The 71523-nt window shown below is 42.0% G+C and overlaps 4 protein-coding genes and 1 long non-coding RNA gene across 7 annotated transcripts; 3 read left to right on the forward strand and 2 right to left on the reverse strand.

The window, feature by feature from the left end:
• Window positions 1-1728: 1728 nt before the first annotated feature.
• Window positions 1729-2473, forward strand: LOC117764041. The gene is made up of 3 exons (XR_004614328.1): window positions 1729-2030; window positions 2132-2276; window positions 2408-2473. It is a non-coding gene; the product is annotated as an uncharacterized LOC117764041 (long non-coding RNA).
• Window positions 2474-17220: 14747 nt separating this feature from the next.
• On the forward strand, window positions 17221-38151 carry ngfa (nerve growth factor a (beta polypeptide)). Of its 3 annotated transcripts, none has more exons than XM_034589427.1 (3): window positions 17221-17459; window positions 35417-35524; window positions 36608-38150. In XM_034589427.1, the coding sequence occupies exon 3, from the start codon at window positions 36619-36621 to the stop codon at window positions 37498-37500; it is 882 nt and encodes a 293-aa protein (XP_034445318.1). In that variant the 5' UTR covers window positions 17221-17459; window positions 35417-35524; window positions 36608-36618; the 3' UTR covers window positions 37501-38150. The 3 variants fall into 3 exon arrangements, with proteins under 3 accessions (XP_034445318.1, XP_034445317.1, XP_034445316.1); XM_034589426.1 differs by lacking the exon at window positions 17221-17459 and adding an exon at window positions 18030-18337 and having other exon boundaries at window positions 35417-35865; window positions 36608-38151; XM_034589425.1 differs by lacking the exon at window positions 17221-17459 and adding an exon at window positions 18032-18337.
• Window positions 38152-43660: 5509 nt separating this feature from the next.
• LOC117764028 (tetraspanin-2-like) lies at window positions 43661-56498 on the forward strand. The gene is made up of 8 exons (XM_034589438.1): window positions 43661-43884; window positions 51925-52027; window positions 54791-54888; window positions 55537-55611; window positions 55741-55824; window positions 55921-55977; window positions 56114-56197; window positions 56283-56498. Exons 1-8 carry the CDS (start codon window positions 43816-43818, stop codon window positions 56346-56348), a joined length of 636 nt encoding a protein of 211 aa, XP_034445329.1. The 5' UTR covers window positions 43661-43815; the 3' UTR covers window positions 56349-56498.
• Window positions 56499-61523: 5025 nt separating this feature from the next.
• On the reverse strand, window positions 61524-64712 carry slc25a55b (solute carrier family 25 member 55b). The gene is made up of 10 exons (XM_034589424.1): window positions 64694-64712; window positions 63849-63957; window positions 63484-63609; window positions 63233-63288; window positions 62793-62883; window positions 62578-62696; window positions 62291-62486; window positions 62038-62195; window positions 61855-61930; window positions 61524-61740 (listed from the first exon to the last, which is right to left on the reverse strand). The coding sequence occupies exons 2-10, from the start codon at window positions 63869-63871 to the stop codon at window positions 61581-61583; spliced, it is 1005 nt and encodes a 334-aa protein (XP_034445315.1). The 5' UTR covers window positions 63872-63957; window positions 64694-64712; the 3' UTR covers window positions 61524-61580.
• A 1537-nt stretch (window positions 64713-66249) lies between these two features.
• Window positions 66250-67779, reverse strand: LOC117764984 (thyrotropin subunit beta-like). The gene is made up of 2 exons (XM_034591170.1): window positions 67618-67779; window positions 66250-66525 (listed from the first exon to the last, which is right to left on the reverse strand). Exons 1-2 carry the CDS (start codon window positions 67777-67779, stop codon window positions 66250-66252), a joined length of 438 nt encoding a protein of 145 aa, XP_034447061.1.
• Window positions 67780-71523: the final 3744 nt, after the last annotated feature.

Here is a 71523-nt window from a genome sequence, read left to right on the forward strand (position 1 = left end):
GGATAAACACCTCTCGCTCTTTCAGTAAAGTAAGCATGGGAACATCTTTGCTAAATCTATGCAGGAATTGACATATTAATCGCAAATGTCTGATTATATGCTAACAGTCTTGATTACCTATCAAGACGTATAACAGCATTTATGAGGCTTTGTTTAATCGATCAGCTCTGAGATCATTGTGGTGGTAATTTTCCATGGCAGTCGACCCGACCACTGACATCAGGAGTAAGCTTCCATACTTTTTGTGAGTGTGAGACAGAGCTATAAACACATGTTAATGGCCACGGACACCTGCGAATACTTCACTGTAGGGCCTCTCTCTCCATTTCTCACACACACACACACACACGCACGCACGCACGCACGCACGCACACACACACACACACACACACACACACACACACACACACACACACACATACCTACATTCTCCTCTAAGCTGCCCAAGTCACATCTGTGACTGTCAGAGTGAGTCTAAGTTGTGAAAGTTGGCATTTTTTCCGTGTGATTATTCTTTGCGGATTATTCTTTGTGAGTCATCTCCATATGTTTGCATGCTCACACACACGCACGCACACACACACACACACACACACACACACACACACACACACACACACACACACACACACACACATCCTGCTGCAGACGGAAGATTGAGACCACCTGGTCATAATCAGTCAGGGCCAGGGGTTAAAATCATTGTGTCTTTAGTGTAGTGGAAAAGGCTCATGGAGGGACTGGCACGGCAGGAGGGAGGATTGTGTTGGACCTGACAATTAGTGTGATGCAACCACACTTACCGGGCCTGAACACCTTAAAAATGCATTCATCTGTCTGTCCAATCCACGTCTGAGACTTGTCAGGCACTCGGCCATGACGGTCATTGTTACTGGGCCATGCTGGCTTAAATTTCTGTGGCGATGCTGTAAAACCACACAGTGAAGTCACAGACCCACTTTCACTTTCTCCGACAAAGAAAAGCACTGTGATCAGGAAATAATTTAATGTTCCAGAATATGATAGATTGCACATAGAATTCAAGGGGAATAAATGTTTTCTGTGAGAGGAAAGAGAAGGTCAACTGTGCCCCAATCTGTCTTGTATTTACTTTTTATTACATCAGATCTTTCAACACGATAAGTAATTCACAGATGTCCACAAGAAGACACAGAAACATTTGGGATTTCATTGCTTCTGCCAAAGAGTTTATGTTTCCAGCCCTGTCGGTTTGATTATTTGTAGATTGTTTGTGTCTTAAGTTGCACATGCACTGAACTATGGATAATCTCCCGACATTATCCGGAGGGGATATATGTGAGAACGCTAAAGTCGGAGTCAGTTGAGTCACTTTCTCCTGCCAGCCCCATGGTAAGGACTCCTGATATATGTGAGAACAGAGCGGGAGATCCTCCGGAGGATTCACCACGAGCAAGTGGCAAGTTAATGACGTTTCTAACATGCGAGAGACATGTGTCAATGTGCTGTAAACAAAATCCTGTGATCTCCGCAACAGAATGAATATGTTTCGTCCTGCCACCCCTCACCTGAACGCTCAGGAGACGTCTGTGTTGTTGTGAACGCGTCTGACCGGAGAATCTCCAGCTGTGTCATTCATGTGTGAAAGTCTGGACCCCATTGTGCGGACATTCTGTGGAGTTCATGTCTGAAAACCATGAACCTCACCGTGTCCTCAGGGAATAAAACCATGAATCAGTTATAAAACAGTGGCACAGAAGATGGAAACTGTGAGTATGATCCAGACAACACCAGCAATATCCTGCCACCCTCTGGTCCATTGCTGCAGCTCATCCACCCTCCTTTGCCAAAACTCGTCAATCGTCAGGTAGGAGCTGGAGCTCGTCAAAAACATCAGGAAAAACAAAGACAGTCTGGACCAACATGTTTTCTTTACACAGTTCGGTGTGAGCGCTTGAACATACGCCTGCCACTCACCATTCTCCTCCCTCTCCAGATACTGAAGCGACGCTGATTAGCTGTGAAGTGTGGGCCCCGATTGTTTGAGAGAGTGTGTATCTGAAGACACTTAACTGTAACTGGGCTTTTTAAACAGCCTGACAATGTCGACCCATCACAACCATGTGTTTTTGTATGGCCACTTCCCCTCAGCACTAGGTAGAGTTTCAGAAGTAGCTGGAAGTCGTTGGCCCTGCGTTTCATCCTGCACTTCCACGCTCCGCTCTGCCAGACGCTGACTCTGTGCCATCTCTGACGTGGTGGAATCAATCAGTGGGACTGTCAGCTGGTTTTAATGGTCGCCTTGTCACCGTGCCATTTCATTCTTTCCTAAAGTGTTTCTCTCCTTTTGTCTGTCACCACTCTCTCTCTCTCTCTCTCTCTCTCTCTCTCTCTCTTTGTGTCTTAATTTCTTCATTTCTCTTCCAGCTCCTTTTTCAGTCAAGATGTATACCAGAGCCGCAACAAATGGCAACCAGACAAGTGTGAGGCTGTTGCTACAATAAGCATCTCTTAACAAACAAGAAATAAAAGCGAAAAGAAAAGTCTGTTTGTCGTACTGGGTAAAATGAGTCGACCCCCCTCCCCGCCCGCGACCACCTTCCAACATGTGGCCGACACTCCACAGACCCTTCACGTGGCTGCAGGAACACATTACATCATCAGCCAGTCGCAGGACAAAATGCAAACAGGACATTTGTCATTCAGACAATGTTTTGTCAGGTGGATTTGGACACAGCTTCATTGTTTTTTTTTGTCTTTTGGGTGGCTACTAAATGACTTCCCTAAAATATGGCCCCTAGTTTTTCATTGAATTAAGATGTTGACATTAATATAAGGGCGAGTCTACTTAGCAGTAATAGACTGTTCATCCCCATTTATTCAGAGGCCCAGATGTGAACTCGACCAAACAGCTTGTGCAGAAGTACTCTGTCTACTTTCATGTATATTTCAAATACGATTATTTATCGATCTGTTTTCCTTGTGATGATTTATGTGTTTATTTAAACACAACATTGCCTGCAACAAGAATTTACCCAAGGAGACCACAGAGTTGATCTTTTATCTTGAGCATGTCTTAAGAGGAAACAGGAAACTCATTTCATCTCATCCCTCCAGGAGATTCTGGACAGTTCTGGCAAACACAAGTGCGTTTGAGCAATATTCAGTGATTAACTACTGTCCGGGTTGTTGCTGAGGAACTGAGCCTGTGAACTGATACCCCCAAAAACAGGATGTTAAAAAGTGAACATCCATCAAGGCATTATACGTGCACAGAAAGCGTTACAATCCTATTAAACTTTCAGACTTATAATAGATGAATAAAGTCATGACTCAAAATCAATGCATATCTATCGTTAACTTTGTTTTTCAACAAATTCTTCTTTCTCGTCATAACTTGGTGCCTATACTGCCCACAATGCAACAAATTGGCGTGTCAGAGATGCCCTCACGTGACGTAAGCTGGACTTAACACACACGCTAACATTGTGCTCATTTTTTCCGGCTAGTTTCAATACATTTATTGGTTGTGTATTTAGGGATTGTGTCCTTCATCAGATTTTTAACAATTGTTTATAAATTTGCAATGTTTTTCAGGAGTGGCACCTGTATTCTGTTGTACTGCTTTCTTTTGTATAATGACAATAAACAATTTTTATTTTATTCTACATGCTGCCTCAAGTGGAACCAGTTTGTCAGACTTGATTTCATATTCACATTAGTTGTCCTTGTAGACCTGTAGATGTATAAAATCAAATATACAAAATCACACGCAAAAAGCTGAAAGGGGCTTTTCGCAGGTTACTTCTCCAACAGAGGATAATTCTTCCTACTGTGTTGTGTTTGTGTGTCATCTAATAAAGTAGGTCAAGAAAAAATTCTTGTCTGTCCACATCCCCATTGCGCACCAGGCTACTGGTGTTGATGATGTCATAGATAAATACTTGAGTCACCCATCATATCTGATCATTGCAATTTCCATTTCTATCCTTCCCTTCAACACAGACACTTACACACTTGAAGAACACGTGCACTTATGCACGCACATGACGGAATGACCTTATATGTGGTTTGGTTTATGGTGATGTCATGTAACTACAATTCAGTGGTGCGTGCTTGTTCAGATTGTGGAGATGAAAGTGCAGGAAGTTTGTGAGAAGCTTTAACATATTGTCCAGAGGCAGAAAAAGCCTGGCTCTGGAATCACATGAATGACGCAACATTCCTCCCTGGATTGTTTTTCATATTCTGTGCTCTTCAGCCCAGCCTCAAACAGTAGCTGTCTACAGACATGACACTCAAACTCTCGGTGAATTCTGATTGGAAAGTTGAGTTTTGGTCTACTGACAAAAACTCCTATTTACATATTCCCAAAAATTAAGGATTGATGGCAAAGCTTAACAAAATACTACTTACTATTTTGGTCCGAGTTTCTAATCACATTTTACAGAAGTTGTTCAAGCTATTTAAGCTGTTAAAGCTGTTAAAGATAGGGTTGGTAATTCTTTCCTGAAAAACTTTTTAACTTATTTGTTGAATTCCTCTTCGCTTCCCGATCGCCATTAATGAATACATTTGTCCGAAAAAAAATTAAGATAAAAAGCCACGTCACCAATAATTAAATTTGGTTTGCCGTCGTGTGTGTAGCCTGCCCTTGCTAGCTTTCCAGGATTACTAAGCCAAGCTTTAAGATTGGAAAAGAAACAACTTTACACTTGGTGGAGGATGGGTGAGAGGAAGTAAGTTTGGACACAGTTCAGACACAGGGTGATTAAGAAGCTGCCTTGTGTGGTCCCACTGGGTTAGGAGTGAGTTAGTCAGAGGTTTAAGAAAGGAGTGGAAGAGACATCTTTATGGCTCTGAGGCCCTCTCTCACCACTAGACAACACTAAACACCAGGAAAACTCAGCTCTGCAGACCACAGGGAGCCCCAGAACGTGACGTGTGAGCATTTAAATGTGTGTGTACGTGCAGTGGCCTCCTCCGTGAAGAGAGGATTTCCATCTGCAGCCCCACGAACCTTTGAGGAGAATAAATTTTGAAAGGGCAGCCCCTTCTGAAAAGTTTCCAGTCCCTTTCTATGAACTCCGAGGTTTTCAAGTGATAAAGCAAATGTGATACTTTACATCACCGAGAATCGAGGACAGGAATTAAAATAGTTTTTTATGGAAAAGAGTGAGTGGAAAAACACAGCGGCAATTACTGTGAAAGTTAAGCTTGGCCATAAACACAGGCTGGAAAATGCTTATACTGCAACGTTGAGTGTAACACAGTAAGCAGCACCACCTTCATCGTGTAGACACAGGATATTGAAAATCTCTTTGGGGTTCATAACGGAATGATTAGGAAACAGTTCCCATCTTTGAGTGAAGTGATGGAGCTCTGTGCCGAACGGAGACATGTGAAGCTACGACATCTTTTCCCAGTTAAAGAGGCTTAGAGCGCAGCCATCTAACTCCAGTCAACCTGCGTTGATTACAGAAGTGTCTGGCACTGAGGCAGGATGTGTCTGCCAGGCTCTAACCACCCAAGTTTTACACACACGCGTATGCACGCACACACACTAAAATGAAATGAAAACGTACTCTACTTTTTTGTTACTTTTCGGAATTTCCGGAAAATGTAACTGTTGTAATTTTTGGCCTAAAATAGAGACCGCAGGAAGGAGGAGTCTGGGGTTCCACATGATTTCCAGTCATTTAGGATCAATTAGCTGCTTCATTCCATTCTGCTGATGTTTCCTTTCTGCGTGGGATTTCACAGAGTAGGAGGTGTACTGGTGCATTCATAAATGCTCATCTGTATTTTCTGCAGCACAAAGCAGATTGCTGTATTTACCTACTGTGTGGGACACAACTCACGCTGAGTGAGGCCCCGCTGAGAAGACAACTCTATCTAGAATATATCCACATTGGCCAATCCCAAAACCACAAAGCCGGGATAATTGCAGACGGGTATTCACTCATCGTACCACATCTTTCCCCATTATCTTTTTATTCTTTGTTTCATCATTGCTTTTCTGCCGCCTCGCCCTTCGTCTTCTTCAGCATATAGAAACCTCATGAGTGTTTGACCCTGCCTCTCCCACAATGAGACAAGCACATCAAATATCTCCGAAGAAAACAAGACAGATGTGTGTTTGACGGGAACATCTGTCCAGAGCTATCCCTGTGTCAAGTGAGGTGCCAAGTACAATGAAACTCAAAGATTTTCTTTTTCTCAGTGGAATGAAAAGTGAAAAAAATCCTTTTTAAGTTATCACTTGGCTTTGAGTGTGTGAGGAGGTCCCTCAGTTGACAATTAGACACTGATTTCCTCTCAAAAGACTGAGTTTCCTGTAGTCTGGCTCCAGCTATCTGAGTAGCTTTGGATGCTGCGTGAGCTTTTTTTGGCTGAGTGTGCAAACAGGGTCTCCAGCCATCTAGAGGCCAGAGGGTCAGAGATTTTTTGGAAAAGTAAGAAATTAGGAATTCAGTCTTCTTTGAACAATACTTTGGATTTAGAGGCGGATGATAGCTCAAGGGACCCCATTTCAAGATATTATTCAAAGGTTAGCATTAAGAAATTATGCTCTGACAGAAAACATCGCTCAGCTGGCTTTTTAAAGCGTGATCCCCAGTTATTGCAGCTTGGCTCTTATTTTAACAGTTTAAGCCAACATTTCTATTGATCACGATAACCGAGTGGTCGGACAATCGTACAATTTGAAACCACGCCAAGAGATACACTAGATTATCTGAAACTCTTCATTTGGAGTTTGGTTTGTTGAGGTCTCTCATTGCACAGGAGAAGTGTGTGCATGTACCTCTGAGCAAGTATTTCAGGTCAAAGCTAAGTCTTTAAACTGTGATGGATGTTTACAGCTGTCATTGTAAGTAATGACTCTACCTTCTGCCTTTGTTTCCTCGTCTAAATAAGTTTCCTTAACCTGACGTACCGAGCAATATTGTTGCTCTGTCACACTAAATTTCCCTGAATCCCCAGATCTCTGGAATGAACTATATCAACACAATGTTATTACCAAAGACATCATGATCAAATTAATCAGTCAAACATCTGTTAATATCAATTTAGAAATGGAGTCAAAGTGAAAGAATGGGTGAGTGGCTCCAGCACTTCCAAACGTCATATTTTATATTATAAAGACTAAATCAAAACATGACTAAGTACATGGCGAACTAATGAATGATGACTGAGGTAATGTCTGTGTTCAATAATCCCATTCTTTTGGAAGAAACAAAACGGAAAGAAAAATATTTTTTTTCGGCAGCAGCTCTTTGAGGATGAGGCACAACAGTGCTTTAGGCTAAATGCAAATGTTTATTATCGTGTAGCGTGTTAGCATGCTAACTGCTGCTAATTAGCACTAAACACAGCACAGACAAGGCAGTCAAGCATCTGGACATACAGTCATGGAAAAGTTAAGAAATGTGGCGTGATGCTAGATGAAAGGTCTATCCATAATCTGTCCATTAGTTGCTGAGAAATCACTAAACACCACAAACATCAAAGCCATGGTGGCAACCAAAGTCATCAGGATTTATCCTCCAGGAAACAATCTAAAATTGAATTGCGATACAATTGATAGCTGTTGAGATATTTGCAGTCATGACCAAAGTGCTGGGCCAGTGACAGACAGACCAACATTAGCATTCCTTCAACAAAATCCAGAATCCACAAGTTTACCCATTTCAAGCTGTATACTTTCAGACTGGATTCGCCTCAGATTTACAACTAATCATTGGTGTTGAGTGTCCATATGGTGCAAGACGTATTCCATGTTCTACCTTCTGTCACAACCTGTCTCTCTAGTGTGTGACCTGAACATATTTTGACGTTGGCGACATACTGGTGAAAAAGTCCCTTCAATGCAACTTTTACCTTGATGCTCCTGACATCTGCCTGAACTCCAATCTAATACACTCCATTCCAATTTTATGTTATGGGATTCCTTTATCCTTTTACTGAAAGACCACTCAGGGTCTTGCATATTGCTTTCTCACTCCATACTTCTTTCTCCTCCCTTTTCACCTCCTCTCTTTCTGTCCATCCTTCACTATGGAGCTGTAATGGCTTTAACAGATGCCGTTCTGAAGTAGCAGATAGTGGCTACTGTGTGGCACCAGATGTGTCCTGTGTTCTGGGCTTTTGTTTATGGCTGTAACTAAGCCCTCTAGGCCGGTACCAGCCCTGCTGTCTGTCAGATATCGACTGCATGCCGCCACACACAGAGGAACTGAGTAGCTTAAAGGACCATACCAGTGGTTTTACACAGTCAGCCCAATAAATCCTACGCACTTTCAACTGATGTTAAACTGGCTCTCATTTCCCAATTCATGAAATTGGAGCTGTAATTATCTAATGCATTTTTCCTAACGTCCAGGGGGTCATTAGTTTCACCTCATGTCAACAAATTCAAAAAATCCACTAACAGAGACTTGAAAAGTGCTCACCATAGCTAATGTATCATAATGGAACGTACATCCACATTTATGTTTGTCAAAATTACCAAATTTTACAGTTCATATAGTGTTAAACTCCGATGCATTCTGTAAATCCTTCCTGGTGCTGCAATGACTTACTTGAGTGCAGCACTGTGTAGCCTACTTCTATTAGACACAGTCTTTAGCCCCGGTCTTTAGCATTTGGAGCTTCACCATTTAGCTGCCTCATAGAATTGCATTCAAAAGGAATAACGTTTGGAAATAGTCCCAGTGAATTGTCTATAAAAAACATTCCTCAACAGTATGTTCAACTCCTTTGTTTGTTAGGTAGGTAGTGCTGCGAATTAGCAAACTTGAAAAATGATTGCTATACCATGTAACTTGGTCTTCATCACTCAAACTGAGAAGGAAATATTGAGGCAAGCAGAGAGAGACAGTAGAAAAGAGAAAGCTGATGAAACACATGACTGGATTAACAAAATGCCAGCCCCAGGTACCAACAGGTGGTTGCTGCAGTTGTTTTACATCCGAACCATGCAGAAAAAATATGAAAAATTTAAATTACACCAACAAAAGGCAGTTATTTTCAATCTTACATAGTTGTAGAGGAGTGGATGGTAGAGGAGGACATTTGTGTTTCATGGTTTCAGTAGCAGCCTTGTGCTGTGTAGGAAAAAGGTATTTTGCTGTTTGTTTGGAAACATTCAAGTGTATGTTTCTAAAGCGAGTGCATCTAACCAAGAAGTTCAGAGGAATCCCTAATATAACTGAAACTACTGTTTATATCAGTAATTCACAATGTCGAGGGCCTTTCCAGTAAACTAAATGCTGTAAGCAAATTATGAAAATAGTCTCAAAGACTTATACAAGCCTGCAGGACACAGTGTTTGTCCCCTCTATGCGGGTGTGTATGCCAATTATTTTTTATCTTTACTCACAATCATTCCAGTCCCTTGGCGGCTCCACTGGAAGCAGGTGAGCTGCATGCCCTGTGTAATGGTGGTATGTCCTATTTAATCCCCTTTGCAGTCTGACACTGATCTCTTATTGTCTAAGGATACTTACTGAAGGACAATGAAGGAAAAGCTTAAAAGCCCATAAAACCTTTGGATCAACAAAGTTCATTTTCAATGGTAGTGTATGAATGACGAAAGTCTTTCAGTCATGTCTCACTCTTGTGGAATGTAATCTATTCACATGCTCATCTTGATTTGTCAATGAGTGCTTGGTTGTTTTCTCCCTTTTTACGTGGGCTTCATCATACCAATACTTATATCAGTTTTCTATTCAATTGTTTGCATTTATCACACATAAAGGCTGATGCGTGGACGGCATAGACTTATCATGTGCAACCAGAATGAACACAATGCTTTGTTACTCACTATTAAGACGCTTTGTTGAGTGTCTGACTTCTAGTGGCACTATTGAGCAATTTTATAGACTCACAGATGATGCAATACACATTCCTGCCGATTGTTTCACATGGTTCCGTTGATCTACAGCTGGCGATAATGCACCAAGAAACAAAACAATGTGTCAACAAAGGCACAGAAAAAGAAGACTGTGAACTGGTAAACATTGCTCAATATAATACTTCAAAAATTGGCGGTGTGTTTTGGTGGGAAACGCTGAGTGTAAATGTAACTTTTCTATTTAACAAACTCCACAGGGCACGTTTAAAGATGCAGCATGATACATTGTTGCGTTCTAACATTTGCTTTAGAAAGCAACGTTAAGCTTTGTTTCACGCTTTGCAACAAAAAATCGTGTACATTTTCAAGTTGCTCACAATATCCATTCTGCGTCTACTCACATATGCTGTAGGACTTACAAGCTGCATTGCATTAATTGTGATCTCAAACCAAAATCAAAAGTGTTAACGTGTTCCTATAGCATTGCACACAACTCAAAACAACTTGACCAATGTTATTTATTTTGTTGACTTGTGTAGGCTACATACATACATACAACCCAAATATTTCCATCAGTGTTCAAATCTAGAGACAAATACATTTTATTTTGTGTAATTACATCTGGTTGTATATCAAATGGTGACATATTGGCATGATTCTGGACTTTTAACTCTTGGATAAAGAGTATTTGTTTTTTGTGGACTATTCTTATTATGGACACTTTTGTTTATTTTACCTTTACCTGTGTTTCCTTGTTTTCAGACTTGTTTCTGTGTTTCACTCTGTGTTCCACTGTGTTTAGATTTGTGTTCCACTGTGTTTCCTGTTTTATTTTGAAAGTCTGACCTCCCTCGAGTTTCTGTTCCATTTACTTCCTGCCTTGTTTTGTTTCACCTGTTTGTCCTGTGCCACCTGTCTCTAGTTTGTCATCATTGTTTTCTTTCATGGACAGTTTGAGTTTTGCTTTTGTTTCTTCCTGGGACTGCTCCTTGTTTTGAGCTATTTGGAATAAATTCTGTTATTTTAATTGGATCTGCCTCCTGCCTCGCTCCTACATTTTGGGTCCACCTGCTATCTTCACAAACCTTGACACATATTACCTCTTGCCCATGCGGTCTGCGGCCAGAAGTTTTCATAAATTGAATTTGTATCCAGTTTTAAGCCAGAATGATATGATACACATTTTTAGAAACCTATATATTAACTGGATGAATAATTTTAGTCCCTCCGGGACATCCTGTATCTACCAATCAGATTTTAAACATGAAACTGCTTCATTACTTCTTCATTACAACATTGCATAGTTGCATTTTTCAATCATGGATCTTGATGAAAATAATGGCACATTTAGGGAACTGAGTTAGTGCAATTTGGTGTGGCTTGATTGAATGGAAGGGGACTGTTGAGTCTTCGTTATGGTATGCGCTCTACTGAGTTCCATTCTACGTTAGTGTATTGTCTATGAACATGGGTGAGAGTCGCTGAGTACGTGGTGCTCCTCTAAAGGTAGAGCATGTTGGATGTGGTTCCAGTGAGATTGGAGAGGGTGTGTCTCATCACATGTCTTCACAGACTGGGAGTGTTTTGACTGTTGGTTCGAGGTGTGGGAGGTCATGCCTGGAGCTTTGTGGGGGTGGTAATGGAGCTTTTCCTCACGAGAGTGATCGCTAACAAGCATACCACTGTTATTTTCTCTCATATGCATTCCAATTATGTATAGTAATCCCCCTCAGGGCTCGAACACAACTTCACTTTGTACCTGGAAAAATATTGAGATTAGTCAGACATGGTAAAACAATGTGATCTCCATAGTGTCATAATATATCATGAAATACAAACTAAAATAGTTTCGTAGATGATCGTGATCTGTAGGGTTGGCCCATCTCTTCCAACGACTTTGGCATGTTGGATAACAATCCCATCATTATGACCAATTACTGCAGCCATAATAGTCTCTCTAGTTGTCATGTCAGATGCTTTAGATCCATATGGCAAAGGCAGTCTATGAAGACAATCTCAATGTCAACATGGTGGAAAACAGAAAGATTCAACTTATCTTAGTCCTACATTAGAAAACACATCTCACCATGCAGGTGGGGTTTGGATCAGTCATTGTGTGTGTATGAATTCCTGTCTGTTTCTAAATGTGAGTGTACATGTTGACCTGGTTTACCCCTTTTTAAATACCCTCTACAGGGTTTCCGAGGAATAAAGCCAAGCCAGCTGCAGCTTTCTTTCTCTCTCCAGGTGTCTCTTTAAACTCACCCCTCACATCTCACTCTGTGTCCCCTCCTCGCTCCTCTCTTGTTACCTCCTCGCCCAGCCCCCCTTGCATCTATCCTTCGAGCTCTGCAACTCACCTATATCGCCCAACCCTCTCTTGAACCTCAACACTGTAGCTCTCTGAAGGGGTTTTGGACATGAACTCCAGAAAATGTCCAGAACATTGGGTCCGGACTTTCTCTTGTCTTTCAACGGGAAAAACTCATGCAGGAGGCGGGACATAATGTATGAATTCGGCTGCAGAAATCCCCTGTTTTTATTTTCATCACACGACACCTAGGTCAGCCCTTATCACCAAAAGCAGTCGAATCTTGTTGTCTTTGTGGACGACTGCTTGCGCGTCCTCTATGTGTATTGCACCTCCATACACCTTTCGTCGCGGGATATTTGTATTCTTTTGGTTGTTGTTTTTGCAGTTTTGTGTCTGTGATGTTATAGAAACGTAATTAACTCACCCATGGAGAATTCTCTGGACATTTTCCTGCTCTATTCTCAAATGGGCTCATTCTGAAATTCAGCGAGTTCTCAGTTCAGTGCATGTCTGAAAGTAGCTGATTCCTTGATTCTGTCTGAGCTACAAACTCTTCATTCATAGACACAATTAAAAATAACTAGGCCACTATTTTCAAAAAAGTATTCATTCATTGTGGACAAGGTGTGACGACAATATAATAATAAAACAATGGTGACAACACCCTTTTGCCTTCTGAATAAGTGGCCGGTATTTGGCTGGCACAGAACTATGTCATAAAACCTAACCCTTAAACATTATTCCAAGTTTCAAATGAAGCTGTCAGTTGTTCTTTTGTTAATAATTACTGAAAAACTGTTATACTGTTGACAATATAATAACATGTTATTATACGTTTGCAACACATTTGATTTCACAGACAGATAGATAGATAGATAGATAGATAGATAGATAGATAGATAGATAGATAGATAGATAGATCGATTTTGTAGCCTAATAGAATATTTAGCTGAATATTAATATATTTGCATGCAGGTCAGTTTTAATCTCTTGTTTGAACCTGGGAATAAGCAGAAAATGAAAAAGAAAACATGACAGAGAGCCTAGTTTGCACACTTCCATTTACATGATACAACAGTCCCAACAGTACTTATTGTCCCTTATGACATCTCAGTAAGTTGGATCAGTGTGGAAAAATACAAGGGAATACATTTTGGCAGGAAAAAAGGATGTCTGCGCTGTGTTTGTTTCAGTGGTTGTCACATGCTGTTTGTATTTTGTATGAAACCAAGTGTCTACTGGCAACCACACACGGAGACATGTACCTGCTTGTACTCGCTCAGTCATAAAATATGCTCCGCTAATGACCAATGACATGAAATGAAAGAGAATGGGAAAGATTCCTTGATCAAAGGAAATAATTAGTGTCGGTGCACACGGAATATGTAGACATCGGATGACGGGTTCTGACGTGTGCTGAGGTAGGATGTGAGTCACCTAAGTTTCATATTTAGGCGAAAGTTTGTGGTTTTTGAGACTCATAGCGATGGAATTTGTGTAAAAGAAGCCGCTAGTGGGAAAACCACATGGAATTGGATTTTGTCCGAAAATATAACCAAGTTTAAACGTTCTTGCACCATCTTGGGCACATGATGTGACTACTGCTGGAAAATTGACCACAAAATAGGTTCTGATATGTGGGCGAGCATGAAAGCCAAGGGATTTCCTGTTCTTAGCAACCCCATGCATCCAGAGTTTGCTCCCCCATTTTCTTAAAATCTTTGTTATTTTTCATACTTTCATACTTTCATGAGCGACTCCTGTCTCAGAGAGTTTGCATACAGCTGTATATATGGGAAATATACACTACGCACTTTAGAAGGATATCAAACTGCAGCAATGTGTTTCAGGGCTGAGGTCTAAGCCTACATGTCTATGGGTTGTGAGATGTGGAGCAACAGACCCTGAGGCCACAGCTTCATTACAGGACACAATGCCCCATGTGTGTGAGAGACAACCGGCCAATCAAGAACTTTGCAATGAAGTTGCGTTGTTCGGACGTTGGTAACTATGAAGCTATCGTCACAGAATGACGATAATGCTGACAACACGAGTCGGAATTTAATTTCAGACACTACAAGAGCCTTTCTTTTTTCAAATCTTGACAAAAAACTTCAAAGATGAGAAGTTAGTGACAGCGTGAGTCATATGACAATATTGAAAAGCGCTCTCTATCAGTGTCCATCTCCCCAGTGGGATACACAGAATCATATGATCTTAAGACCGGCTCTTATCCCTCGACTTTGGCACAGACCCAGATGTGAAATTAACACAAGATGTCCGCAGATTCAACTTATTGCCTAAATCTCTGGGAACAAGTTTCAGTAGCAGTGGGGCATGTCCCAGAAACAATGGTGAGAGAGGCGAAAGGTTAATCGACTTATTTACCCAACACACACAACCAAAGTAACACACACACACACACACACAGGGACTTTGGGTTTAGTGAAGTGCTCGGTTTCCCCTGAGAGAAGATTATAGTTGAAGAGCAAATTGTGGGAAATGAAACTTCTTGACATCATGCTGCAAATGATGCGCTGTATGGTTTTTCTACAGGCCCAGGTAAGCACTGCTGTTGCTCTGAACCCATCTGTACATGCTGCGATGGTGCATGATGTGCATGAGTGTGAGCCCGTCTGTTTGCTAGCATGTGTGCACCACTGTCCGTCCTTGGTGGGACAATAGCGGGATTCTGCCTCGCACAGGCCGTGGGAGGAAGGGGACAGAGGAGTCAATGAGTGAAGAGGCTTCTGGGATGCGTCAACACAAGGCCATGATGAGAGTGTAGGAGGATGAGCTCTCCAATTCAACAATGTGCTGAGGGAACAGCCATTCAGTCACCTCACACACACACACACACACACACACACACACACACACACACACACACACACACACACACACACACACACACACACACACACACACACACACACACACACATTCATACAAGCATAGGTACACACAGTCAACAAAGGTGCAGGTGAAATTCTGCCATTCAACCACCATCCCCATGACCTATAGATAACGGAGCCAGAACGCCTGAGTCAGTGACTGATGTTTTTGGCGTAGGTTTAACTAGGAAAAGAAAGAATTAATGAATACTACGGGAAATATTAGACAGGAGATGTGTCATCAGTTACGGAGGAGAGTCTGAACAGGGCTCATTTGAAACAGGAAAGGCTCATAATTCCGACTGATTAATGCATGATCTCATAATGTCCATTGAGGTTTGAAAAACAGGGATAAGAAGTCACATCAGACTCATAATTTGTAGATGTACATTGACCCTGAAGTAACATTATGTCATTGCTGTAATCGAAGTGGCCGTTGAGCAGGGTTCGATGATGCCTATTTGGGATGGATGTGATACAAAAATGTGTGTTTTTGCCTTGGACTTAAATGGACTGTCACATTTTTTTATGTTTTCAACAACCACTCTAACCTTAATTCTCAAGGATAAACATCTCCAACCTTTACATATGAAGACAAAGCTAAAAAAATGCATCATGGTGTTTTGATTATGAGTTTTTTTCAGTGCTGTTTGTTTGTTTATCAGCAGAAATACACAAGAACTCCTGAACGGATTCCCACAAAACTTGTTGGAAGGATGTAACATGGGCCAAGAAATTATTTTTTACCTACAAACTGTCATGGTGGCTTGTGGTGTTTTTGACTGTTTTGTTATGGAGAATTATTTTTAATAGGTACCCGGATTGTTTGTCATGCGCAGCAAAAGATCCAGGTGCAGATCAAGGAATTATTTTCTTGAAGGGACTGTTGGGCCTTGGCGGAGTTATTCTGGGTGCACTTCCCATCACCTGGATAACAGAGCATCAAAATAAACACAGACACGTGACATTCACAGAAGTATGAGATGAATGGGGACATGTGCTTCAACACGAGTTGAGAGTGTGTGTCTGTTTCGGCAGGCCTGTGTGTCTCCCTATGGTAGAAAACCTGTCCAACCACTTCCCTCAGATGTCATTGAGAAACACATTGAGCATGGCAGGGATTAACATGATAATATTTTAAGTGCCTGGAAGAAAATAGTGGGGGTATTTGTATGTGGATTTCATGCACTGGTGCCCTGCGGCTACATGTCTTCAAGAAATTAACTCACATGCTGTTTGGAAGCATGAAAATAATAAGTATGATGTTGCATTATCCAGAATGCATTGCAATGATTACGCTCTGTCAGAGTTCATGTTGCAGGCATTTACTGGAATTTATAGAGCTGTAAATTGAGGACCACACATTGCACCAAAACCCTGTCGCAACCACCAAGAGCCCTTTTTGGAGGGGTGGAATACATTCATTATTATTTTAATAAACACAAGCACAAAACTAATTTGTCATCATTATTCAAAAGCTTTGACTGATGTTTTAATTACAGAAATTACCCAATTTCTATAAATTCCAAATGGGATGTTACGATTAAGCAACTTTCAGCTCTCCACTTTAAGCCTAAACTGTGTCTACTCTTAAGAAACCTGATCAACGATGACATTTTTAAATCACAAAACAGGCTCAGACTCACGCACACAGATCCTCCAAGGCACTCCCCGCATCAAAATGCCGTAAATGAGAGGATATCGGGGCACTCTTAACCCCCCCTCTACCCTCCAAAGTGAGTGCTCACCCCTCCTCAGCATTTCTCACCCTTAACCAACCCCGGGGGGTGCAGAGTCAAAGTTCACCGTCTGGGGTTTCCCCTTTCAAACTCCATCTCGATAACAAGGGCCAAGGCAGTTTTGACAGTGACACAAGCGCCACGCCAGCTTTAGGGAAATGCCCATTTGGGTTTGAACCCGTAAGTTGGGGTCAAAATTCTTGAGACGAGAGAGACCCCTCTCAAATTTTCACCTGTGTTATTCCTTCCATGCCCCATTTGCACCCAATAAAGTTTTTCTCATTAACATCCAAACAGCATTATGCGCTTCAGCTAAAAGTGAAGGAATTCCATTTCCCCGAGAGGAGGAGAAGAGGATGACAGTGACACACAATCCTCCCTTTTCTCTCATTTTTCTCTGCTCTTTTTTCTCTTTCCTCTCTCTGTCTGTCGGAGCAGAGGCGTGGGGTGTCTGTCCCACTCAGCGCCAGGGGCACTGACAACGATACGGCTCAGGTCAGGGAGAAGCCGTGAAAAGGAGAAACGAAGAGAAGCCAAGAGAGGATGAGAAGGCAAGACGGAGAGATGGGAAAGTGAAGATGCATAAACAAGAGAGGGAGAGAAATGTCAGAAAGGGACTGTTGTGACACTGTAGCCCGGGGGCCCTGAAAGCAGGGTGTGGCTAATCTCCACCGGGGTGAGGGGATATCAGAGCTGCATGGTTTGACTCTTTGTGTTGTTCCATTTCCCATTTTCTTAACTCCATTTATCCTTGACGAATCATGGATTCCTGGTTGCAACAGACCATCAAACTATTATCATCTTTAAATCCATGAATCTTGCTGGGGTGTCATCATTCTCTCTATGTTTGAACTGCAAACGCATGTGCATATTCACAATATCATCTCATTGGAAACGGCACTGCACTCCTGGCACAGAAAATGAGTCGTTTAACCAAGCTAGGGCCCCCCCACAACCGTTCTGTACGTCAAGGACCACACGCGTGACTGAGACACGTTGCACCACTGCGTCCACATCCAAGGGGTATCTCCGCCAACCTAGCAGTGACTCAGGAGTGGAACAACCCTGACAAGTCTCAGGAAGCTTTCACTGCACTTACGGAATCATCTCGGTGTGATTCATCTTCTTTCTTTTCCACTGGTTTGCGCAGAGAGGACGACCATGAATGAAATGGTGAATGGAAGGAGAGAATGAATAACAGCAGCTTGGTGTAACTTATCAGCAGCTGTGCTTCTTTTCTTTTTTTTTGTAAATGGAAGCACGTGGAAGGGGTCGGCACTAGGACCTGACGTGTGCCATATATAGGAGGGAGGGAGCGAGCAGCTTTGGAACTCCTCTCACTAAAGTTTTGGAACAATCCATTTCCCAAAGAGTGTGTGAGGGAGACTGACAGAGGTGGATGGCCCGAGACCTGGAGTCACAGCTTTAAAAGCGAGAGCGGGATTTGGAGTTTGGGATAAGTCTGCGAGACCTGGCTGAGGTGGAATATAGCTGAGTGTGTCTGGAAGTTTTCACTCACTGTAGGGAAGGGAGAGAAGGAGCTTTAATAGGCTGGTGAGTCTAACAAAAAACCCTCTTAATTAGAAAATGATATCAATGTGTGGAGTGCGTGTGGTTAAGGGAAGAGAGAAGGTGAGTTCATTTCAAGGAAATTGAAAGGTTTCTTCATACCTGTCATTGAGTGAAAGTGGAGCCTCTGAATTTCAGCACGGTTTAAGTCCTCTGTTGGGGGGAGAAAACTCCAGCTGACCACAACTCACAGGAGGTTACCACGAAAAGGTTTTGTTGAGGGGGTGAATGTGGAGTTTGTGTTACTCTGTCCTGTCAACGTCTTCAGTCCCACGCAGCAGGTTTTTTTCAGGTACATGCAGATGGAGAGAGGGAATGGAAGAGGACAGGGTGTAGAGAGCAGGAGAGAATAGAGGTGAGGATCAGAAAGAAAAAATAGCGGGGGTTCTCCAAACTTCAATGGGAACTAGTTCAGTGTTCAGAAAGCTCCTGGGTCATCAGGTTACCTTCTTTCACTCTCTCTCCCCCCTTTTTTCTATCCCTCTCTCTCTCTCCCTCTTTTTCTATCTGTCTTTCTCTCCGATCATGTTACACAACCCTCAAAGGACTTGTAGATTCTGATGAGCTCCAATGTCCAACATGAGGTATGTTGCTGAGGTTATCCTGATGTCTGGGTGGGGCCTGGTGCTTGTACGGCTTGTCGTTTTATATATTCAAAATGTTATAGTTGTCTGTAATTGTATGTGTGTGTGTGAGTTTATGTGTATACGAGCGTGTGTGCTAAACACAGACCTCATGCCTGCCACTCCTACCAGGGAATTCCTTTCGGGCTTTGACAGGGGAGGAATGTCACCATGGACGAACATTTACGCTTACAGACAAACATCACACACTGACGGCTTCAACAGTGTCCTGTGCGTGCACTTATTTCATTAGACCGGTCGTAGCTGTGGTCTCATCTAAATCTGCAGCAGATGTATAAAAGAAAAGAAAGGTCGGCATTGTTGAGCTCGGGGTTTATAAAGTTTCTTATCTGTGCATCATCAGCTTCTACAACTTCCTTTGCTGCTTGCGTGCACATCTGTGTTGAATAAGAAAACTTATCTGAACTCTGAGCGGAGGCCAGCTGAGCAAAGCTCTCTCCAGAGATAGGTGCTCCGGCCTGTGCAAAAATAATTTTTTGAGAATTGTTTACGAGCCTCAATTTTGTTGCCAGTGTGTGCCGGAGGGGAGCTGACTGCGTTTTCATCACCTCCCTGTTGGTCCACAGAGGAAGTAAACACACAGAGCTGCAGCAGTCTTATACTGTATATGCTTAATGTGACATTTCAACAGGTATTGTTGAGCAGAATCGAATTAAACTGACATTATTTTGTTGCGTTGTGTATATATCAGCTGCATTTGATGGCAGGTGTCCTATTAAGTGGGAAAATCATAACATAAAAAGGGAGACTCTTCTGTCTCTTGGTTTCAGTTAAATCACTGTAGTATATCCAGATATAGCTGATCAGCTACATTTCTTGTCTAACACTTGCTGAGAAACTGTGAGACAAATAGTCAGCTTTAAAAAATAGGTTATTTTGCAGTATGCTTCGTTTTAAGCCACCACCACTGCTAAATGTCAGCTGCTGCCCCTTGGCTAGAAATCTACATTTGAATCTGTCTGTTTAAAAATCCACTGTGGACCCACTTCATGAATGTTTCAGAAACTTCCAGACTAAAAGGGTTAATTTTGTTCAATTTCAATATAATCAATTCATTTTTACATGTTTTTTTTCAACTGAGGAAATGAGTGATATTTAGTTTTTGTTTGGGGTTTAAAGTTGAAATGGTCACACTTGTAGCCTGGGCAGTGGCGTTGCTAAAAACAGCCTAAGCCATATGAACTACAGTGTGTATGTGTGTAGAGGGCAGATGGACAGTGCTGTTTTCCCTTGCAGACAAAGATGTCTGTGATTATTCATGACCCTCTCAGGTTTCCCTTTGAAGCTGAATTACAGCTTTCCCTATGTTAGCACCAGTGTATTTGTGTGTGCATGTGTGTGTGTGTGAGAGAGAGATATGGAAAGAAAGGGATAGGAGCTATAACATTTTACAATAAAGTACAGAAATCTATTGTAACTACAATGTAACAAACATTATAATAATTGAATGTCAGATAAAGAAAACATCAGTGTTAAGGTTAGCGTCATGTCCTCTTTGCCCTTGGTTTTGACCGTCTCTGCTGTAACTTCCAGGTCAAACAACGTGTGACAAAGTAAAAAACACAGTGCTAGTCATTCTTTATAAAGCCAGAGAGCATATCTTTAAAAATAATCATAGGTTTTATCAATATAATATCATTATTGTCTCGAACGACCTGGCTAGATGCTTGTTAGTTAGTTAACTAGATGGTAGTTGATAGATTTTTCCCTACCTTGATCTTTGGTATCTTAGTATTTTTACATAGGTGTATAGGTGCATTTATTCATGGATAACTATAATCCTACCAATGCGTTGTAAATTGTCTTTGCCATATAGTTGCACACATGTAATAAACAGAAGTTGTGCTTGTTCAAAAGCAGCTTATTAATCAACGCATTAGACCCATATGTCAGATTTAAGATATTTTTTGGACTCGACCGCTGTTTTGTTCGCTGCGCCCCCGTGTGAGGACTCGACATAATGCCGCCATCTCAATAGGCGTGCATATTTGTGAAAATGTACACATTCAGATTATGACAGGAAGAAGTTCCACCCCTTAAAAACATAAAGGATGGAATGACATGAGCTGTCTAGACTGCAGAGTGTTGTATAGGACACCTGGGCAGGGACAGGCCGCGACAGCACACCTGGACTGTCAATTTGACTTTGGCTCTTTAACCCGAGGGCCTAATACCAACTGCACGAACCTGCAAAGCACAAAGCAACCCTCTCTCCTATGTCCACATTCGACTAAACAGCTTTCCCAAATATCTTGTGGTAACAGTTTAATCCTTCGCTGGATCATGTTCAGAGGCAACAGTTTTCTGCGCTTCATTAATGAATAATGAAGCGCTACTTTTATTTGATATGACAGCTGAATCACCAACATTGGATATTACCACCGTCACGCCCCCCAAAAAAAGCATAGAATTTACTTTAAAATGTATTTGTTGTTAAGTCATTCCTAGGAGACAGGGGTGCTTATAGTTCTACTAGGATTGAAACATAAAATGTAGGTTATGATATAATACAATAAAAAACGTTTTACAAAAATAATGCTTCTAACCTATCACCTAACAGTGTTGTCTTATGTTATGTTATGATATGTCATCATATAATAAATCTTGTTTATACCAGGTTTGCTATTGGGAATGCACTGTTTGCGATTTTCTATCTATTAGAGTGCAGATCAGGTCACAACCCAACCGAGGCCGAAAGAAACTAGTTATTGTGTAAACATTAAAGCACTGGTCCTCTCTTTGCCACCTAATATAGGCCGAGCATCATTTTGGAATGACAACAAGGGTTTCCTCATGCAGAAGGATGTTGCCTGATCTGTCCACGATAAAAGATTTCTAATCAAACCACAAAAGCCTGAGGCCAACCAATGAACTGTCTCAATCTGCCAGCATAGTGATTACTGCTCCATTAGTGAAGGATATACTCTTTATGCCAAAATACCTGTGTTACTTCCTCTAAACTGCTTTTCTAGATTTTTCCTTTGACAATGAGCTGAGTGATTCCTCTTTGCCTCGTCTCTTCTCGACGTCCTGACATTAGCAACAGTAGCGACACTGTTATGTCGACAGTAGATACCAAAACAATATCTCATTTGTTTTTAATCCATGGTCCAAGAAAAATTACTTGCTGATGAGAACATACTTGGCTTGTAAAACCAGTCCAGCGAAAGGTTATTTGTAAATTGTGTCGTTTGTATCTTTCTCCCTTAAGAATTTAAAATACATTGTAAAAAGCGGCGTGGAAAATAGCATGTTTAACAAGAAGAACAAACTTGAAAGCCAATCTTTATTTTTTGTTACCTTCTCTTTCACTGCATGTGTTTCTGAAACCTAGATTCCATAAAATTTAACATGAAAGACATATGATGATTGACATCTGATAAAGCAAGAATAAAAACAGTAGATACAGTTTGAACATCTGGAACAAAGTTTCTGTCTTCGGCTAGAGATGTGTGGCTTCCCCTCGTATCTTGCATTCTTTTGGAGTGAATGGTTTTGTTGCATTTGTCGTGCATGTTGTCAGAAATAAACACTGTGTCCGCAAGATGCAATACTTACACGATCAGTAGGGGCAGTCCAAGGGCAATATGAGGATATGAGTAAGTAGGCGACAACAGCAGCGGCAACAATGACGCAAAGTTTTGACGAAGAGTTAATAAACCAAGAGAGAAACATACATTTCTCGAGGTATCCTCCACATCCTGGAGTGCAAGTATGTGAACAATTACGTTTATGGTGCAGTCGCTTGTCAGCAAGTTTATCTCCAGTCCCGGGGATAATTTAGGATATAATAATTCATGGGCAAAAATGTAAACGCAGACCCTGCTTTGGTTATATTCTGGGTTGCTGGAGCTGCAGTCTGGCACAGGTCAGAGCACAGAATGGGGTAAGAACATCTGGCGTAAAGTGAACCAGATTAAATGTTCCGTCTGGACTCAGTGGGAGAGGTAAAAGGTCAGAGTTTGTGTTGGGGGTTACGTCTGTGTTTGAGAAGTAAAATCCTGGTCCGGGGGTCATTCCTGTTGACGTTTCCTTTACAAACAGCTTCTCACAATGTTTGGGAGAGAATTTATCCTGCAGGAATCACAGCTAACATTGTTTGACATTTGTGACTTGCTGGATTTGAACGGAATATTTGTCAGATGTGAACAGGATTCTTTTGTCCCCGCCCGCACCTTCCTCCCATATGGACCTGTTTTTCACCTCCTATATATGCCGTGCAACATCAAGAATTATGCACTCCTGTGTTTGGACTTTTCCACACGCTGAAAACCGAATCCATGGCTGTTAATGCAAGTCCGTCTTTGTGTGTTTGACAGTTGCAGATCTGATTTCGACAGGTGTTCCATCTCGGGGTTGTGTTTGCCTGTGTCTGCGTGTCTTTCTGTTACTGTGTCTGCACACATGCGAGTGTGCGCTACATAACGCTTCAAAAAATGACAACTAAATGTGCAGACATGTCCGCTCATTCTACATTAGATGCCTCTATGACTTTCAGCTATTGCTGGCTTTCCTCTCATGCATGTGCACACAGACCAAACACACAGTAGCTGATAAATCACCGAATTACCAGGGCTGCTAGAACAACACAGTTGTGGTCTTAATCTGTTGACTTAGTGCACGTCTGGTGTTTTACAATTGTTTCACCGCAACCCAACCTCTTTTCATTCCCTTTTCATTTGTGTGTGTGTGTGTACATTTTGACTGTGTGATGACACTCTCTCACTCTCACTCTCCTTCCCCTTTATCCCGATTAGGTTGCCTACAGTGTAGCTTGCCCGGACATGAAACTCTCACTTGTTGCCAACAACAGAAGAAGATTATCTGATCTATTCAAATATCGAAATTCAAGCTAATACCTTAAAAAGAAAAAAAAAATTGCCTTCCCTGTAAAACACTTTAATAATCCACTCATTTTGAGGAATCACATTCCCTCAAACATAGAAAATAGACAGAATAAATAGAAACATAAACCACTCCAGCACTGGAGGAATTTGAGCGAGTGTGAATAAGCAACATGCATGTGTGTACTTGTGGATACACATGTGTGTTTGTGTTGGATACGCATCTAACCCAGACACACACGCCTTAGCCCCAAGGATAGTGAAACCACTTATTATGCACTTATTTGGATTATACTGATTTGGAAATACACTGTATTTAGGAGGATGACCCACTGGCTGGTCTTAGCAGACTGCTCTCCAACACAATGAGCAGAAGTTCCTTCAACAAATTTTTTGTTATGTTTGTAAACAGCGATTATGGCTTTTGTGAGCGGAGTTAAACTGGTGCCAGAAAGTGACAGTTATAGGTGCCGATGGATCATTTGAACACCATTATTTGAATGGTTTGCCATTATGAGAGGTTAAATATGTTATTAATGAGGGAAAAACTGGGTTTTCGCGATCCAAGCAAATGTCACATCACATATGTAAGATTACTGTATGCCCCATTCATTCATTAAATGCTTGCATAAATGCTGAATGATGTTATAGCTAAACTGCCTATCGCAATTTGGTTTTCATGCTGCTTCCACTTCTGCTACTGTTACTATCTTTATCTCTTTTTCCCTTGCCTATTCCGACATTCCAACAACATGATAAAACATTTTTACTTTCTTATTTTGGGGATCTTGCCCATTTCACTCCACTTGCTTCCGTTCTCCCACAGGAATTGCAGTGACGCAACATCCACTGAAGTGGTTCATAAGGCATAATTTTTTCTTCCAGTTGTTTTAGTCAGACAAGACCAGTTTTTTCAAACCTAAGGGTTAATCTCGTGTCAAGAGGAGTTTTGGGGAGGAACTCGTCTGAAGTAATTTTTCTCTGCTGATATCTCTGTTAAGTCCATGCATCAAGAGCCACAGTAAATACAAATGTATCTAAACACTCGCTGCAGGTCACATACACACATGAACGCACATGACGGCCGTCTGGAAAGCAGTCACTTTATCTCTTTCACCACGCACTGGACATGGCATGCTGCTAACAGACAGAGGATGGGCCTGGGAGGTCCCACGCAGACAGGTGGTTGACATCAGCTCCAGGGAGAGAGGGAGGGGCCGGAGGGAGATAGGGAGACAGAAGCAGAGAGAGAGAGAGAGAGGGGGAGATGACAGAACGATGTGTAGACCACACAGAACAGAAAATGGCCGGGTCAAGTCTTTAGTGAGAAGGGTGAGACGGTAATCAAACAAAGGCTGGAAGTGACGACAGCATGAACATTTTTTTACGCTCTCTGAGGATTCGGTGCAGTCCTGGCAATGCCGTCTGTAACAGTAACAGTAAAAGCTTGATTTGTATGACAACAAAAAGTAATCCTCAAAGCACGATTGTTAGGTTCATTGATCAAGTTTTGATTAAAGATATATGTAACAATTAAAATGTCTAAAAACAGCTAGACCTATGCTAGATATTTTGTTGGTTTGTGTTCTTACATTATCCTGAATGTTTCCAACAATGTTCAAACCCAGAGAAATACCCAATTTTATTCGAGGTAACAGGACGCTTCATTTTGGCAGCCTTTTAATTGTGTCATATCCACCTTTCCCACGTCTTTTTGCTTTCTTTGTTTCTTTGTAGCCCGGTATAATATCCATAACCATCATGACATTTTAGTGCTAATTAGAAAATGTATATAGTATGCTAATGTCTGCCATTGACTATGCAAAATGCAGGTGAAAATTAAATGAAAAGTCTGGGGATCAGTAATTAGTAATTAGGATTCCTCCTCTGGGAAACATGACTGTACAAAGTTAGGTCCCAAATCATATGACTGTGGCTGATGGGTTCCCATTAATACTGGCATATTGTATATTTTGTATATATTGTGTGAAGAAGGGCCTTTGACCAAAAAACGTTACCTGGTAGGTAAATAAAAATCGTCCTGGCGCATCGACTGGTGTGCGGACAATTCTTGTCTTTTGGCTTTTGTTGCTTCTGTCCAGCACTTATTGCTTTTCCATACTTTCTGAATCTTGGTAGGATTCATCCCCTGGGAACCATGAATGTCTGCACAAAATTTAATGGCCATTCACCGAATACTGAGATTGTTCCGTCAGGATCTACTTACCATCCATGCTGCTAAATTATAGGATTCAAGGTTACAGTGAAGAATCTGTCAGTTTGACATGATGGCTCTTTAAGGCCACATGGCAGCGGGACCTCATCTTTCCAGTCCTGATATGTTTTCCCTCAGTATCCTGGAGCGAGATATTTAATACCTTCATGCTTCAATGGCGCGGCGCTAGAGTTGGTTGACCCTTCGCCCCCAAACCATGGGTCCTGAAGAAAATTAAATTACGTTCATCAAATCAAATCCAGGTTATGCCCGTTGAAAGTGGAAGCGCGACTTTGCAATTATGAGCACTTTCTCTGTACTCTATCAACCTAATACTGTAATGAGCTGATACCCGTTACATGCCTGAAGAATGGAATATTTTTATGTTTAGTGTCTCGTGCACTTAATTACAGAGTCCAAGTTGGAGCACTGGCAGTATACAATAGCCCAACTGCCTAAATGCCTGATGGAACATATACCCAGTTTACGTGTATGGGCCCACACCCATCCTCATGGCGTGAGACGGAAAGGGCAGCACAAGTAGGACGTAATGGAAAATTTGATTGACTGAGTGAGTGCATTTGTCTGTTTACGCCTCTGAATGCAGAGTTCCTCCTGTGACATGTAAACCTATATGCTCAATTTGGCAAAGGGCACAAGCTGCAAGAGACGCATTCAAAGCACAGAGATAACAGATTGACGAGCCGTATGACTCACACTCATATTAGTTCTGATCTTTATCAAAAAGATATCGTAATACCTGTCACATACAATACATGCTGATACACAGTACCTGTACGCCGCACATGGGATTTTATGAGCATGAGTATTTATGAGTATTAAGCAACATGAGCTGCAACATTCCTTAGACAAGTAAATTTTCTGTCTACTTGAGCAAACATCAATGAATATTATTTTCTGGGAGGGAAAAACTCCTTCTGTCCCTCACTCATCACAAATCCCTTCATTCCTCCCTCCTTCAATATCCTTTTTTTCTTTCTCTACATTTCTGACCCCCTGTGACCTTGCCCTTCCTCGCTCTGCTTCTTCCCATCGCACGCTCCCTTATTTATCAAATTCCCAAGACTTCTCATTGCCCATCTCTTCCCCACCCTCCATTGCTTGTTGCCTCTCCCCATCCCTTGACATCACTGATTATCTTCCTCTCCATTCCCCTGTCTCCATCTCTCTCTCTCTCTCTCTCTCTCTCTCTGTGTCCATTCAGGCATTCTTGCCTCTGGTCCTCCTCCGCTCACTGTTCCACTGGGTGATCTTAAGTTCTCACCAGGAAGGGGGGAGTTTTTGACCACAGCCATGCCAAAAGATTAACCACTTGTCATGAGAAGATTGTTGAATGTCAAGGTCATAAAATACCAGGGTCTGGAAAAAATGTAACTCATTGTGTTCATCCTGCCTTCATGGCCTGGATGACTGGCCTCCCACATCTGCTGGTCCAGTGCAGGGAGAGGGTGGGTTGACTGGGGATGGGCCCGGTTAGGAAGGGAGACAGAGGGGAGAGGGTCTTTCACTACTGCGGTTTTACTTCAGTACCAAGGGGACATGATGCCTAGCTGGGGTTTTAATGACTCAAAGTCAGAGTGTGTGAGGGTGTTTTAATGCAGTGAAAGTAGAATTGAAGCATGAAAATAACTGCGGTAGAAATTAATCAGTTGAACTGTTGAATCAAGCTTTGGACACGGGCATTTGCAGTTTACCTCAAGATAGACAAAACACTCCTTTCAAAGTTGTCAGATCGTTGTCAGATCATACGACACTACACAATCTTTCACCAGGAGAAACCCTGACTACGTTTAATCACGAAAACACGCGAGAAGAGACGCAGTGAGTCTGATTGATGCTCCTGCTCTTTTGTGTCAACCTGCCCACTGAAGGACACGTTAACCTGGAGGAGGTGAAACGCTTCGTCACAGTTGTTTAGAAATGGCAAATCTTTAAAAATGTTCTCCACTTTGCCATCAACAAAGTAATCCTGCCTACTATTCATTTCTATAGCACTTTGCATAAAAGCAATATTCCAAAGTCAGGGGGCACCTCACTACCACATATACCTTCACCACCTTCACTTAGTCCTGCACTCTGATTGGTTGTAGTTGTGGGCTAGAAATCTATTGCGAGATGAAGCTCCTTAAAATTGCATTTTTTCGAAGAGGTTACGCATAATGATTGCCGAATGCTTAGACTTCTAAAACTCGTCAGCGACTGGAAATCAGGCTAAAAGTCATGTAAAGGGAACTAGGGTTTTTGTTTCATTCATGCACAGTAGTTCTCAGTTTGTGGTGTAACCCAAATTACTTAAAGCTAATTTCATTTCTAATGTTACAGGAAAGTAAATTATTGTGTGTTTATAAAGGCAAGTATGATATACAGTATAACCCAGCTGTCAAAGAACAAGCCCAGAAACTCTATTACGTAACATACATCAACAAATCAGGTTGTTAATTTTATTCTGGGAAAGAGCTAAAAAACACATAATTAAGACAAAGAGAGAAAGAAGATTTTCCTTGGTTTACAATGAGCTGCATTGTTCCACTTGCCGGATTCTACTTGATTCTCATCCCTTTCATCCAAATGCTGAACTGAACGTCAACTAAAGTGTTGTTTGTGTTGGATTCGTTTCACACCGACCACAAGGACTCAGACTTTCTATTGTGAATCATTGTTCGACTTACTGTAAGACAGTAGAGAGCGGGGTGAGGTTACACTGTAGCCATGTCTCTGCTTCTTCTCAGGGTTGCCCTGACAAATAGAAAACGACCCTGGGACAAATATTGTGCCAAGAAGATATATATAAGTTTAACCACATGTAGCACAGAGACGTGTGAAATCTCAGCTGAAAAGCAGACTTAAAAATTCCCCTCAGACCGGAGAGAGACAGTGTATTCTCAACTGAAGGCCTGTTGTTCCTGGAACTGTGTTTTGGTGTCTTGGACGGGAATAGGAGCCATATCAGTGTCAACGTGCCTTTGAGATTTGCTACATCAACGAGAGCGGAAAGCATTGATACTTTATGGAGACAGAAAATTCACATACTGTATGATTGTCGTTGCAATGGTCTGATGCGTAGATGGGATACTGAATCAGTAGGTAGATTCAAGATTCAAGATTCACTTTACTTTACTTTCAGTCCAATTGCATTGGCACACGTTTCTCCTCTTGACGCAATTCTTTGACATCTACTTTTCTTGGAAAGTTTGCTTTGGTGGAGTCGGTAAAGTGGAGCCAAGAGCAACTGTTTTAATTATCAATAGTTCCAAGACAAATTGTTTCCAAGGGGATGCTAATTGAAATCGTACTTCCTGTGTGTTAGTGTCGTTAGACTAGAGGATTCAATTTTCAGCATCTGAAGCAGTAGCCAATTATTTGTAGCCCGCGGCACAAAACAGTACGTGCGCGCAGTCTCGCTTTGATACAGCCAATTTGGAAAAGAGATCAGATGTTGGCCTGGGGATCTGATCAATGGATTGTTGTGTAGTTTCCCCCCAAACACAAGTAAATCCAACACAAGCAGCAGTGCTCTGCATGTGCGTGCACGTGTGTTGAAGTCTGTTATCGCTGTTAGACACCGCCGCATATCCAGGAAGTTACCTCTGGCTTTTGACCTTGAGATATAAAAAAAGAGCCGAGCTTTAAGTCAGATTCCAGGAGCAGAAATGGAGAGAACCTGGATAGATGAGAGACAGACAGAGAAACATAGACAGAGGCAGAGAAAGACACAAAACAGCTGGATGAAGACACTGGCTCAAAGCCAATATCCCTTCCTCTTCGTTTCCACACCTTGCCTCCCTGCTTCCCTGATATTCTCAAGATACCTCGTACTAGATAAACACGCTTTTCTTTTACCACAGCTGATGAAGAGAAACACCTGTTTAAAACGATGATATAAATATATATAACTATACATATAATACACACTTTGCTAATCAAAACAAGAAATGGCCTACAAATGGCTTCCCTGCTCACTGCATGGTACCGTTTTCTTTTAAAGTTTTATAAGAGGTAAATTGGATTGAAACAGCTCGTAAAACTTCAGACTGATAGATTTCAGAGATGCTGGCAGCACGTCTACTTCATATGAAGTGCATGCATGTACATGGCTGCCAGAATCAGAAAGCTGAGTTGAATAAAAGGCCAGCCACTTCTTTTAAAATAAATTAGAATCATTTGAAAAAGCGTATATCTTTGTTGTACTCGCCAAGCATATTTTATTGCGCTTCAAACTGATGTCAAGAACGGCGCATGTGTTCTTTCCTCCATATTGTAGCAGTTTGTGAGCACATAATACAACAATTTGTCCTGTAAACGTTCTCTTGTTGTGCATACCTTGTGTAATTTGTCGTCGCACTGAGGAGTCAAGTGCTTTAACAGGTTGTGTGCGCCTGTCAGTTTGACACTGCCCCTCTCTCTCTCTCTCTCTCTCTCTCTCTCTCTCTCTCTCTCTCTCTCTCTCCCCTGTGTCCCGAGGCCTGAGCAACAATTGAGTTTCACTGTTTGAAGTATCCCTGATGTGTGACAGGTGCTTCGGTTCTCACAGGAAATGTCTTTTTTTTAAGAGGAAGACAAGAGGTAAAAGACGATCCTTCATCTCTGCTAGTCACATTACAACTGTCGACTGTGTAAAGTCTGACGGCGTTCAGGTTTTCTGGAATTATAACTATGGCAGGTTGAGAAACACAGGTCCCACAAATTGGCTCTTGGTTTCTACAGACTGTTTTTCAAATGCAATCATGCTGAGTTGTATTGAAATGTTTATTGAGCACAGAATGATAAATCATGTGTTTCCGTAAATCTAAATCTGGTGTACAGAATAAACAAATAATTTTGTTTAAATTAAATCCTTTACTTTAATAATGGACAAGAAATATCTGTGTTAACTGATTGTGGATCTGTGTAACACCAACTTAAGCTCAATTATAAAGATTGCGAAAATTTAAAAGGTTTATTTTTTTAAACAAAATTTCCGGCTTTTGAAAAACACACATTAACCACCTCTACTTTAACAGTGTTTCCGACTCTCTGACCTGTGCGCTGTATCACATATACAAGACTTTTAAAGCTTTTCCAAGAATAGCCATCTCACTGACAGCCTCCCGAGCGAGCGTAACTTAATTGTGCTTTTAACATGACATCACTTTGCGTGACAGGAACCTCGATTCTTGGCAGTGTTTTGGACGTTGTATCAGTTTCACATGGAAGCCGAGCTAAACTGAGCATATTGTTTGCAACAACTGAAACAGTGACAAAAAGTGGGAAGGAGGAAATGACATCTGATGACCATGTGAGTGAGTGTTATTTAAAAAAAAGACTTACATGGTCCACGTAGTCCAATCCTTGCATGTCCTTGCATTTTTCAAACGTTGATGAATGACCATGAGATAGTGTTTCTTCAGAGAAAACATATCTCCAAACATTTGGATGTGAGTAAAAGTGAAACGGAGCGAGGTGACCTGGCCGTCATCCCTCCTGATAATTATTTCCAGCGGATGACAACAGGAGGAACTGCACTACACTGGGCTGATGAAAGACACGGAAAAAGCTGTTTACCTTTCTCTGCTTTCTCTCCTCATCACCCTCGCTCCGTCTCTTTTCTCTCTTCCTCTGGAGCTGTCAGTCTCGCGTTCACACCCGCTCATAATCTGATGGTGTTGTCATCGCTCTGAGAGAGAGGTGTGTGTTTGTTTGAGAGAGCCGCTGACACGTCGCTCCCGCACATCTTTTAACGAGGACTTGTAGCTGATGACTAACGCATCACACAGATAGGAAGAACCCCTGGCTCGCTGTGAACTAACCTTGGATCAATGACCGCTCTCTGTATCTGCTCGTGATTCGGCACAGCTGCTTTGTTGTTACAGTCAACACGCGGCACTTTACAGTTGCCACATGTGCGTAGGAGCCACTTTGTCTGACCTATGGTGCATCTCCTCACTGGTTGACCAAATGAAAATGTGTTAACTTGACATAGCCAGCACCAGTAACAGTGTGGCTGGGCTCCAGAGCCTTGGGCTAAGCAATTACTCTCTGTCTGAAGTGTTTTCCTCTCACGCAGACTAATGATTAGTTTTCCAGGTCACAATCTAGCAGCTGTGTAACGTATGTCTTCCCTCCACGCACTTTCATCAACTTTGGCAATCTCGTTCAACCTGGCAGTGCCGTGTGGTGCCTTGAACGCCCGTGCCATCGTAGCGTTCGAAAGTGATGGATGCCTCAGAAGTAACGGTCTCTAACTGGGCCGAGCGTTTGGCGAAACTAGGGAGTCATCGGCCTATTGTGAGAAAGGGAACCTCCTGAAGGCCATAAACAACCTCAGTGGTGCCTGGATTTTAAGAAAAGCCACGAAGCAAACCTCTTTGTTCCTGCTAGTTTGTATTTCTACATGCTGAGTGTTTGGAAATGTGAACCATATAGTGTCTGTCGTTTTTGTGGTATTTGCCTAAATGGATTTGGAACCCCTTTGTCATTGTTTGGCAGCCACATGTGAGCAGCACCGTCTCTTTCTCGCTCTCTTATTCTCCAGGGCAAGTCACCATGTGTTGCTCGTGCGCTCTGATGTTTCTGCCTAAGCAGCTCGCTGTCTTGTGCACGTCAAAGTGCGGGGAGACTTCCTGTTTTGTCAGTACCATATGGATCGCCTTTCCCCCACAGTTTGATATAGGAGGTATGTTAGTATGTAAAATCCATAGGAGCATCTCAGCTATAGCATTTTATTCCAGGCGCTGTCAACACCCGGCAAGCGTGGCTGAGATATCTTGACTTTCCAGTCCTGCTCGTGCACAGTTTCTGCAGTAACAGTGTGGTTTTGCTTCCAAAAAACCATAAAGCCAACAAACAGCTTCGGGAGCTCATCCAAACCCCATTAAATCTTACGAGCTTGTGTATGTATGGAGGTGCATGTGAGGCAGTATCTGTGTGAGGGGGGGGGGGGGTTATTTAGACACATTGGGATCCAGTGCTGAGGTAATCCTATAAGTCAGAGGTGCTCTCTAAACCGCCCTGACCCCTGTGCTCCTGCGCTGCAGTGTTTACGCTGGCTCCGCTGGCATTAAACACAAGGCACATATTTTTAACATTAGGATCCTCCCGGCTCACCCTGGGCCGTGTAAATAGTGAGCTGCCCTTCAGCTTGGATCAATCAGCTCACTGTCTGTTTGGACCAGCTCCATATGTGTGTGAGTGTGTGTGTGTGTGTGTGTGATGGTGTTTATTGAAGCCGAAAGATATCGCTGGCAGGTCAGTTTCTAAAAAACAAAAGTGTCACAAATAACGCTCTCAATCACCTGAGGTTACGAGACTGTTATATGCAAGCTGACCCTGTGGCAGTGACTTAAGAAATGTTCAGTTCTTTTATTGAAGTAAACGTAAACATAAACAAACAATACAAATATACTGCAGTGTAAAAGTATTTCATTGCATGATTAATTCCTACATTTTAGAATTAAGTAAAACTGCATAAAATGTATCTGCAAAATGTAAAAATAGTCATTATGTAGACTACAACACTCTTTAAGAAAAGAAGAAGAAGACTATTTTATTATTATATTATTATTATCATTAATGATAATTTAAAATATAACATGTACTATTGTGGCTGTTTTAGGTCACTACTTCATAGGGTCATTTAATGTAGAGTTATTAATCATACTTAAAAGTTTGCTATATGATTTATACACATTTACATCTCATGCCTTGTACAGTATGTGTTTGTAAATTAAAGGCGTTTTATAAACCAGAGCAGGGAGAGGCCAAATGCACTGGCATGCACAGAAATAAAAAGTTAACTAGTGACTACAGTTGTCATATAAATGTGGAGGAGTGGAAAATAAATGTCTCCATCTGAAATGTGTTTTTTTTAAAGAGACGTATAAAGTAGCTTTACATACTCAAGAGTCTCTCAATAATATTCTCAACAAATAAACTAAATAAAGTATGACAGTGCATTTCTATTCTTACTTTCAACTACTGTCTGTTAAACAACCATGTAAAGTTAAAAGAACAACATCTCAAGGACTTAAAAAGTCTTATCTTGTGGGAAAATAACTGAAAAATGATTTAAGATGCCAAACTTCTCTCATGCAGGGATCAGAGCCAATGATGCTTTGATGCGTCTCAGCTGTCGGCCTTGAATCGAGGTCTGAGCAGGCAACGCTGACCTCTTCAGGTTATTATGTGCAACACAGGCAGGATTTCAAAGCAAACTAATATCTGGGCAACCGCGGTGCCAACAAAAAGAAATGCAAATAATATTTTAAAATGTTTTAAAGATAACCATGAATCACTATCTGAACTATTTTATACCCAGCTTCGAAGGTTGCCCCTGAAGTAAACATGTGGAGGCAAATATTTACAACAAAACTTTGCGGTATTCCAACACCGTACCAGTGAAGTGGATTTTACAGAACGCTGCAGATATGTCAAAAAATACTGACACTCCAGTTTCAACTCACCCTGTGACCTGCGTAGTGTTTGTGTTGGAGGGGGTGTGTGTATTCATACACATCATGGCATCCAAGCATGCAAACTATTAAAGGTTAAAAACAACCTCACATGCTTTCCTTCACGCACATGTACAGCATGTGTGGAAAGATGCTGTTTGCATGTGTGGCACATATGTGCAAGTGTTCACATCCCCTACATTTATAACGCATGATGTGAACGCATGTCGGGGGTGCTTCACGTCGGGCATATACACGTAACATCTAATGAGGTGTGAAATGCCACGCGTTCCAGTGTGTGCCAGCCTTAGCTCTTAAGAGTTGAGCGTGTGTGTGTCTGTGTGTGTGTGTGTCTGTGTGTGTTTACTTAAGGTGGGATCATGATGAATTGTGTATGCTTGTTAGAGCAGTGGTGATCTGGAGAACAGAGATGAGGGCACTGTGATGTGGAAATAATTGCATCTACACTGATAAATATGATAACCTTCCTTCTTGTTCTTCTTTTTAACATGAAGTTGACTTTTCACAAACTAAATATTTTATATCATGAGATGTGTAATCATAAAAATTTAGCCATCTCTAATCATTAGGATAAATGACACTATCAGGACAAAATAAATGACCTGACATTATAGATTTATATTCTTTCCTCTTTTGTTTGCTTTTTTTGTTTGTATATTTTCATTGAAATGTGTCTTGTTGAGTTCTCCATGTTTGATACAAAGCACTGTCTTGTGTAATCCATCTTACGTACATTAGAAATGAAGATTTTAAAATACTTTCAAATATTTATATCAATGTGTCCTGTGTGTAAAGTTTAGTCATAATGATATATGCATATATGCACGTGAGTTATTTGAATCAGTAAATGGTTTCAATAAAGCATATAAAATGTGTATGTGTGTGTGTCACAGAGCTGTGGTTCAGGGGGTCCAGATGGCAGGCACGAGGGGCCCGGCCTGCACTGGAGTCTGGCTCTAGAGTCCACAGGGGCTCCCACTTCAACTGGACACATTCCACAGGTAGACATCAAACACTTCACCACAGCAACGCACAACGCAACACACAAAATGAGATAAATAAATCATCTTGGACCAAAGATGCTCCTGTGATGAAGAAAATGGCCAAAACTAATTATGCTTTAACTACCACTTACTCCTTTGTGTCTGTGCTGTTTGAGGGAGTTCTAGATAAATCCAAGCCGTGACACGGATTCTGCTGGGAGAGATAATCACCTCTTAATGATCTCATGCATTAATGTGAATCATAGTCATATCAATAATACAAAGCACCACACTGGAGGAGGTTGGGTTGAGGGAGCTGTAAATCAACATCAGCACATGCGACACAGTAACAGTGTCAGGTTCGAATTTCCACACTTCACACCTGCATGATTGGGATTTGACACAGCAGTGAACGAGCCAATCACAGTGAAGCATTTAGCGAGGAGCTGATGCTTATGAACATCAGCGATCTGCCTGAGTCAACATTCGGAGTTACACATTGTTCATTTTGTGTTTCACACTTGAGTATCTGGATAGTGCATCTCCAAAAACGTTGGTATTTCTACTTGATAAGTAAAGTCACTTTCAACAATATGACTGAGTATTAGGGCCATATTGAAGGAAAATAAATTGGGGATTTTGAGAATTTTGAGATAATAAAAAAGGTATCATGAAATTATCATGAGCATAAAGTTGGACTTTAATTTCAAGAAAATATGAAAACAAAATTTGTTAGGGAACTTACCAGCAAACAACAAAATGGGCAAGAGGCCCTGTTCTTTCTTCGGAATAGACACAGCACAATCTTTTGAAACACCTAATACTTATAATAATGTGTTGCAGATGACCCAAAACATTAAGTATTTAATTAATTGTTAAACCTATACTAGGATGTTGCACATTTCTCAATTTTAATGCAGGCGATTGCTGATCTTCTGATACTCTCCCTCTAAAATGACCCATTGCCTAAATTATCTTCTAATATTATGACCTTATTCTCAAAATCTCAGATATTTCTTTACGTTTAGTGGCGATGTAAGTTTCAAAAATGAATTTAGAAACCAGCATGACATATCTGACCCTTTCCTGTATTCGCCTCAGGACGTGTGCCCATGAGGTCGTCACCACTGGTCCTGCTCCTCCTGATCGGCGTCCAGGCTGTACTGAACATGGGAGGTGGATTGGCCCGGAGTGCCGGGCCTGCCAACCACAAAGCAGGACAGCAGACGGCAGCCAATCAAAGAGCAGGACAGCAGCAGAGAGCAGCGGGGGACCACCTTTCTGAACACCACTCTTCACAGGAGCATCATAGGACCAGCCACCACAGGACCAAGAGGCACCATCGGGTAGCTTCTCGCACCCAGGACAGGAGCCCTGTCGTCACGCACTCTACATCAAATTCCCCTCCTGACCCCTCCATCCCAGTAGTGGACCCCAAGCTCTTCTCCAAGAGACGCTACCGCTCCTCGCCCCGCGTGGTCTTCAGCGAGGTGCTGCCATCACACGACGCCCTGGAGGGTGAGGGCTATGACATTGAAGGGGTGCGGGGGATGAGGGTGAGGCGCAGAGCAGGGTCGCACACCATGCACCGAGGGGAGTACTCAGTATGTGACAGCATAAACACCTGGGTGGGCAACCTGACACAAGCCACAGACATAGCCGGGAACGAGGTCACAGTGCTGCCCAACGTTACAATCAACAACGTGGTGAAGAAACAGTTCTTCTATGAGACCACCTGCCGATACCCCACGCACAGAGGCTCCGGGAATGCAAACGGGGGGAGGACGGGAGGACGGGGCGCCAAGCAGGGCTCCAAATCGGGCTGTCTTGGCATCGACAGTCGCCACTGGAACTCCTACTGCACCAACACACACATATTCGTAAGCGCCCTGTCCGTCTTCAAGGAACGGACAGCCTGGCGTTTCATCCGCATCAACGCCGCGTGTGTCTGTGTTCTCAGTCGGAAGTCCTGGGGGGGACGACTGGGGCACTGACTGGGGAGGACGACTCCTGACCACTGAACTACGAACCAAGCACACACACTTCTCCCTAACAGCCACTGCAGATTTATTGCCAATACTGTAATCCTCTTCCCCACCTCCAAACACACACACACACACACACCATCACACACACTGACCATTGTATTCAATCCACACACACTTACACACACACACACACACACACAAACAGCTTCACCCATCCAATCTCTTGGCCCCTGACCCTACCTCAGTCTGAGAAGTCCTGGTTGTTTTAAGTTATGAGGACTGCATGTCATATTTATGGTTTATACAGTCAAATATGAAAATATATATGGTATGTGTATATATACAAAATGAATTCAAGCTTTTAATGTTGTTGTTATTGTTGTTGTTGTGTTGTTCATGCTGTTATTTATTAAACACCTCAGTACTTGCCTGGTTTGTTGTGTCACTGTTAGAAAGAGTCGATTTTCACAGTTTGGCTTTGAAAACTGCTTGAATCTCTATTGTTTATTTGAACGAATGCAATGAAACGTGAAATATAAAATCAGTTAAGACATAGTAGACGAACCTGGAGAGAATTATCATCCAATTGTGTGGTTCCCCTCAACTCTAGCTCACTTTTAAGCATCTTTCAGTTATTATTTTTGTCTTAATAACTTGCAGCTGTACTGTTGTGGTTCGGTAGTACTGCTTTCATAAGAAAAGGGGGGTATTGATATGTTTAGTTGGATATGAACTAAATTCTACTACAGTTTTTTTAAGCTGTTGTGTAATATTTTCTTTTCTTTGGGAAAATGACCTGTTATTAGAAGTACAAACATTCTTCAGTGACTGCTTAATACTACATGTTGGAAGGGACCGCAGTTTAAAGTCAACACAGTTAATCCCAGTCACCTTAAAAACCTAAAACTAAACAATGTCAACCGCACTATTTCCTTTAAAAATTCTGCCAAGTCATGTCTCAGCTGGCACCGGAGCATTATTACCTCCATCGAGGAGTTTTCATGTCTGTCGATAGGTTTGTTTGTTGTGTTTGTTTATTAGTTTTTTTGTGATTAAGATAAAATAAGATAATCTTTTATTAGTCCCACAATGGGGAAATTATTTTAATATATATTATATATAATATATACTAATATTACAGCAGCAAGAGTCAAAATAGGCATCAGTTAGTAATAATAAGTAACATGCAATATCTTAGTGTAAGGACGATTATAATTAAGTCTAAGGAAATGTGAAAAAAATAGAAAAATGTGAATAAAAACTAGTATATGCAGTGTAAAAACAAGAAAAAATATGTGCAGTGTGAGAATATGTACAGTGAATGGATTGCACATGAACCATTTGCACAGACAGTTCATAATGGGTGCGTGTAGTTGTACTGGGAGCCGAGCTGGTTGTATAGTCTTACTGCTGCAGGAAGGAACGACCTACTTCTCCTTCAGACACTTAGCGTGAATCAGTCTCTCTGTTTATTGTTTACGGGGGAAAAAACTACTGAATGGATTTCTATGAAACTTGATTTCTAAGAAAGACCCCATTTTGGGGTGGATCCTCTTAAAGGGATGGTTCCAGGAATCTTTCTTCAGCATTGCTAGATATGGGTGATTTCTGTCCTTTTCACCAAATTCCCAGGGAATAATGCATTGATATTGATGAGAAAATTAACAGGTTTTAATGTGCTTTCCTAACGAGACTGTTGGGCCTTAACAGAGGTTTGCACTCTACTTGGTGACATTCTAGTTCCAGTACGGGACAACAGCCAATGGCCGAGCAGGGTTGACTTCAGAGGAACGCAGCAGAGACAGACTGAATATCCCTTTCATACTTGTATGTCCACAGTTGGTCGAGGCTCTGAAGGAATGTTGTTCACACTGACTCCAGCTCTGTGTTTTATACACACAGGGGAAGATGGATTGGCTGTGGAGTTAATAACAGTGCAGCAGAATTCCTCACACCTTGGAAAACAGCTGTGTGAACGGCCTGTGAGTCTGTGTGAGGAAATAATGTGCACATGCAGAATGTTAAAAAACGTTATCGGTGAGGTGTTGAACCACGACGAGCCACTGGAGCAGCTTCAGTGCTGCTTGCGATAAGTATCTTGAAACTTTCCTGAACACTATTCTTCAAAGTGATATTACTCCCTTATTTAGAGTGGGGTTGCTGGTGGTTGTCAAAGTCTCCCAGTGGTGTTCAGTTGGGCTGAGATGTGGTCACAGTGAAAGCCATAGTGACCTAAGTTTCCCCTGCATGGAAGCAAATGCATTTGTTATGTTTCTCAACTCAGTGATGCTGGTTACTGCTGAAGTAATCAAGCTGAACGGTCAAAGTAAGGGCAGCAAACGGTTCGTAATCACACTGTGAAGAGGACAGAGAAAATTATTTGTGGCTCTCCCTGATTCCTTTCTGTGATACTTTTGTCAAATACAAAAAAAGAATTTGGGATATGCACCTTAAATAGAATTACTGAATAACACACAGAAGTCCCTTAAATTCAACAAAGCGGCACCAAATCGGACAGACTATTAGATATACATTCCCTAAATGTACTTGATTGCTGGGAAATTGATAAACTATTCAAAAACACTCTATCTAAAAATATAGAAAGTGAAAAGAAATACCTGGGTTTGCCTCCCTGATTCGGATCCTGACGGAAATGTAATGGCTTCACCCCTGACCCATACCGAACCCCTCCACCAAGTTTTGTTGTAATCTGTCAGAGTTTTTGGTGTAATGATGCTAACTAACGGATAAACAAACGCAGAAGAAAACCAACATTACAAATATAAAGATAACGATTTTGGTACAGGCCTCTGGATGTCGACCTGTAGGCAGTACAGCACGGCTCCTATTATTTGAGTTGATGAAGTAAATTTGTCATATTTCAGCTTTACCAGTAAGAATCTCTCTTTGTGAGTATATGCTGCCCTCTTGTGGTCATGTGGAAAACTAAGGCCAGTAAAGAGGTATGTGTCAGCACAGACCCCATCCTCCTTTCTCACATCTCTGTCTTCTCACTGAAAGTTGAGTTCTGCACTTTTCCTCACCTTAATGAAGCCGCTGCCTCACAGATGCTTTTTCAGCTCTGGGTCCATGTGTTGCCAGGAAACATGATCACAGCTCGGCTGTCTGATCAAACCCACAGAGGGTGTGATGTGTTAACCATACCCCGTTTTCTCTCCGTTTTGCAGCAGTGGCTGTGAAGATGTACTTGGAGGAAACCTGCACATAGAGAGAGAAAGATGAAGGTGATTTCTGCAAATTCTGAACAGTCTTTTGACAAGAGACAAGGGATGAAATGTGCAAGATTTCCTCTCCTAATTTGTCTCATCACGCACGGTTTTCAGAATGAACTTTCAGATAAAATATAACATATAACAAAGCACTAACTTCTCTGTGGTCGCCCTGCATTTGTACTGTTCACATCCCAGTGCATGAACTATGTGAGAAATGGAAAATAAATGTCCACAAGGGCGATGTTTGCAGCTTGACCAGTAGATGGTGTTCTCCTGCCACAGATAGAAGTCACTGCTAAAGTCAGGCTCAGTTTATTGCTGCAATAATGAGTCAAAATGTTATGATCATATATAACTTAAAACTAAAATAACTTCATAATAATACTAAGTTTCACTTAACTTACTAAATAAGGCTGACCCTCACCGTGAGAAATAACAATTACACTGACTTTAATCAATATTGACCTCAGAGGCTCGAGGGGAAAAGGTCCAGGCACTGACCCAAATAGAAACAGCAGCTATGACTGACCCCACCCATTTAAGAGAGAAAAGGAAAATTCTTAACATCACGGTTGTTAGGTCAGCAATGACTTCGACACACTCTCTTTAAATACGGCTCCCACACACGATTAATGCATCTGTCAAAAAAGAAGAAGAATGGATCCATTAAATATCGTGTTGAGCTGTAAAGTGATGCTGCAACTTGTTGTTATCTATTTTCCTGGAGGTTATGACTGGCACACATTTTTCTTGTTCACATGTTTGGAGCCACATAGCAACTGAGCCAACAACAAGCAGTCAGCAGGGACTTGGCGGCCTCGTCCCAGTCTTATCAGCGTTTCCTCTTTTGGAATCGCTCTGGTTATCATCCAAACACAAACCTTCTCTGTTTTCTCTCCGCGCTCCACATTTCCCCTCTAATGAGTCTCACACAGCATCAACTCTGCTTTTGTTTGGGCTCAAAGAGAGAAAGGTGTGAATGGCTGAAAGCGGCTACATGTTAGTGAATCGAGGTTATTGGTTCAAGGCCCTTCTCTTCATCATTTCATTCCTGTCTGACTTCTCCTCCCTCTGTTGCTCAGCTTGCCAGACCACTCTGTTCCTCTATAAGGACAATTTCTAACCAGGGCTTTTTTTCCCAGTGATAAAATGAACTGCACGTTTGGATGTTCCAGCCGCTCTCCATGGTTGTGGGGGAAATATTTATGTTAAACACGGAGTCACTGCTGAGCGGCGTGCTCCCAGTCGCTGGTGACACTGAGGGAGGGAATCCAGCACAAGGGCTTACTCTTTCCATTTCATTAACAGTAGATTTAGTTTGTATCTGGTTTGAAGTAGCTGGTGCTTCGTTCAGGACTGGATTAAGTAACAAGAAGTCAGTTAATCACTGGGGTTCAAATTGATCCCATTTGTGTCAAAATGCAACCAATGCAACAAAGGTATGAAAATAGAGTTGCTGTCTCAATGTTGTGCGTCAACCCGTCAAGTTACAGGAAACATTGTCACAATCTCTTCTTCTGTTCCTGAGTAGTGGTGTGAATAATGGGCAGGAAATTGTTTTCACAGAATGGTATGATGTCACAGTGAGTTGACCTTTGACCATTGGATCTAAAGTCTAAACTCATAATTTTATCCTGTTACTGATTTGTGTTCAATAGATTTTTTTACTATTGCTTATGGCCAAAAACTTTTTTGTCACAGGTCATAACATCCAACATCAAGTGAATTTTTGTCCCAAACGTGAAGAAATGTCAGCTGGGATTGGCTCCAGGCACGTGACCCTTCAAAATAATAAGCAGTAGGCCTATTGATAATGGATGGATGGACGGATGGACGGATGGATGGATGGATGGATGGATGGATGGATCCCTCAAGTCTTTTTTGAAAATCATCTTAATGAGAGCTTGAAGGCTTTCACCAGCATGGAGGCATAAATAGATAATATCAACAACCCAGATTGGGTTAAAGTGATTTTTATTGTGTTTCGCTTTAAAAAAAAGTTCTCACAAGAAATAACAGTTTCTCTTATCAAAAAATCCAAAATCTTTCCATTGCACTGACATAAATCATACATTTGTGTGAAGCAGAGCTTTTTGACACTGTCAGGGAAGGTTTGTAAAAAGTTGTGATCGTGCAGTTATGAAATACTTTGGCATCTTGTCATCAAGTTTTTTCCGTGTAAAAGGAAATTGAGAAAATAACTGTTGTAATACAGCGATTACAAACAAAACAGGTGTTTCATCAGATCCAAAACATTAAATTTCTCCATTTCTCTGGTAGTCATGCCAAATATATGGTAATCTTATTGTTTTATATTGTATTAAAACTAGCTGATGCCATCTGTTCATAGGAATCATAACAGACAATCAATCTCTTCTTATTTATGAAGCTGTCACTGTATGTATGCATGTAATATATCTGGCTGTATCTGGTGATCCACTCACACTCTGTTTAAAACAATTTACATTTGTCTTTGTTATGTAGTGGTTGTGATATATGTTGGGACCCCCCTCGAAAACCCGATGGTACGTCCCAATTTTTTTTTTCCTAATAACTATATTTTGAAACAAATACAGGCCGTTGCACATTTTAAGAATACACTGTTAAAATGATATTACAGTGTATTAGTGTGTGTGACATGAGGTTACACATTTAGTTGTCTACTTCCCATCGTGTGGTCTCGCTCCCCCCTTCTGGCCCCCTCTGCATTATTGAATGGGGCGGTCTGGAAAGAGTCTAAGCGGATCCTGTGGTGTTTTGTGCGCGTGCACGAGCGCTCGCGTGCGTCTGTGTGTGTGTGAGAGAGAGAGAGAGAGAGAGAGAGAGAGAGAGAGAGAGAGAGAGAGAGAGAGAGAGAGAGAGAGAGAGAGAGAGAGAGAGAGAGAGAGAGAGAGAGAGAGAGAGAGAGAGAGAGAGAGAGAGAGAGAGAGAGAGAGAGAGAGAGAGAGAGAGAGAGAGAGAGAGCCTGTCGTGACACTGCTTCTTGATGCACCAGTGCTGTGACCGGGGTCCGTTATTGTCACGTCGTGTGGAGCCATTATTCAACATTCAGAGCCCTTCACGAGGATAAAGACAAATCTCTGCCGACATGGGGAAAGTGGAAGGAGGGATGAGATGTGTGAAATACCTTTTGTTCGTCTTCAACTTCATATTCTGGGTAAGTGCACGTTGGGTGAGTGGCTGTGATGAGATGCGAGTTGTGCGTAAATGGCGCACGGAGCAAGTGCAGCAGCGCAGACTTTTGTCGCTGCAGACTTTCACTCCCTTGTGTTATTTCAGTGACTATTTAATTCATCACAGTTTCCTCTCTCGCCCTCCTGTCTGGGTTTTGTGCGCGTTTATGTAGTCGTGTGGGTTTACTGCCCTGCTGTGGCGCTGAAAGGGTGAGTGCCGGAGAGGTTCGAGTTTTGGCTCACCGGGCTCAAATCAGATTTTCCACAGAGGAAAAACCCGCCCCTTTTTTCCCGGGGAAGCGTGTTTTTGAAAGGAAGACTGAATGAAAAGACAGAGAGAGGGAGAGAGAGAGAGAGAAAGACTGAGGGACAGCATGGAAAACAAACTCAGCACATTGGCTCATGTGCCACATCGATCCATTAATAAACAGCTCAGGGCTGATTGATGTGCAGAAGTTACAACCTCAGTGAAGCATCACATCCCCCAACGGCTCCCTCTTACTGAGCCTCAAGAGAGTCACTCAAGACAAACTGTCAGGTGCATGTGAAAGGTGTGTGTCTGTGTGTGTGTGTGTGTGTGTGTGTGCGTGTGTGTGTGTGTGTGTGTGTCCTGCACACATGCTTTGCACATGAACCCTACAATCCTTGTTAAAGTCCATTCATACTTCAAGCTATGAATGAACGCACATTATTTCCAAGTTGGCCTCCCCATGGATAACAGTTGTGTGTGTACATGTGCAAGCACGCACACATCTGCTACTGTTCACACTCTTTCCACATGAAGTGTGTGTGTGTGTGTGTGTGTGTGTGTGTGTGAGTGAGAGAGAGAGAGTGAGAGAGAGAGAGAGAGAGAGAGAGAGAGAGAGAGAGAGAGAGAGAGAGAGAGAGAGAGAGAACATTTTCCAACAAGCATCTGTGGAGTGGATCAGGCGCTGAGTGCATTGTGAATGGATCCATTGTGACCAAGGGACAATAGCATAACTTCAGTCTGCTGCCCTGGCTAAGCAGCAGAGACCCAAGTGGTCACCACTGAGTTGTCCACAGTGGCCCCTGCAACCAGGACGTCGCCCCAATCTCTCTTTTGATGCATCTGAGTGCAAACATGCAGACAGGACACAGAGGAAGATGAGGGAGATGAGTGGAGTGGAGAAGAGTTAATGCTTGGAGAGAAGAAAACAACAACTATGAAAGAAGAGGGTCATAGGGAGATTGAGAGGGATATTCATGTGCGTGCGCATTCACATGGCAAAAGAGGGACAGTTGGCATGAAGTTGACCCAGATAAAGATAGAAAATAGATCAGTGTGAGGATAGTGGGATATAGGGCTGTCTGTGTGTGTTTGTGTGTGTGTGTGTCTGTGTGTGTGTGTGTGTGTGTCACAATCACTGCATCACCATCCCCTGTGGGCTCCTGTGTTGATGGTGAGAGATGAGGAGCAGTTTGTGTGTGTGCATGTCTTTCTATAGTTATGAGGGCCAATGTTGGTTCAATACCATCATTGAGAGGACATTTTGACTGGTCCTCACAAGTTCAAAGAAATGTTTGAGGGTTAAGGTTATAATTTGGTTTAGGTTAGGGTAAGGAATAGGGCGAGGCATTTAGTTGTGATGGTTAAGGTTAGGGGAAGGGGCTGGGGAATGCATTATGTCAATCAGTGTCCTGTGTGTGTGTGTGTGTGTGTGTGTGTGTGTGTGTGTGTGTGTGTGTGTGTGTGTGTGTGTGTGTGTGTGTTCGGTGATGAAAGCGGGTGGAGGAGGGGCTGATATGTTTCCCTTCAAATCCCCTTAGTGGACAGTGGAGCGTAGACTGATGCTTCCTGTGGACGGGATGATGGGAGCTGTTACTGACACACAAACACTAGAATGAACTTGTTTTTAGTGATGCACATGAACACGGTTATCAATCAATACATGCAAAGTGACTCTTTGTTTAAAAACCTCTGACATCAGCGTGGCGATGCACTGACATTCCTGCAGGACTCCATTAACTCAACTGTCATTAATGTAACACAGGCCTCACTTTTGTATATATTACACTGATGGCTGCAAATACAACAGCTTTCGACAGAGCAGCAGTACCTCTCTGACCTGCCCTGGCATCTGGTTGTGAGAGATTTAGTTCACTAACTGCCCTATTTGGTCAAAAATTGAATCTGAAGGGTAAACAGTGAAGGGCAAACAGCACTTAAATAGCAGCGTGTGTGTGAAAGGTGCAGTGAGAAGTGTCTTTCCCACACATTTTCCCCACACTCTTCTTCCTCCTGATGAAAAACCACTGATAGGACACGGTTTGGGAGAGTTATGGATCCTGTTGGATTAATGATTAATTTGGTTAGTTAATTTATTTGATATTTGCCTGCCAACAAAAAACAATGTTGTCGCCTACCTGTAAAAACCTTGATTTTGAAAAGGCCACATAACTGTTAATGATTGTTTTCTGCACAGGAGCAAAAGTTTTAGTCAACAACCAAACGAGAAAGCGGTTGATGTGTGGCACTGGACATGGGAGGCTGGTCTCAGGGGAACCTGCACTATGTTTCATTTCAAATGTTTTTTTAATCCTAATTTGTATTGTGTATGGGATCTGCACCAAATTGTACAAACCCATAAATATCAGTCCCCTAAACAGGCCAGGTTTCTTTCAGCAAGATCCGCGAATTGTTCTTGGAGAAATGAATGAAATGTTGTAAAACGTCTGATATTGCAAAAGTGAAAAAACAGTATCCCTGGATTCCTTGGCCCATACTGCATCTTTCCACCAAGTTCCATGGAAATTCATTCAGTAGTTTTTGCATGATCCTACTAACTCAGAAAAACACACAAATGCAGAAGGAAACATAACCTCATTGGCTGATGCAAACAGCTATTTAACATATCAAATGTTCCTTTTATCTTAATATGCCCCGTTTAAAAGGTACTTCATAAATATGATACGGTATCTTTGAAATTTAAAGTTAATTATTACATGTTTTATAGCTCTAAATGAACTGTAATATCATTCAAAACGATAAGATAAGATAAGATAACATAATACTTTATTGATCCCAACACGGGAAATTCTACAGCAGCAGTCAAGTCAGAATGAAGATGAAGTCAAAAGAATAAAAAATGCAGAATATGTACATATACACCTTTTAACTACACAAAAATATTTGTATATATTGTTTGTCTAGAAAAGGTATTTCAGTAAAGTGCAGTGGTTCAGGATGATTACACAAGAATGTAAAACTGTATTTGTGCATTAGCATAAGATAATTTATATGAATTATTATAACAAAACAAAGGCCATCAAAACGTGCACCAACCTAAGACATTTAACTGGGATTTGAAAAAATAAGCTTGTGTTTTCTATTTCACATAACAACATGTATTGTGTATTATTTATATTGAATATATATTGTGACGTAGGGTCTGGTGCAGGGCCAATCGGATTGATGACAGATCCAACGATACTGATTATACATTAATACATGCAAATGATATGCAGTACAGTAGAGGGTCTAGTGTCACTGATCTCACAGAGTTAGATTGTAACAGGCAGGAGTTCACTTGCTTTGTTGATGTCATGTTTTATTGATGCAATTGCTTGTTTATATTGGTGCTACAATGTGTTACAGTTGAAATTAATATTTAAAGACCATAACAGATGCGACTGTCTGTACTGTCTGCAGCAAACCGCTGAAATAAAAACATTAATTGTTATAAAAGCAAGAAATGAACTTAAAAACTGACACACTTTTTAACTCTGCTTTTTCAATCGTTGAAATTAAAAGAACATTTTGAGGGTTTCTGGTGCTGACGTTAAAATCGGCATTGACGCAGAAACTAAATATTGTTCATCCCTAGAGGCACGTGTGTACTGTATGTGTGTGTGTGTGTTGTGGAGGATGATGTGTGCCACTGCGCTCCCCCACCCTTGCCCTGTGGAGGAGTACAATGGGATTCACTCCACCCATAATTATCTTCTTCTATCGTATTTGCACTTTCCCTCTGCCCATAATTTTTTTAATGTGCGCTTACATCTGTTTTCACAAAGACAGGCCAGACAGAGAACTATTTTGGTCTGACTCGAACCACTCAGCAATTAGTGCCGGGTTTAAAGATGTTGTTTACAACTGTTTTGGTTTCATACACTGCCTTTGCTTTAATTCACACTTAGACTCCATTTTCCTTTCCTGAAAATAAGCTCTAACCTAGAAAGTGGATATTATGCCACAGACTGTCTCTGAGCACTCTGTGTCAACTCAGCCCCTGTTCTCATGGAAATTCCCCTCACAAAAAGACTATTTAACTGCTCTGTTAAAAGAAAGTAGGCCCAACACCATAAAAGAACCTCAAATAAAGCTGAGGCACATACGTACATATACAGGACGTACGAACACAGGTTAGAGTTTTATCTTTGTCTCTCAACAAACTCCTGTGGTCTGTTTCTACTGGCAAAGAAAAAAAAAGATGATGGCTCCTCTAACAACTTATTCCTCTCTCCCTTCCCTCCATTCATTCTCTTTTTCATTGTGTCTATCTTTTTACCCCCCTATTGTGAGCCAAAGCACACAGTCACAGGGAGACAGTGGGTCTTTGTCCTTTGGGTGAGGTTGGGAGGGAGGGAGGGGGGGATTGAGGAGGGAGGGGGGAGTACCCAGAGATAAATAAGGGGTGAGGTGGGGGGTTGTAGATTTGGGAGGTAGAGAGGCAAGCAGGGAGGAGGGAGGGAGGGGTGTGTCTGGTGTCAGCCTGGGTAATGATGGCAGACAACTGTTGGGGGGGGTTAAGCAGGGGGGGTATGCAAGCAGTGATGGGGTTAATGGGACCTCTGGGAGAGGCTCGGGAGTGCCTTGAATCCATTTAGTGTGTCGGCCACGGATGCAGCGAAGGATGTAGCCCCCCACCGCCCCCGGTCTAAAGTGAGATCCATCTATGCATCTGGTTTTGAAAAGGCTTTTAAATTTAGCCATAACAGTAATGAGGTTTGGCGGAGCTCTAAGCTCTATTCAACTGCGAAACCACCACCTGCTCCTCCATGCAGCACCAACACCATCTACAGTGTAGCTCGGCGTGAGCCGGCTCTTCTCCAACTGTCGACTCAGCTGGTAGGGCAGCCCTCAGCTCACACCTCTGCCAATGCCATCTCACCATCAAGTGTCCTGGCAAATACCAGTGTTAAGTAGATCCAGTCAGACCCCCTAGCTGGACTAATCCGGCACGGTTCAGTAAGTCTACAGATCCGTAGCCTTCGCTTCTCTGTACTTGATCATTTTGTACCTGCTAATCCTGAAAAGAGCTCGGCTGTCACATACATCACACATCACATTAAATCCTCAGTCTGGGTGGAAGCCAGTGTCCCAACACCTGTCCCACCCCAATGTTTTATAACTGAGCTACTGGTTTTACTCAGAGACTGTATAGATGGACGACTTGACGCCTCCTCAAAAGCGAAGCCAAAGCGTCTCAATCGCCACCTGGTGGCTGTTCGCAGTACAGGTCAATAATCCAGACTCCTCCATGTTAGTGAATGGGACATGGACCAAGCTGAAAAGTCAAAATACACAGGAAATCCTTTTTCTCTAAGACGGTTTCTGTCATTTTAGGGTTGGTTCGTATCGCACTGATGTATGTTTAAGTGTCCATGATTCTGATAAGGTTTTAATTAGTTATTAGATGCTATAAAAATGGGGTGAATCAGCTGAGACTGACTCACGTCTGGTCGAGAGCTTGTATCGATGGGACCGCGGCTCCATTCCTCGATCGCTTCTGTGCAGACTGTGGTTCTAAATGCTCAAGATGGCACTTCATTTCTGGACAGTGGGAGGAAGTGGAGACGCCTCATGCATCTTTATTCACAGTCTATTGTTTTACTTCAGACCAAAACCATTAAATACTGTAGTCTGTGGAGCTGGAGTTGAGGAGGAGAGGAATGTAAACAGTGAGGCTGAGATACAGAAGATAAATAAAAAGAGGCAGAAGCAGGAAAGGGCAGAGGGGATTTGATGAACAACAGGTCACACGGTAAAATTCAGACACAGACATAGAACCGTTTGTCTTTGCCTGAACTTGGCAGCAGGGTTTGGAGTTTTTTTTCAGCGACATCAATTCACTCAAGGACGCAAATAGTCAAACACAGAGGTCTGTCTAAACTCAGAGATCTAGGACACAGGGAGCCCATGTGACGAGCGCTGCTAAATACTCTCCATTTAGACAAATCATTTTATTTCTCACACGCACCAATACACACACTATCTGTTGTGACGCTCCGCTCTAAGAGGTTTTCAGACTGGATTATCCTCAGGGGGGGCACGGGCTGAGTGATCATTAAACCCTCTCATTATTGATCCGTTGCTGGAGCGCCCACCACAGTCTCTGCCCCCGAGAGCGTCTCAGATCTCTGAAAGAAGAAGTGTTTACTTCAAGGTTGTCTGATCACTGGAGAGACGAATAAGTTTCTTTTGCTTGAGTCATGCAGCCTTAGAAAGCAGCAGCACTGCAGGGAGTAGGATTTTGCTCGACGTACGGCGATGGTGGTTTAGATGAAGGAAAATATGAGCAGCATAAACCACATTTCCAAACAAACAGGAGAGGCTGTTAAAACTCAAGGTGCCACACTGCTGCCCACGGCCAAGCGGGTCATTTTCTCCCTCCTGAGGAGCCGGAGCCAACTAAACAGGGTTTCACAGTTACATAAGTTGTGTTTCACTGGGGACTGTTGCTCCAGGAGACTTTAATTATCCACCCACGCGGTCCACCTATTGTGTTAAAGCAAATATGACGTTTTTCAACTGAACTGTCTCTTAATGAAATTATACATCTCTCATCTGGCCTGAGGTTGAAGGGCTGGAGTGGAAAAGCCACAGAGCATTTGCTGTAGTTTTGTGGAAACATCACGTTTAGGAAGAGCTGAAGTAAAAGCTCTCTGACGCGCTGAAAAACATGCACTTACACTGTTGCGCCTTTTTAGATGAAAACAGTTGTGATGGATGCTGAAACCAATTAACAGCAATGATGTCACATCTTAGGTCAAGGAAATAAATGATATGAGAAACATGTTTCATTGTTACATAACAGAAAACTGTTTTTTCTACTTGTTAGCCAATGTATTTCTGCACCACGTGCCAATGTTATAGTTAGCTTACATTAATCAGAATGGGAAGAAAGGACGAGGAGCTTGTTTCAATTAAAAACTCAACTGTGAGTGACTTCATACAAACTGTTATTTGTTTCAACTCCCATTGGATATGTTTATTGCAGTGGAACATTCTTAGTGTTTGGCGTCTATAGGCTCTGACTTCATCACTCCCCCAGATGTGACTACATCGATATAATGGGAGTGATGAGCAGATATTTTTTACCCCCCTGTCGGAGCCCACAGGTGGATGCTTGGGTGGTGGGGGGGCTGAATCAACCGGCAGTACTGACACAAATAGCGGGGGGGGGCAAGCAAAGGGAGTGATGGGAACATTTCTGCAACTTGAATACACCGCCAAATTGGGAGGGTGTGTATTATGGAGGATTGGGGAGAATGACACATATCACACGATTGGAGCAGTGCAGCTCGAGTTGGCTGCCTGGACTGTCTCCCAAAGTTCGCTCTATTTATTTCAATCAGGAGAGACCTATAGAGAAACTAATGAGAAAGGGGAAATTAGAACAACGCACTGAAAACTGAGGCCCTCTCACTGTCTTGCAAATTAGCCCGTTCACCTGGGTGTCACATTTCCATCACTGCTGATCAGAGCTGGAGCCGATGAAAACCCTGATCTGTCTATTGTGGTGCAGGCGTGGAGGTGGTTCAGCTGAATAACAGAGACAAAACATTTTAAACTATTGACAGATTACTTCAAGGCGAGGTTGATTGGACGGAAAGAGAATGAGCTGGTGAAGCCTTGCGATAGTGGGAATTGTGTACATGCAGGAAGACAGTGTCCCTGACTGAACCTTCGCTTTGCTTCATTTGTCCTGTTGTTTTTTTTCCTGTATTACACAAGCAGTACATCTCATTGTCTCATGTCTTTCTGTCTTATGTCCCTTCAGTTGATGGGATCATTTGTCCTGGCAGTGGGACTGTGGCTGCGTTTTGACCCAGAAACTGTGTCTCTGCTCAACGGGGATAAAGCTCCAGACACCTTCTTCATTGGTGAGTACCGTAACAGTTCACAGTGTGGGTGTGTTCCAACAGTATTCAACGCTAAAGCCCTCGATTCAATACAATTCCTCCAAGGTTCTGTTGAAATCGAAGTGCTTTTTGTCGTCAATTTGTCACCACATTGGTTTGTTTTTCTTGTGGAGCACTGCTCGGGTTTGTTTTAAGGGTTTGCTGCTAGGAAACCACTCTAAAGAGGCCAAGGAAAGTTCAGTTTCCCTATGAAGAATCAGCGATTCGATTTTTATGTTGACATAAAAGACTGGAAATCGCAAAATGGAAATTTAAGGCCCCTACTCCTTATTTATGCTGGATTGAAGATAATGTGTCAGTTGCAGACATATAACAAGCCAGTTAATGTCACGTTGCTCTCCGCTCTGTCATCCTCAGACCGGGGGTAGAGCTTTCCAGTCTTTAATTGCCATGTTTTCATGCAACTCCATTTGCCTGAGAATAAATATTCGTCTGTGTCAGAGGGAATATTCCTACCACAGACGTTCCTTCACGCACATACACGCAAATCCACACTCCTCATATTAAAGCCCACACACAGAAAGTGGGTGTAAAAAGTTCGCCGATCCACTGCTTCTATAAATGTGTGGATGTGAATTTTTGTGTATCTTAGTTTACACAAATACATACATGTTGTCACAAATTCCACCTGCGGTCACACTTCTTCTATTATAAGAAATGATGCCGAAGATGAGTGTGAATAACAGGAAATGACTGCTTTACATGGAGCATAAACACACAAGGGAAACCACACGGCGTCTAACCACCTTTCTATCAGTCACCCTGCCCACATGGAAACAGAGGGACGGTTAAAGAGGCGTATGGAAGAGGACGATCATAGAAACAGATGCACGGCTAAGTTTTGAATTGAAAACAAGATGGGACGTGAAATGAGATGACAGTGCAGGCAGGGAGAGGAGAGGAGAGATAAGTTCAGCTGCCCAATGTGGATGGATGGATTACTCTTGTGTGTGTGTGTGTGTGTGTGTGTGTGGTCCAGGTATTACTCATGTTGAGGGGACCTAAAAATTCAAAGTATGGGGACTTGTCTTCCTAATGGGAACAAAAAGCATGTCCCTATAATGTAGATCATAACATTTTAAAGTGAAGACATGGTTTAAGGTTGCGTTAAGGTTAAGGTTTAAGTTTTAGGAGGAAAGTCTCTAGGAAATCAATAGTCTGAAGTCATGGAAACGTGACTGTGTGTGTGTGTGTGTGTGTGTGTGTGTGTGTGTGTGTGTGTGTGTGTGTGTGTGTGTGTGTGTGTGTGTGTGTGTGTGTACTCATTTTTATTGCCTCATTAGGGAGCTTTTTCCAGTATAAACATTGACCTTGTCAGGACCAGTAACCATCATGGGGACCAAAGCACAGCTCTAATGAGGCAAAACTTCATCTCTGAGGTCCTGGTTAAGGTTGGTGGTAAGATGATGGATTGTGGTTCAGTTAAGATTAGGGTTAGGACATGAATTAGTCATGGTTAAGGTTAGGGATAAGGTTTTGCTTAGGCTGTCAACAATAAATAGAAGTCAGTGGAAAGTCCTAATAAGGATAGCTGTACAAACCCAAGTGTGTATGTGTGTCTGAGTCTCAGAGGTCCATGTGGTATGACTGAGGATGAGGATGAGGATGAGGATGAGGATGAGGATGAGGATGAGGATGAGGATGAGGATGAGGATGAGGATGAGGATTAGGATGAGGATGAGGATTAGGATGAGGATGAGTGGCTTCAGTCAGGTCCTCAGAGAGTATAGTGCTCCACATGGCTTTGACAGCTGAGAGCGCACTCAACAAGTTGCCATGCCTCATTCCCATGGCGTCCAGCCCAGACCTAACTTCACTTGAATTGATGTATTATTAGAAAATGAGAACAACTTCAGATTGGGAGCCAACTAAAGAAACAAGCGGGGGGGGGGGGGTCTTCTTTGGAAGTAGAAACAGAATCTGATCATTTGTTTGTGAGGCAGCGTCACCTATAACTGACAAAGTCTTTAAACCTCTCTCTTTCCTAACAAACAAAAGAAAATGACTCAATTATTGTATCACATCAAGTCTTTTAGTTGACGCCTTGGGATCGGAGGAACCATCTTTCTTGCTCATTCCCACCTGAGCCCACGTTGCCTGGGGGGCTGACACGACCTGTCGCACCCTGTCATCTGCGGAGCCGTCGCCTAGCAGCAGACCCCACCTGTACGAGAGCGCACTTGTGGAACCAATCTGTTGTCGAGTTCCTCCCTGTGAACCTTCCCCCGAGAGGGTTCACTGGAGATAAGGGCATCTATGGGACACTATCCCTCGTAGAGCTCCTCATCCAGCAGGCTCATGTTAACGAAGCTTTTTTTTTAGAGGCATCTTTTTACGAGGAGGACAGGCAGCACAGAAAAGGGATACGGCCGAGCACCAATCACTTTGCTCCCATTTGTGAAATAGTACAGTCTGGAATGTTTATGCCAGTGTTTGAGCTCTTCCTGGAAACCCACTGTAGATAGTGACCGTTTCGATTTACATTACTGGCTCTGTGCTGCCTCCTGCTGGAGACTTAGTCAATTCAAATTACTCTACGTACTAGAGGAGAGAAGCTTGTTTGATCAGCCTCCAAAAACTTCAATATCTTTATTATGTTTTAATAGAACCTATGAAAATAGGTTACAATATGATGCTTTTTGTTTGGTCCTATTTACTTGCTTTTTTCTTTAAAGTCACCATTACTGCATTTAAATAAATACGTTATTTTCCCTGTTCCTGCAGGTGTCTATATACTGATTGGTGCCGGCAGCCTGGTGATGTTGGTGGGTTTCTTCGGCTGCTGTGGAGCTGTGCGGGAATCTCAGTGCCTGCTGGGTTCAGTAAGTATATATGCACACAAAATCCTGGGTCCTATTTGCAAGTACAAAATACTACGAGGCAGTATTAGGGCCATATTGACAGGAAAAAAATCTGACACTTCAAGTGTATAATCGGAATATTACAAGAATTAAGTTGTTGAGGAGGCAGTCATAATATTAGAAGAATAAAGTCGTACTTTTATGAGAAAAATAAATCATATTATTTAAAAGCAACAAGGAGAACCTATGCTCGCCAGAGATTAACTTCTGGATCAGAGAAACTACAGATCCTCTTTAAATAACACACATGTAAACAACGACAGCCTTACAGTCGACAACTATATCAAACATTTCCTCTTCCTCAAAAAAGTGCAATTTCTTCAGAATAGACACAGATTCTTGCTCAATCTTTTCAAAGTCCCGATACTTAATGTGGTGCTGATGAGCCAAAAGATTAAGCATTTCGTTATTTTAGAATCCTGCACTAAAGTATAACTTAACAAGAGGCTGCACTTTCCTCATTTGAACTCAGATGACAGGCTGATCTTCTTATATTTCCCCTCTAACATGACATTTAGCCAAGAATTATGACTTTATTCTCATAATCTCTGATTCTGTGAGCCTATATACTTTGTCGTAGTAAACTTACAGTGTTTATTTCTTTTTCAGTTCTTTGCCTGCTTGTTGATCATCTTCGGAGCTGAGGTGGCAGCAGGAGTGTTTGGATTCTTAAACAAAGACAAGGTACATTTATTATTATTTAGCATGAAAAACCCACTGCTTTAATACGTTTTAAAGCAGTAAGTGCAATAAACCCTAAGTACAGTAAGTGCAATAAACCCTGATCGCACCTCATGTTTCCTCTCTGCACAGATAATCGAAGACGTTCAGACCTTCTACTCAACAACGTACAACGAGAACAATAACAGCACTTTGATCGTCTCATACCAGAAAATAGTGAGTAAAAAAACATTAGATCAAGGGTAAACTTTGGCAGGAAAATTACATTATAATGTTTTTAACCTTCCTATGTTTTTTTTCCTCCACTTTCAGCTGAACTGTTGTGGAACCTCTGCCAACCCCTGCCCTGATCCCCGACCAGATACCAAGGTAAGATCTGTCACCAGCTCCAGACTCAGGATGGAAATCAATTCCTTTGTTGCTGAAATGAATGCGTAATGTTGGCGTGCAAAAACATCCTGGTTCACTTGAAGTTAACACTACTCCTCTTATCTTGGCTCTGCAGGACTGTGAGACGGGCATCAAGGACTTCTTCAACAGTAAACTCTACATCATCGGGTACGTGGGCATCGGCATCGCTGGAGTCATGGTGAGTCGAGTTGAAAACACACACTCACACCCAGATTGTGGTTGAGGAGGATTTTTCTAAAACAAATGTTTTTCCCTCTCATCAGATCATTGGGATGATCTTCAGTATGGTTCTCTGTTGTGCCATACGCAACACCAGGGAGGTCATATAAGCTGGATCCTCGACTTCTACCCCCTCACCCTTACTTTGCCGACCCCCGAGAGACTGTATAGCCTTCAGATCAAATGTCATTCCCTGTCCATCACGTGCGGGGACCCAGGAAATTGATCATGTTCTGAAAATTCCATTCCACTACGGTGGCCTGATCTCTATTCTCTCTTTATTTATTTGCCGTCACAAGCCAAGTAGCTGAGTCTACCTTCCATAACACTCTGATAACACTTAGACCTTTGACACATCCTGTGGGAACTGCATATTTTCTGATGCTGCCCTGACAACCTGTCCGATTGTTTTTCCTGAGGCCATTTGGCCGCCAGTACAAATTTTAACCCACATACTGTCGCCAAAGTGTCAATGCTTTTTCACACAGCCTTGCCACTGACCCCGTGGCTGTGGGAAACTTAAACCAGGGAGAGCAATCTGAGGTGAAAGCAGCTGAGTTTGCGTATCTGTGCGCACACAAATCAAGACACAGACGCACACACACACACACACACACATACGTAAACACGGCAATGTTGTGCTACGCGAGACCACAGCCTTAAAAAAGGTTTGGCACGTAGGGTCCTGATTGGTGGAATCAGAGTGGAGTGTCAGGAGGGGGAATGGCCAGCGAATGTTTTGAGAATGCATCGTAGCCCCAGTGATCATACACATACACACACACACACACGCGCACACACACACACACACCAAGGAAAATCCACAGTTATCTTAAAGGAAAATTTTACTATTTTGGGGGATACTCTTGTGCACTTTCTGGCTCAGAAGATGAGAGATTAGAAGATCGATAGCACCTTCATGTCTATATCATAAATATGAAGCTACAGTCTGGTGAGCTTGGCAAAGCACAGAGACTGGAGACAGTGGTCTGTTTCTGTTTAGTTTTTTTCCTTTGGACGAATCCAACGTAGCTGTTCCCCCTGTGTCCGCTTTTCACTCAAAGCTCACCAGCTGACGGCTGTTGCCTTATATCCAGCATCCAGCTATCAATCTCTTCTTCTGACTCTTGGCGGGAAAGCACAGGCTATTTCCCAAGAAGTCCAATCATTTCTTTAAATGACTATACCCCTGGGTTTTGCCTGTTTGAGCCCATTCTCTACAAATCATGCACAGTTCACATTTTAAGATGAAAACAATATTTTTATGAGATTTTCACGATTACGCAACTCAAGTATGTTTTAGTGGAAAAAGCTGCATCCGAAACGTGACGTATTCCTGATTTTAATGTAAGGAGCTAAAACTTGCAGACACAAAAAACCAAATTCTTTCTTCATCCCAAAGGAGAACCTCTTGACGGCGATACCCCTTTCTAGCTCCAACCCCTTATGCACTATAACATAGGAGAGCCTCTGTTGACTATACAGTATGTCAAGAGGACCCAGATCATGTTTTCATGCTAAACGACTAATAGCCAGTCAACGGAGAATTATCCAGGCCTTCCGATCGCTTCCCTGCCACCATCATGTCCCCACCCCCCTGTCCTGTGTGCCTTACAAGTACACCACCCACAACAGAAACCCAGGAAACCACCCCTGTGTTCGTCTCACCTGAATAACCTCAGCAGATATCAGGGTTGGATAGAGATACCCTTAAATCCAGGGTAAATCAGGCCACCGTTTGAATTTGATCAGTTTATTCCAAGTGTCAGGACTCTGGTTTGTAAATATGTTTCAGTTTCATATTTTGTAGATGTACATTGTTTGTGGCTGATGTAACTGTTACTATTTAACATGCTGTGTGTGTAGACAGAGGCTTGCAGTAGATGTACAGTGTTGTAGTAAAGACAGTGTAGTCCAAACAGACCCACGCAGCCAACACCTGTTTCTTAACGTGCCTTTCTTTGATACCAAGCTATTTTTTTTTTTAACAACAGGCTGTCGGAACCTAGCAGAAGTGTATATATGTTTGTAGAGTCGGACTGCAATTAAATCGTCGAGTATCGCATATGGCTCGACTTTCCTCTTTTGATGCGTCACACTCGACTGTTTCTTCTTGAGAACAGTTTCTCTTCCAGCTATTTCAAAAGCCTCTTGGTGCTGATAAAAATCTATTCTGGGCCCTCACAACAAAGCTGAGTCCAGATGATGAAACCATATGGGACACAAGCACTCGAGAATAATACTTACACTTTTTTTTTGTACGTTTCCGTGTGATGTTACACACATGGAGAGACAACGAAGGCCTCTTTACCACTTCAAGCTGTTGGCAATATTTACTCTGGGGACTGAGATGACACAACAGCCACTAAACAAAACAGGATAAACGAGGAAAAGTTACTCGATCCTCATTGGTGTTGCTGTGTCCCTCATATTAAAGCAAATCTGGAGATGTAATGTAGGTGCATCGCAAAGACAAGAAAAACTGTGTACACAGTCAAGCCTTTCATAGTTGGTTGTGTGTTAATTTATTTTAATACCATTCCAGGCTTCTCAGGAAGATAGGTGATTGAAGTTTAATAAATTGTTTAAAGTTTTACAGAGTTTCCTGTGTCAACGTTTCCTTCATGTTATGACATTTATAGTTATTTATACAAGAAGAACAGACCGGTCCTTTACTGAGATGAAGGGACAGTGTTTCAAGTGTCTTCTTCCAGAGGCCTGTGCCAGGCAGCAGGTTTATAGACTTGTTATCCAAAGCTGTCATAGTAACCCAGTAAATCTGCTTCTTGGAAAAGGTTCAAAGATGCAATCGGCTTTGAATTTGTATTTTCACTTAAAAAAAATTATTCTGGTTAGTAGTTTAGGGTAATTCTACATCTAATAACTCCTCTTAGAGTCACAGACATATTTTGATCATGATATCAGGCAGCGTCAGAGTCCACCATTGCACACGCAGCCTCAGTCACACACGCAGCCTGCTGCATAGTTTCAGGCCTTGAGAATATTCCAGTGAGTCCACTTCCTGAAATTCAACCTCCACACCAAGCTACATGTAATCTAACACGGACTAATACTGTCAGGTCATCATCAGTGAAAATCGTGAGTAATCACAGAATGTGTAGGGTCAACATTAGAAAAGGTAGGTTTTTAATTTGTTGGAAAAAAATACATAGATGTGGATTAGATTTCTATTTTTAGAATTACTGTATGCTAGGTATAAATATAGGAGTCAGGGAATCCTAATCTTACAGTATGGTGACTCTGGATCTTGAGTGCTGGGAATCATTTATATTTAACAGATTATAGTATTAATGCAGCTTATGAAGAATAGAAATCGCATATTTAACATTTAACATGAGATATTTTTGTTCAGACCTATTGTATATGTGCTTGTGTCAATTTGTCTACATACATGCGCCAGTGTCAATACACTGTGTGTATTTGAGAGGTAAGTTTTGCCTTGTAATAATTTCTTCTGGGGGAGTAAAGGAAGGTGAAGCGTTCACTAGAAAACAGGATGAAATTAATTCTATATTCCATATATACAAATTATATATAGAGGAAATTTTAACTGATAACCCACTACACTATGAACTGATTTCTTTTATATTTCTTTCCAGCAGAATGTATTTGATATCCTCTTGTGATTTAGTAGGTTTCCAGCTTTAGTCGCATGAGTCCACATGTCAACAATTTCACCTTTCTGCACTTGAGTGTTAAGGACAGCTGGATATTTAGTCGTGGGGACAGTTATGTGCGCGATGGCGGCAGAGACTCAAGGGCTGCCTCGTGTAGAGTTTCCCCCACACTGCAGCTGGAGCGTTTTTAACTGACACCAACTTGTCCAGGCTGGTGATGCGTGTGTAGAGGAGCAGGGGGGGCAACAACTTACAGGCTTGTATCAGAGAAAAAGTCAACCTGGGTGTGGTTCCAATACCACAACTGTAGCAACACACACTCCAGGAAACAACACAAACAAAATATTTTTACATATTTATTCAGTCTTTAGAAATCTGTATTTACATGTATAAGTCTGAAATGAAATGGAAAATAAATAATCACCTTCTAAAGTAATGTTTAAATGGTGAAACTTTTCATTTGAATTCAACTTACACAGTTTGAGAAGGTTTATTTACATCTGATATTTTATATCTGTAAAATTGTAAAACAATACTTTGACCCGAGAAAGAGCCCAGCCCAACGTTTCACAGCGCCCTGCTTCTGAGAGCCTGACGTTGTGCGTCCATGTGAGCACCTCAGTCTCTAACTGACAAGAAAAACCCGACCGGTGTCAGACAACCGCAGTCAATTTAAGAGAAAGTGACTAAGTGTAGGTCATGTGGCGCTTTGTTTCCAGACGACTTGGTCCCGAAAGCACTGCAGTTCCCGTCGATAAAGTCTTGTCCATCATCGCCCTGGTTCACCACCAATCAAACAACATCGCCTTCACCACAAAACAAAAGCTGCTCTCCTATTAGTCCACTGCAGAAGGCCTCGCTGAGCCATTTGGCTGCAGAGTTTCAAACTTACAAGTTATGTAATCAGAGATGTGTTGGCTGTCACAGAAATATTCACAGAGCCCAATGAAAGTGGGTCAATTATTTGGAGGCAGAGAAAATCCCTGATTGGAGAACAAGTGTTTCGTTTATAAGCCATCGGGTCTTTTCCCAGCCAGGTTGTTATGAAGACAGCATGGGGCAATCAATTTGTTAAATAAGTTATTTAGATATATTCTACTTGATATCTATATCTGCCAACAAATACACTATATACACAGACCAGATCAGCCTCCATGGCCTGTTTCACTCGTAACCCTTTAAAACTTTTTCAATAGTTTTCAAACGTTTTCAAAGTTTCAATATTCTGCTGATGTTATTTTAACAGCCGTCACAGAGGGAGAACCAAGATGAGGCAGGGAGATGCAGGTTAGGGTTACTGTGAAGGTTTAAAGTGATACAGGATTTATTTGGGAGAAGGGGCGCAAATATAAGGAAAATGGGGGTAAGGGGTTTGGTGCCAACGCAGCCGAGTCAAGTCTGATATGGGTGAACTGGTGATCAACGTTGGACCATCGAGTCCCTCAGTGAGAGAAGACTTAGGCTCCACTGAAGCCCATATAGACTGGTACGTTTCCAACTCTGTTTCCTCAATAACAGATAGCCGTGCTAAAGGCATAATCTGAAGCCATTTTGAGATAAAAGGGCGTCTCTCTGGTCCCTTTAGCGTTTTGTTTTGACTCTGAAAACCTCCAACAATAAAGAGGTACACAGTAATCGAGAGCTGGGTCCATAGCTGCCTGTTATTTAATGAGGCGGCAGAAAGACCAAGAAACAGCTTGTTGTTTATGCAGAGCAGATTGTGTAGGGGGTGTACCCCAGCAGGAACTCTCCCACTCCAACAAAGTACACAACCTGGGCAATGCCGAAGAGCGGAGCGATAACCAGAGCCCGGCAGGTGGCCCCCTTCAGGAATGCTCCGGGACCCTCCTTTGTCAGGATCTTTCTGCAATGGAGAAGAGAGCGCTGGGTTAGCATGAAACTGCCGAACCTGGTGAGGGGAAGGTACTTTGTTTGGGATCTGTCCCAGTCACATTTACAATGATAGAGATATGATTACCTGACACAGTCCACCACTCCGTTGTAGGTTTCCTCATTAGCTCCTTTTTTGATGGATTGTAGCCTTGTCTTAACCACTGCACAAGATGTAAACAAATGTAATTTTAGCATGAAATCTGGAAAATTAGACTGATTCCTATATTCCCCCGACCCACCAGTTATCTGGATAGACTGTGTCACTCACCGTCACAAGGGCTGACGACCACTGCCGCAACGCATCCAGCCGAACAGCCTGACATGAAGGACCAATAGAAGGGCACGGACGGGTCTTCTTGTGAATGCTGGCCGAGCTGGTGCAGATGTGCGAAAAGAGGGAAGTACACAACGGAGAAGGGGATGTCCCTGGAAACAAACAAGCATGTCCCCTACAGTTAGAAACCATCAATCAACGATGGAAAACCAGTTGAGCAAGATCAAGGGTTGAATGCGATCTTTACCTCATCAGCGTGGCCCCTAACCCCTTGTACAGCCCTGTGACACCTTTGGTCCTCAGCAGCTCTCTGGTGATCTGTGTGGCGGACACGTGCATGACTTGAGGTGCAGGCCTGGTGTTGTAAGAACGGCTAATGACCGCACTGGTTCCCCCCATCTTCAGAGTTGTGACGACACTGGGCACCACCCTCTGCTGGGCAGCTGGCAGAAGACACAGGAAACCATAGGGTTGACGCCAAAACTGTCACTATTTGATTCTGGTCAACTATTCTGCTGCTTTACTCATAGTTACCTAGCCTGCCAGCATCCTGCAGCTGGATCTTGAGCATCTCCATGGGTGTGGTGATAGTGACCTGGCACATTCCTGCACAGCATCCTGCCAGCATCTCTTTGAGCACCGTCAACTTGCCACTGATGACACAGACTCAACGGTTAACGTCAAAAGTTGAAAAAAACCAAGAATGACATTGCAATCCAAGAGACTTCATTGTGGTGCTGCATATTTACCTATCTTTGCTCAACTGTTGGCGGAAGAAGTCATTAGCAGCTAGCTTGATGGCCTTTTCTGGGGTCACCAGGGTGAGATTTACAGCAGCACCTACAAAAACAAGCAGTGATCAGAACGACCTTAATTCTAATAACACAAAAATGCAGCCATGCACCATAAACTATCTGATAACCCATTTACAGCTGAGTCAGTGATTCATTTTAAGTCTTGTGTGAATACATTCTTTTATCGGAAAGTCTTCAATGACTTTTCATTTCCCTATTTCTGTTTTCACATACCTAATAGTTTTTTATGCATTTAATTGTAAAGCACTTTATAACGTGGATTTTGAAGTGCTCTATAAATAAAAGATTATTATTATTTTACATGGCCGAGATACATGAATCAAATACTTTATACTTAAGGCCACTGTTTACATGGACATTGTGACCAGTCTTACCTCTGTACATGCCAAAGTAGCCTTCAGATTTTACTGTCTTTATTAGGCAATCCATCCTTAAGAAGAAAAGAAAGATAGATGAGCCATGGTGAGAAGGCCTGCTATGACAAATTATGATTTGCCAAATATAGATTATTTCCAAAAAACTAAAGTTACTGAAATTCTAACTTGTTCTAACTTGTTCCCAACATGGGGAGACAAGCTCAGTTTCTTGCAGAGTGAAAAAACATCAGGGATTTTTATTCTCTTACATGTTCTTGTAAAGTTGCTGCCCGCTGCGCTGGTTCTGCAGGCGGGTCTTGGCCAGGTCAATTGGAAACACACAGGTGACTCCTACCATCCCTGCAATCCCTCCATTGATCAGTTTGGCTGGGAGGCTGTTCAGGGACGAGTCAAAACAGACAATCATTCCAATCCTCTGGGAAAAGGTGCATCAAACAACATAAACCTATGTATATGAGGCATTACGCTTCCAAAGCCTTCTTCAGACTCTGCAGTCAAACATCAAATTGCAAACTAGAAATGTTTACAGTATCACATGAATGGGAAGAAATAATCAAAGCATGCATTCTTCCATCCTACGTGTCATGCTTGGGGGGTTTGGTCAGGTCCATACCTGATCCGCTGTTGCTGGGCCATGGTTCTTGGTTGTCTGAGTGCACAAGTTGGTCAGCACAAAGGTGGAGGCCGCGGAGGGAGAGCAGGCTGAGAGTCCCTGAGAGACACTGAGCAAGGCAAGAGTAGAAGGAAACCCGGGGGTTATATATATAGAGGCAGGACCAGCCCCACAGATACAGGGATAGAATCCACATTGCTCCCCCCCCTGCACTGCCAGCCAAGAACTGCAGTCAGGGTTAGTCATCACCTTACCAAAATCCACCCACAATGCAAATAGCTACCCCTGGATACACCTGCCAGCCGTGTCAGGGAATTCATTCAATTTGCAAAAAGGGGCTTCTGTCCAAATTCATTATTTCTATTATCTACAATCTTATTAAAATTGTGGTGGTTGGATGATGAGGCTAATGAGAAGGTAATACTAATGTTGGCTGGGCAAAAGGTGCTGCAGTGCAATGTCTGTTTGTGTAATTTATGAACAGATACAACTCATAGTCATTCATAAAGTCAATATAAAGACGATTGCAAGTTAAAGTGTTCAAGCGTTTCCCTCATAATTTGATCTTCAGGCTTCTAAGATGCACTTAAATGGATGTTTAGTTCGGCTCAGGAGCGCCCCTACTGGTCATTGTGTTAAAACAAAGTGATTCTTGTAAACTGTGATCTTCTAAGACCGAAGCTATGAGCAAGTGTTGATGTCACCAGCAGCATCTTCTATCACATTCCAGTTCATAATCGGTGAGTAAATACAATAATAACAAGAGGCATAAAGAGCTGAGTACAATTAAGAAGTGTGATGTCACTGCTGTATGATTAGAAAGTACCAGGGCATGCAGCACCCACCTTGAGATGAAGTCAGAGGTTTAAAGTTATTGTGGCTCAGTTTTAGCTGCAGACTCTCCCTCTGTGCAGCTGCAGGACTAAAAGAATGAATACTTGAGTGCAGCATAGGGGCGTGTCAGACCTGACTTCCTGACTAACAGGAAGAGTTTCCTTGTAAAGGATCCTTCCACCCAGGTGAGCATGATGCAACTGTGTACTGAGGTTACCTCTCACTACTTTCTGCAGGAAACCTTGCACACACTTTTTAAAAAGATGTTAAAAGCTACTACTGGATGTGTTGAACAGGTTTTTGTTTTATTGATGTGTGTATTTTTTTCACACTTCACTAAATGTACTTTAAATGGCCACATGATTATTCAAGGAGGGCTACATCTATATAGGAAAGGGTTAGGGAAAACTAGTACATTTTACACAAATAATATTACAATCTTTTGATTCTGGCAAATATTTGTACACGGTTTATGACCCAGCCTATACTGCAGCCAAGGGGCGATCAAGATGTTCTTGCCATGTTTGTTTGGTTGATGCTCTCAGGAAGCTTTGTTGAAAGAATGATTTACTGTCAGGCACTGACCCGGTATCTTACTTTAGGTAAAAGTACATTTATTGTGAACAGCATACAGTTTGGAGTACATTTTGGAGCTTATGCCATATATCACCACACACACACACACACACACACACACACACACACACACACACACACACACACACACACACACACACACACACACACCACCCCCAAGCCTCGACACTGGTCATGGTGATGAGGAACAGAGCCTGAAGCTGGGATGACATCATTTGGGGAAACTTCTGATCAGAGGGTTTGATTGAAGAGGGAAAAGCTTCCCCAGCAGATTAACTGTATTTTACAGGGAGGAGGCTTTTTTTTGTCAGGATGATATTTCCAGAACAAAGTACTATCAGGATGTTTTACTGTCAAATGTTTTAAACAGAATAATTTACTCCCAGTTACTGTGATGACAGTCCATTGGTGACTGATGCTTTTTATGGGTGAGCATGTCATATCTGTTCTGTTTCACCAGGGCACATTAATTAATGACAACATTCATTTCCAATAGCCCACAGTCAGGGCTCCAGTGTGTTGAACCCTCATCACTAACACAACCATTATAGTTACACCTGTGTCCTCTGTGCGAAAGATTTGATATTTACATATGTGTGTAATATACTTTCATTCACAACATGGATGGAAGTATCTGAATGGTTTTCCACACATACTGTGTAAGTGCTAAACCATTCAGACACCCTGACAAATCTATACAAATCAACAAGATCATTCTCCACACGCACACACTTTCTCTCTTTCAAACCATGCATACACTGTCATTTGCACAGCTAATACAATTCACATTCATTCAAGCTGTAATGCATGTTCAACACAGGGTTTTATTGCAATATATTGCCTAACAAATTACAAAAAAAAGCATAACACGAACAGCTGAGGAGCTAAGTTGAACTACAGTAATATAAGCGAGCAGAAACTGCTCCATTAGGTTACAGCTGTATCATTTGCAATGTGTGTACATCTCTTGTCATATGTATATTTCAGAGGCAGACTGGTTCTGGTTCTTCACAATGCCATGCGTCATGGGGCATTGGTCGTAAGAGTTTTGGCTGGTGCGGACACAGTTGTGCGTGCGTGTGTCACAGCGCTTACAGCTACAGCAGCGGGCCACGGGATAATACACCTGTGGGGTGGCATCCTTAGAGCAGCCAGGAAAACAGGCTGGTCGGTACACCAGGGAGAGAGGCACACAGCTACGCTGGATCAGGAAGGTCCTCCCAAAGCGGCCCTTAAAATTGGTGTCCTGTGAAAAGGGGGAACTGTTAGAGGCTGTGCAGTGATTTGACTGAGCAATGTGACCGTGTGTGTGACAAGGTGGGTTACAATCGAGTAGGGGTCCATCATATCCGTTCCTTTTCTCTAACTCATAACATAATAATCTGTGAGAGTGATGTCTATTCACCTCCATTGTGCAACAAAAGCTCTGAGGTGTTGATTTGCATTGTCGTCCACATAGTGAACCTACAACTGAGCAAACCCATGAAGTAAATAAATAAATAAAACTTAACAAATTCAAATATGAAGACCCTGACCTCCCTGCCTCTGGACATCCAAGCAACAAAGGACTTGCATTGCACTTTACCAACATCTCTTAAAGCTCTAGTGGGTAGGATTTATTTAGAACTAGTGGTGAAGTTTAAGCATGTGCATCACATTTATCTAATCTGTAGCACAATGTCTGAGAGTAAAGATACTGAAATAAAATAGATACATTTTTAAATAGATACATTTAAATACATTTACCCTCCACATCCAAGCAACAATGGTTAAAGGAAATACTCAGTGTGAAGGAGGCATCTAGTGGCATCTAGTGGTGATGTTGAGGTATTTCCATCCAATTTATCAAACTCATACCGTGATGGTGTCAGTGAGAGTGATGCTGACTCTCCTCCATTTATCTTTCTCATTTATATGAAACAAAAGCTTTGAGGTATGACTTTTACTGTCATTGTCATAATAAACCTACAACTCCGAAAACACCATACTTTATAAGATTCAAGATTCTGAAATAAAATAAATAAAATAAATAAAATAAATAAATTACAAATGCATTCACCTTCATGCCTCATTGCAGCCATGCAACAAAAGTGTCAAATATTCTTATAATGTGCATTACTTTGCCAACATTGCTCGAGGTAAAGTGTATGGGATTCAGTGACATCTAGTGGTGAATTTTCATATTGCCACATGAATACCTCTCTCCTCTAAACATATTTTGAATATTATCTTCAATCTATGTCGACTGATCCCTCTGCATCTGACACACTGGACCTTCAATCATGTCAAAGATTTTGCATCATGTGCAAAATGTGTGTGTTTGAGTGGCGGTGGTCACCTGTGTGTAACAGTAGCCACTGCAGATGGTCGTGTTGATGGCCACACACTGGGCACAGTCGTGCCTCTCAATCCACAAGGTGTGATTCTTCAACATGCAGGCACACACTGTCCCACCAATCAGCGCACACAGCAGCGTGCATTGTGACACAAACAGAGACATGCTGGAAGTGCATAACAACACACAGTGAGACATCTCAAAATTAAAAAAGACAAATAACTGCAATGATATTAATTTGTTATTTTCACATGAGAGTTTCATTTAAAAGCACATACAGCACACATACTTGAAATATGATCTGTAGTTCATAAAAGTAGAGGTATCAAAAGATGACAAAATCCATTTATATGTGAAGAGTTCAAAGATGTAGGAAGAATAATGTTTGTATTTTACCTTCTTCTCATTGTGGCTTCTCTGCTCCCCAACTCTCCCCTGTTCCTCTCTGCTGGGAATATCTGAAAAATATCATGGGTGTCCTTCCTCTTTTATGGAAACCCTAACCCCCCCCCCCCCCCCCCGGACTGCCCTGAGAGACTTCAGTCTGCAACATCATTCCACAAATCACATGTCAGCTCACTCAGTGACAGTGTTCAGTCAGAGGTGGTCTCAAAACACACTTTCGCAGAGCATGTGGGTCTGTTTAGAGTGTGTGTGCGCACATGTGGTCCAGGTATTACTCGTGTGTGTATGTGCATGTGATGCAGGTATTACTTGCATGCGGGTGTGTGTGTGTGTGTGTGTGTAAGTGTGTTTATGAATGTGCTTTTTTTTCCATTGTCGCGGGTCAAACTGTAGAATATGGGCTCAGCCGTGTACCATGCAACTTGTGAGGAGAAGGGGGTCATACGAGGTGTTACATAATGTCACTGACCGAAGCTGCCAGACAATATGTGGGAAAAAACCACAAACAACAACAAGTTATAGAGTTGCAGCCCCAACCTTACACGTGTTTGGCTGGTCACAAACTGACCCATGTGATTAAGTAGCTTGGTGACTCATTAGAAGTCCGCCTACCACACCATGTATTGGTTTCAATAAGGGAATGATGACTTAAATCAAAAAGCTAAATATGTGAGTCTTTATTATCACCTAACACAAAAAACAAAATGCATGAAGACATTTTGTTAGAGAGAGTTTAGACAAAACTGAAAACAATGAAGGAAGATAGATTCACAGTGAAGTATACGCTACGGATCGAATGTTTTACAATGACTTTTTACAAAGTTCAGCTGGAAAGTAACAAAGAGTTTAGGTCAACAAAAACTGAAGATGAATTAAAATAAATGGGTAAGGGGGTTAGGTTACCCTCATGTGGAATTCAGCTTCGAGACTTAAACCTTTGACAGAAGGTGAAATAAAAGAATCAGTGTTGGGACAAACTTTTTGAACAATATTTTGAATTCACTTGTAGAATGAACACAACGTGTGTGTTCGGCTGATGAATTTGTCCAAAATTTAGATTACGATTCCTTGTTTGTAAAATCTCAAAACATTTTTTTAGTTCTATGCTTCAATTTCAGAAAAACAAAGACATGCAGTCATGCAAATATAGCTGGAAAATAGAGGTGCTCTAAAACTTTTGATATGAAGTGTATATATTAAAGATTCTTTATTGTCACGGCTACAGACAACAGCACAATGAAATCACACTCTCTAAGATCTAGAAAAATGGTATTAAAATAAATAAATAGTAAGCAACACACACGCATGCACACACACATATATATATATATATATGTATATATATATACAGGAAGTTTACAAATATAATAATCTAAATATATGAAGATATAAAAAGAAAAATATACATTTATAATATACAAATAAATGAAGCATTATTAGTAATGTATATTAAAGTTAAATTGTATTGATTTGCTCTAAAATAGTTCTGCATTAAGTGTTATTAGTGATTTCCTCACAAGTGGGTCAGCACTCACATGTTTCTGTCCCTGAGTGAAAAGGTTATGCCCTCCTTATCTAAGCCATTAATACTCCCATTATTCCCATCTGTTCTTAAAGGGAGAGACCATCTGCCCTCACGAACTAGTCAATGAACATGCTCAGCACACGTTTAAGACATAGACGACCCATAAATCTCTGCAGCACCTCAGGTAAACCAAGAGTCAGGAACTGTGACGTTCTATGATTTTATTTGTGGTTGTTTTATTGTGGACCACAATTCTCAGCTGCACCTGAGTTTAAAGTTGTGCGTTTGACAATTTAAAACAGATTCTTTTGTCGTATTTCTGCGCCAAATGATCAAAATCAATGTAAAATGTAGAATGCTCTTTGAAAAATCTCCAGTTATCCTTAATTGAAGTGTTGATTGTCAAGTATTTCATAAAGTCCGATCACACTATTTCATTTCCGTTTGTCTACACTAGGATTATAGTAATTTGATCAACTTTTCCATGTATTTAATCTTTTATGTCGTATACTTCTTCTCGCTGTATAAACCTGACTACTGCTTTGAGACGTTGCCGCTGTTTCCTGTGACTGACCTGACCCATGTTTCTGTCACTTTCTGTCTGTTTTTGCTCCACATTTTTCCTGGTGGGTCACAGCTACGTTACAAGTCCATCAGATAAATACAACACAAACTGGGTCATGGACAGTTCACCAACTATCTTGTCCTGACGAGGATCCAGCTGGCTGGTGGATTCATATTTATTTGAGTTTAATATGGCGAGACAGCGTTTTATTTTTTGATTGCCCTTTTGTTCAACCCTTGTCCGTCTTTTTATCATGATGTCTGCAGGTGACGTGCCAAGGTTTTAATTGTGCGGCGCTCCGTTTCAGATCGTACTGATGCAGGTAACTCTACACGCCCCAATGAGGACCCGGAACTGGGTCAGACCGAAACATGAATCTCTTTTGTTTTATGGGGCCCATGTCCGAGCCACGCCACCAGGTCAACAGGTCACTCCGCCAACTCCACCAAGCCAAGTAATTTTTTTAGACATAGGAAACCTTTAATTTACAATGTTTGATGTATAAAATCAAGCAGACACAGGTCAGGATCGCCACTAAAGAGTCATCAATCATCAGAATGGGGAAAGACAGGATCTTTTGACGGCAATGCGATCATTGGTGCTGGATTGTACGGTTTGACAGAAACTGCAGAGATTTCACATGTGGCATTCTCTCAGGTTTTTACTCAGGACGATGCAAAAAGCTCAAACACATCCAGTCACATGGAAACTCCTGGTGGATGAGAGAGGTCAGAGGTGACAGAGAAGCCACAGTATAACTCAAATCAACTGTGAGGAGCAGATCAGCATCACAGGATGAGGTAGGAAGAAATAGTTAAAGTGATTATAATGATTATTATGAGGATTCACAGTTGCAAATGTGCTTCAGGGAAATTTGATGCATGTCATATTCTTTATTATTGGATGTCATACTTTCAACATTTATCAATATTATTGTATTGCATGGGAATAACTATACTAAAACTAGAAACATCAAATAGTTGAATTGAACAGTCATTACCTTGAAACATTTACCTGTAGGTGTTGATGTGAGTAAAGTGAGCAGTAAATACACATGTGGCACATGTAGTTTGTGACTATTCTTCCAGATGTTGATTTTATATCTGCAGGATGTAAACATGTTCTTTATCCTGTTAGTTGTTGTTGACAAAAAGTAAAAGGTAGTATAAACTTGTATAAGTAAAAGTGGGGGGAGAGTAGTCTGAATTGGGTTGTGGAGCTGTGCACCACCTCATACATCGCACTCATCTGCCAGCCGCGAGTGATTCCAATCCGGTGGGCGTCACATCCACCAGGGGGCGCTGTTATACCGCCTGGCTTCTCCTGCTACGACCGCCCACTGAGAACCATGATTTCTGGTCACTCGCTCACCCGAATCAGGTGACACCCTGTGAGGGCAACTATTGGCTCTTGT

This window comes from Hippoglossus hippoglossus, chromosome 7 (assembly GCF_009819705.1).
Source record: "Hippoglossus hippoglossus isolate fHipHip1 chromosome 7, fHipHip1.pri, whole genome shotgun sequence".
NCBI classification, from domain to species: Eukaryota; Metazoa; Chordata; class Actinopteri; order Pleuronectiformes; family Pleuronectidae; genus Hippoglossus; species Hippoglossus hippoglossus.

What these genes read in the sequence shown, in the direction of transcription:
- LOC117764984 (XM_034591170.1), bottom strand. Translation starts at nt 67,779, where the DNA reads ATGTCTCTGTTTGTGTCACAATGCACGCTGCTGTGTGCGCTGATTGGT. An exon ending in GTGGCTACTGTTACACACAG is followed by an intron (nt 66,526 to 67,617) that starts GTGACCACCGCC and finishes CCCTTTTCACAG; the next exon opens with GACACCAATTTTAAGGGCCG.
- ngfa (XM_034589427.1), top strand. Translation starts at nt 36,619, where the DNA reads ATGAGGTCGTCACCACTGGTCCTGCTCCTCCTGATCGGCGTCCAGGCT.
- slc25a55b (XM_034589424.1), bottom strand. Translation starts at nt 63,871, where the DNA reads ATGGCCCAGCAACAGCGGATCAG. An exon ending in GGTCGTCAGCCCTTGTGACG is followed by an intron (nt 61,931 to 62,037) that starts GTGAGTGACACA and finishes CATCTTGTGCAG; the next exon opens with TGGTTAAGACAAGGCTACAA. An exon ending in GGAGTGGTGGACTGTGTCAG is followed by an intron (nt 61,741 to 61,854) that starts GTAATCATATCT and finishes TCTCCATTGCAG; the next exon opens with AAAGATCCTGACAAAGGAGG.
- LOC117764028 (XM_034589438.1), top strand. Translation starts at nt 43,816, where the DNA reads ATGGGGAAAGTGGAAGGAGGGATGAGATGTGTGAAATACCTTTTGTTC. An exon ending in TCCAGACACCTTCTTCATTG is followed by an intron (nt 52,028 to 54,790) that starts GTGAGTACCGTA and finishes CTGTTCCTGCAG; the next exon opens with GTGTCTATATACTGATTGGT. An exon ending in ATCCCCGACCAGATACCAAG is followed by an intron (nt 55,978 to 56,113) that starts GTAAGATCTGTC and finishes TTGGCTCTGCAG; the next exon opens with GACTGTGAGACGGGCATCAA.